Source organism: Colossoma macropomum, unplaced genomic scaffold (genome assembly GCF_904425465.1).
Source record: "Colossoma macropomum unplaced genomic scaffold, Colossoma_macropomum, whole genome shotgun sequence".
Taxonomy (NCBI): Eukaryota; Metazoa; Chordata; class Actinopteri; order Characiformes; family Serrasalmidae; genus Colossoma; species Colossoma macropomum.
In genome coordinates, this window is record NW_023494802.1 from 5,953,974 (window position 1) to 6,026,062 (window position 72,089).

Here is a 72,089-nt window from a genome sequence, read left to right on the forward strand (position 1 = left end):
GCATATGCATACCTCCTTTCATTTTCATACCCCCTTTTTAGACATATGGTTTGATTTATTTGACTTTTTTAGGCAAGCTCTAAGAGCATTTAACATCATTTAAAGCGCCCATATCACAGAAAAACAGTTCCCTCACTTTACAAATAAGAGTCTGATGTGTCACAGTGCATCACAGTATGTGAACATTCTTATATTTTTTAAACCCAGCCATTCACTGCCCAGTCCATACAGTGCATATGTGCAGACACTAACTATTCTATTTTGAATGCTTTTGTGACATCATGAAAGCCAATACATTTGCATATATTCAGTCTACAGCAGGTTAGCCCCTCCCACTCACACTGAAGTTATAAGGAGTGTTTCAGTCAAGACTACTGCTTTAAATGAGAAACAGCCAATCAGAACAGAGATCTCATGTATGTATGTATATATGATGTGTATATATATATATATATATATATATATATATATATATATATATATATATATATATATAGTAAAATGTTAGTGTAAAATGAATCAAATAAATGAATAAAAAAGAATGATAATGTAATGTGTAATGTCAGATATGGACATCAATAGGATAGTATTAATGCATTTTAATGTTGCAGTAGCTCTGTCTCAAAGATAAAAACAAGAAACTTGTGTCAGGTCAGATGTGATAGGCTGTTATTACATAATCATAAACTTTACAGTGAAAAAAGTTAGAGTGTCCTTCAATTTACCTATTTTGGCAATAGCTGTTGGTGTAATATATTGTACATATTTAAATCAGGTAAATTTAATGCATCGCCTTTTTTCAGTATAGAATGCACGCCATGAACTCTCTTTCTATTTCCTGTCATACTGTTGTGGTCACTTAGAATTACATCAGGCAGACTGAGCCATTGTCTCTGACCACTGATGCTCACGTGGAGCTGATGGACATAATGTTTTAATCTCAATGTGTTTACGTTTTGGTTTTTCAGTGTCTCTGCTTCAAGAAAAAGATGAGAAACTTGTGCTGGGACACACGTGGTAGGCTCCAGCCTATTATTGCGAAACCACAAATGTTAGCATGCACGCTTACCGTGAACATTGAATCTACTTGATGTGTACATGAATGAAATATGTGTTCAGCAGCACAGTTTGTCTTTCAGTTTACTTTTACATTGGTTTGTCTTCTTGATTTTGTTAGTACTTAGTACTTGTGTTAATGCAGTACATCATGTAGAAATGGTGCAAACGCATATGCCCAGCTGATCTATAGGATCGAACCTCTATATATTGAGTATATTTTGTTCTCTCTGCTCTTTCTTGCTCTTATTTACTGTCATACTGTTGCAGTCACTTGTAATTACATCAGTCTGATCAACCCATTGTCTCTGACCACTGATGCTCATGTGGAGCGCAGCTCAGAAATGTGGCATTGTTGTGTCCCCGCGTGGGCCGGACATGCTCATCCATGCATTGCAACAAAAGGCGGGAGATTTTGGGGGGCACATGAGATTTCAGTGGGGGGGGGGCATGTTAATTACAGACAGATTGCTGTGAAATGTCAGTGAATGACAAGTTACTGAACACAGAGGAGAGAGATCAAAGTAGTGCTACTCTCTTTAAAAGGATGGTTCTTCAAAGGTTCTTTAGTGAAGAAAGTGGTTCTATATAGTTTCTGTAATTTTTATCTTTGGTATTATATATATTGTCTACACAGTAATAAGTAACAAACTTTAACAGTGTTCAGGTTAATTACCTTGTTTGTTAATTCTCTTCTTGTTACTTCTTTTCTTGAGTGCCTTGCTCTCCCGTAGCTGCTGTAGCACTGTACATTTCCCCATTGTGGAATAGTAAAGGATTATCTTATCTTAGAACCATGAACACTCAAAGAAACTTTTGCATAATTAAATGGTTCTTTGCATGGTGAAATGGTTCTTCCGATTGATGGAGAATGTGCTGCATAGGGTTCTTTATAAAACGTTATTGAAAAGGGTTCTTTATATCACCAAAAAGGTTCTTCTTCTGTTACAAGCTTGACATTGTAATAATAGACGTACCCTTTTCGGTGCTATATAGGAATCTTTTCAAAAAAGTTCTATATAGAACCATATACAACACATTCTTCATCATTCGGATGAACTATTTCATCATTCTGATGATGCTGGAGAAAGTATTATTAGATCGCAATCCCTGTTAGATGTTTTGATTTTATTTTTTTAGTTTATATACATATATATAACTTGTCGTTTGTTATCTATTTTTCTTAGTTTAATTACAACTTTATAAATGTTTTAACTTATTTCCTTTCAGTCAGAAACAGTGTCAGCGTATATAGACCTTCACATACAATGTTGACCTATTTTTAGTTTGTAAGTCAACAAGTAACAAATGGTCTAGTGTGTTTTAGTTCAGTTGAGACTACTCATAATAAAAGGCAATACATACTTCTACTCTTCTGAGAAGGCTTTACACTGGCTGTTGGAACATTACTGGTTGTTTGAATTGCAGTGTTGCAGTTCAGACAATTGCAATGCAATGTTGAAAGATTAGTTCTGGATTAATCCAACTCATCCCTAGTGTTGTTATCAAGACCAAGACCAGAATTTATTATTTTATTAGACAGTATGTTTACTGTCTAATATATCTCAGTCCTTGACATGTGCCACTGTTATGAGATATGGGTGGCCTGGATCATCAAGTTATCGGCAAATGGGCACAGATATTTGGTAGGCCTCTACCAGGCTACCTTTTTGGGTGGTCAGTGAATTTATATGATATCACAGCAGACTAAAGGCTATGGAGCACCCCTATGATAGCATATAAACAACAGTGTTGGGCATATCAGTTGCTACAAGCCCTTTTTTTTCATTCGAGAAAAAACAATAGCAGAATACATACACATTGAGAGCACAGATTAACACACACCCAATAACCAATGCAACACTCCCCTTTAAAACATGCGTCTGTTCTTCACAAGCAAAACATTTACGCAAATGAAGACGCCATAAAATCAGACAGCTGAAATCTGGCTAAAGCATACTGCCAAAGCGGGCGAAGAAATGTTTTCATTTTCCCATTTATATCTTACAGGTCACTGCTGACAAGGACAATGCAATTTTTTTCTTTAACTTGGGTAGCTGATATTTTATTTTTGGTTTTGGAAATGGGCACCCTACTTCTGCTTTAATACAACTGGTTTTAAAAAGCCATAATCCATTTGGCCTCATCATTTCTCCTCAGAGAGTTCCTCGTGGAATCTTAAGGGCTGTTCCATTACTCCATTACTGTTCACATTACAGAGGTGCTCAATCCTGGTCCTGGAGATCTACCACCCTGTAGAGCTCAGATCCAAAACACCTGGCTCCAATTGCTCCTGAAGGCCTTTATTACCTGGATCAGGTGCATTAGATTAGAGTTGGAGCTAAACTCTACAGGGTGGTAGATGTCCAGGACCAGGACTGAGCACCCCTGCTTTGTTAGCTCAAATGAAATGTGTTAAACATGTCCTCAGAGGGGTGAGGCATCAAGTGAACACCAGTGTTGACTTCAGCAACAGAACTTGCCCAGAAATCATTGTGAACCGATGCATTTCCCCTTTCAAACTCCAAAATAATGGTGGACACAACTGTTTAGAAGCTATAGCAATAAACCATTTAAAATGCTTAACATTTCAAAACCAGCTTTTGATTTTAAGTTACAAACTACTCCATCTGTTATATGTCATTGCTGATACAACTTTCCTCTGCTAGCTGGCTCATTAGCATGCTAAACACTACAAAACTGAACAAGGACAGAAAGAAAGGCATTACACCATGGATCTGCTCCAAGTAAATAGCCAGAGTAAGCAATTACTCACACACGTTATGTACATTATTAAAAAGTTTTGCATTGCAAAGTTTACAAGGCTGGCCGATTAGCTCACTGAGGCTAACCCGCTGAGGGTGAGTGCAGTCTGTTTGAATAATCCGCTCCTCACTGTCACCTCCTCCCTTTCTGCTGTGAGTGGACACTTGCGTAATATAGGAGTGACCAAGTGGTGAGTCAAAGTGGGTGAGGGCAGATAAAAAAAATAACTAAAGTGGGGACATCAAGTTTTTGGATTGGCCATAAATCAACAAATTAGTTCATTTTTTCGCTAAGTTCCCACTGCGGGACAGTTGTTTAGATTGTCTCATAATTGCTTGCAGGGGCCCCTGGGCACACGCCCATAAAACTCATTGGATGATCCGGGCCTGGTGGGGAGAAAAAATAATATTAACCAATAATTTCATGTTTCACCTCACCCTCCCACCACCCCAACCTGTCATCAAAAACTTAAGATAGCTCAGAGACCCTCCCTGATACCATGTTTAACTCTAAACGACATCACGGTATGGAAGGATCATGCATTGCACTTTGAAATTCACGTTGACTTTGAACACTAAGATTCTGTATGTGGGCCCACACATCATTTCCTCACTCTCATAACTACTTAATATCCATATAATTTCATAGTTATTGCTAGGTAATAAGCCTGATGATTAAAAATGGAATAATATGATTATAAATGCTTCAACAAGTGGACTGACTCAGGCAGAACATGCAGTCTACATTATAGTAAACAGGATACTGGAGATGATGTGCTGAGTCATTTTGGATGTGATTTGCATTTGGGTGCCTAATGAAACAAAGTGTGACTTTCTTAAGAAAAAATGAGAAGCTTATGATCCAGGAGTGCAGGAGACCCAACTGTTGCAATTTGTAGGCAATATTATGAGCATTTAACTATAACGATATTATTGATTGTGACCTCTGTGTGCTTGTTTGGCAGCTATCAAACTGAAAATAAGTGATGCATCGAATTAGATTATTATGTTAATTATATTAAGTTGCATGCATCATTGCGACATTGCCACATGAATAAATATATTACATCAACACAGTTTTGTCCTTTACTTTACTTACCTTTGCCAGTAATTAAATTGACGCAATATATTTGATATATTTGATATATTTGATTTTATACGGAGATGATGCATTTTTATCAAGCGAATTCAACGCATCACTTTTTTTAACCTGAGAGTTCACAGGCTTGATCAAATGTGTTATCTGTTATGTCAGACAGAGGTTTGCAGAAGGAAAGTTTCTCTTGCAGCAAAGTCTGTCACCTTGAAAGGCCCTTTGACATGGTCACCATGGAGACGAGCACGAGTACAAATATATCCACGCATACACACGCACACATAGAGGTACGTTTAGTTTCTGAGGTTAATTGAACTTTCTCTGTTTCTCCCTCCCTTTCTTCCTCTCTCTTTCTCTACAGTAAATGTCTGCTGTCTCAAAGTCCCTGTATTCGTTCTCCAGTGTATATTCTCTGCAGGGGGAATTTTGGAAACACTGTGCACCACACATACTGGGGTCATGACCACTCTACGAGGTGAACCAAGGGCCACGTGCACCGATGTTTACCTCTCGTTGCGCTGTTTTTCTATCTGTGACCAAAGCCATTTCCTGCTAAGGGTTTAAAGCTGTGGCAGATAGGCTTTTAATGCTGGATCAGCTTTAGGAGATCAGAATAAAATGGTTGCAATTTTCAAAGGCACTGCATAAAATAGTATTTAAAAAGTAATTGTCTTTGCAAGATTGGTTTAATCCTTTAAATTAAATTACATGGCAAACAAGGCAAACCGGGTTATTTGGTAACAACACCAAATATTCAGTGTTTGTTTAGTCTTATCAAGCCAGTAGCTGCTAATTAACTTTCTCTTCATTTGCACAATTTAAAATAAGAGTTTAAAAATGATTCTCTTTGCAAGATCTTCAGTTTAATCCCTCAAATCCACAGGCTTGTTACACCCTTAGGTGTATTGTTTATTGTTTTATTTATTTGGTAACACTTAGTTAATGTCATTGGGACTTTATAATGCCCTTATAAAGCTCTTATTAGGTCTTTCAAAGCCAGTAGCTGCTAATTAACTGCCTCCTCATTTGCACTGGTGATTGTCCTTAACCCCTTAAAAGGCCAGGGCCTGCCAGCCGGCCCAAATTTCATTACACGCTTTCATAACCTAAGAATAGTTCAACTAGTTTGCATTGGAGTCCCTGTAGCTACTGACTAATAAAGCATAGTATGGATTTTAAGGGGTTAACTCTCTGGGGTCTGAGGGCACTTTCTCAATTTTTGCATGTCTTCTTAAAATGGCTTTTAAAAGCACTTGCATATAACTTGACACCTGTATGTTTTAAATCAAAATGTTCTGTTATCTTTGTTGCTATTTTCCAAAATCGCTACAGCAATTTGGCTGTACATTTGTAGCAGTTAACAGATGCTCTTATCCAGAGCGACTTCCAAAAGTGCTTTGCTGCCCACTCAGTGTATGTATCCTGGCTAGTACAAATAAGTTAAGTGAGTCCAAACATCCCCTTGAGCTCAGACACTGCTAGAAACAAAAGCCAGAGCTGATACCTAGAAGAAAAGATACAGAATTAAATATAGGATAAGTGCAATACAATACATTTAGTACTTGGATTAGTGCTCATTTACGTGTTGTACAAAGACATGTCTTAGTCTTTAGTTTGCATTTGAAGACTGCAAGAGAGTCTGCTGTTCAGCCAGCCAGTGGAGGTTTGCTCCACCACCTGGGTGACAGGACAGAGAAGAATCTTGATGCTTGCCTTCCATGCATCTTTAGGGATGGTGGGCCAAGCCCAGCAAGGTACAGATCGAGTTTTGACTGTTGCTTTTAAACTCTTCGCATTTCACATGTCCCCAGTGTCGACTGAATGAAGAATGAAGGGTTTCCGACTTGATGGGTCAGTGCTTAGTGATTTCCTGAGTGTCCACTGGTTAGTTTCATACACCAGAAGACCAGAATCCACCAAATATACATGGTGAGAGGAAAATGACGTGTATCTCAACCACTCTTCATGGCCTCTTAATTCTGGATGTGAGTCACGTACAATCTCGTGATAAGATGGAATGGAAAGGGTGACTCTACAGATTGAAGTGTTAGCAGTGTAAAACACTGTGTTATCGCAAAGATAGAGATACATCTATAGAAACATTGATTTTTATGCGTGGGCTACGTTTGTGAACCCCAGAGCATTAAAATATCTTTATAAATCAGTTTAACCCTTAAAATCCCAAGATAAAAACATCTCAAGGCTTATTTTCAATAATTACATGAATGACAATGCATCCTGGCCAAGTTGTTTGGTAACACATCAGTATAGGGGGCATTATAATCCCTTTAAATACTGTTATTAGGCCTTTTGATGCCAGTAGCTGCTAAATAACTGATTCCTCATTTGTATTATATAAAGTTAATATCTAAAAAGTGTTTGTCCTATCCTATCTTCAGTTTAAACCCTTAAATTCCAAGGCTTGCTATATCCTAAGGCCTAAGATTACTGAATATCCTTAAATTATAAGATTATTTAGTAATCTTACACTCTTAGAAATAAAGCTGCTAAACTGTCATGGGTGTAGTACCCCTCTTGTCACTGGGGTGGGACCCTCAAGTGTTCATCTCAGTATTGTTCTGTTTTAATACACTAGATTATGAAAAGGTACAAATACATACTTTTCACCTGGAAAAATTTATTTAAGGAGCACAATTGGACCTTAAAACCACTGTTGTACCTTTAAGGGAACATAGATATTGTTTATACCTTGATGAATGAAAAATGTACCTGCGCAGAACCTTTATTTCTAACAGTGTATGGCAAACAATGTAAACTGACCTATCGGGTAACACTTCAGTATAGGGAGGCATTGTAATGCTGTAGTAATGGTCTTATTAAGCCTTATCAATCCAGTAGCTGATAATGAACTACCTATTCTATTAAACAAGAACTAGAGTGATTTACGCATTTTCCAAAGGACTTTATTTGAACATTATGCATCATATTAATTTGCACAACACTTAGGTGTTTTTTTCATTTAGGTGAATAGGTGTTCATTAAAATGTCCTTTTTGAGACTTATCAAACACAAATTAGGATTACGATTGTGATGTCTGATACACAAATGAAGGTAAATGGAAAAATGTTTAACTTAAAAAGTGTGTCTAATCAACTCACACCAGCACAACACACATTAACTCGCCACCACCACGTCAGTGTCACTGCAGTGCTGATCTGCCACCCACACAATACCTGCTCTGTGGTAGTCCTGTGGGGGTCATGAATATAGAAGAAGAGGGTTAAACAAAGTATCCAGATAAAGAGATGGACTACAGTGTGTAACTGTAGAACTACAAATGCACCTATATGGTAAACGGGGCTGATAACATAGACCGTAAGTGTAGATACAATGAAGTGCTTAATGAAGTGGCTGGTCAGTGTTTATTACGTCAACACTAATTTGTCTTTCAGTTTCCTTACTTTTGACAACAACTGTGTTGATTTAATATATATTATTCATGTGGAAATGAATTAGAATCAAATATAAAATTAATCTTCTCGCGTGTTATATATAGGCCACATCTATAGCACTTTGGAGAGGCCTAAGAAGTCTTTGCAGTGCAAGCCCTAAAAAAAGTACTCAAACTTTCCATTATCTCTGGACACAGAAAAACAAGTCAGGCTCTAGCCAAATGAATCAAGGTTGTGTGTGTAAGTGAGTGTGCGTGTGTGTGATTGATCTTCCCCCAGCAGCCTCTAATCTGTCTGTGCTGAAAGGTGTCATTCACATCTGTATGACATTTGACACTTGTGTGCAGGTCTAAATTTAACTTGGAACAAAAACAGACACCTGCAGTACTTTACTCACACACTTTCTCAACACTGAAGCTTTGAGGTTCTCTCGCCTCTATGCTTTCTTACACTGACCTAAATACACACAGAGCAAGGGATGGAGAGAGACAGAGAACATTTAATATTTCTGTATGTTATTACATTCAGTGCATTTAAAGGGCCCATATCCCCCATTTTCTTGCATTTAAATGTTTTCCATGAGCTCCACTTGTGTCATTTGTGTGATTTTTGTACCAAAAACAGCTGTGATTCACTTTTCCGACCTCTCTTCATCTCTTTAAATTGTTTTTAATGATGGCAACTCTGAGTTCTACTTCTCACTCAGCATTTTACCATAACTACATTAAATTAAAGCCTCATCGAGACCACAGAAAGCAGATCACGTGTGGCTTGGAACTGACACAGAGAAAGGCAGTCAGTCTTTTAGATAAACAGACAAATGCTAACATTAATAGTCATTACTATCTTTTTTTCAGCTTGAATCGTTCAGCTCAAAAACAGCAAATTTATGAAGAGATGAATTAGTAAACTCATGCCAAGTGTGATGGCTGATCCTGAACCCTTTATTGCAGTCAGTTAATATGAGTACAGTGTAAAAATGAACTTGAACTTGCTGTTTATTGGCTCTCCTTGCTGGCATTCTGTAGAGGCCTTCTGCTATGTGAGCTCTGTGATGCATTAGGTGTGCGGTAGCCCTCAGAGTTAAACTAGCTGTTTTTGTTCCTGTACCTTTAAGACTGACATTTAAATTATCTGTTGTGTTTGGCTGCTCTGTATTGTGCACCATTCAGAAAGCAGGCCAGGTTAAAACGCTACTTAGAACTTCAGCATGAATAGGCAGGACTAAACTAAAGCAGGCCGAATAAGAAGATGTATGTAAATGTGTTGGTTGTAGTGACATCACAAAAACAATGAATTCTTGCAGCTTAGTTTCCATATATGGACCATTTTAAAACTTCAACCTTATTCCCACACTAGAAGTTTGCATGTTCTCCCCGTGTCTGCGTGGGTTTCCTCCGGGTACTCCAGTTTCCTCCCACAGTCCGAAGACATGCAGTCAGGCCAATTGGACATGCTAAATTGCCCTTGTGAATGTGTGTGTGAATGTGTATGTCTGTGTATCTGTCCTGTGATGGACTGGCGACCTGTCCAGTGTGTATCCTGCCTTCTGCCAAATGACCACTGGGATGGACTCCAGCTCTCCCTGAAACCCAGTAGGATAAGCGATTTAGAAAAACATAGCATCACTGTCAGAACATAACCTTGTATCTCCATTTTAGTTATTTTAAATGATTTTTTAGTCAAAAAAATTACTTTGCTTTTTACAACATGTTGAAATGTTGTGATGAATGGACCAGAAGAGATGATCCAAAATTGCATGGAAAAAAATCTTGTTCCATTATCTTCCATTCAAAGTTAAGAAAGTTTTTCCTTCTTCTGTAAAGTTTCCGTCTTGGAGATAGGAGGTTTTGCTGCAGCAGCAACAATATATTTAACAGAAAATAACACGGAAACTATTTTTTCTATATTTAGACCTCATTCACTAATATCTTCCTAAGTTTTTTCCTAAATTTGTTCTTGAGAAAGGTCCTAAATAAAAAGTCTGTCAGATTTATGATTAAGCCACAGAACTGTTCATACCTCTGCGCTCTTGAGTGTGAATGTCAGAATCTTTGTGAAAACTGCATAAGTGGGTTTTAAGAACGGTTGGTGAATGAGGCCCATTGTGTCCACACTTTGCTTTCAGTTTGTAAAAGAAATCTGCAGGGATATTTTTCCAAAGTTCAGTCTTAGAAGTTGGTTGCTCTTTCTGCTTCTCACGATCCAAATAATCTCAATTACAAATTTAGACTCATAAGTCCATACAACCTCACTCCACATCTCAGATGTCCAGTTTTAATGTTCTACTGCAAATGTTCTTCTGTTTTGCCTGTTTCCTTTTCTCAGTAAGGGCTTGTTTGAAGCTACACCCTTATAGGACTTAAGTTGTCTTCTCACAGCAGAAGAATGGACACCTGTGGATTTTTCGGATCTGATGCAAGAGTAGAACTTGATCTCTCAAAAACAAATGCTTTCTGTAATTTTCATGCAATGTTATTCATGATAAAACCTGATAATTTAAATGAAATGTCACACATTGGCTTTAATCAGATATAAATGTGCACACACGTATGCAGAGACACTTAACATTTCACTTTATTACTGAATTGTTCTATTGATGTTTCAGGCTAAAAATAATCGTCTTGCTGGATGATGACCTACAAACATCATTGCGGAAGTATGAAGGCGTGGAGAGGAGAAGATACTTCAAATTGTGCAGCGTTATTATTAACATCCTCTCTCTGTTGCGTTTAAATGCAAGAGACAGATGAGAGGTGGGGCTTAAAAAAGCCCCAAAGCCACTTTTAGAAACATAAACATTGCTTTGGTGGCTGATGTGAATTACTGTTTTTATTGTTTGCAACAGTAGGTGCACAAACATCCTTTATCGCTTTATCAGTGAGGTCATGGCAACTGTGAATTCCATTATATTACATGAATCACATTATCAAGTCTGAAAAACGAAACTCCATTGAGCTCTTCAGTGATGTAAGACCTTTGCTCTGAATGTCCTGCTGGAGAGAAAGACAGAAAGAAAGAGAGAAGCAGGAGGGGGTGGAGGGGGGAGAAGAAGGTGATTTCCAGGACTGGTGGAGGTGCAGCAGCTGTGGGACAGTTTCCACTGGGAAATCACTCTCACAGGGGATTTTTTCCACCTGGTCATCTCGCAGCATGTCTCAGGGCCAAAGGTGAACCTCAACCTGTGACTTTGCACTGCAAAAAGTGAGGTACCGAATTGACTTTAAATGCACACATCATTCCACATAAATGTATTTAATTAACTCAATTTTGCCTTTCGGTTTATTAATATTTGGCAGAAACTGTGTTAATGTAATGTATTTTAGTCATGTGGAAATTATGTACAGTACATAAATACATTAAATACAATGCAGCACTTTTTCAGTGAGGAAACAATGTAAATTGTCCACATATATTTAATTAATAATGTTTCAAAGGGGAATTCCACTGATTTTTCAAAACTCCTGCAAAATTAAATCGGTAAGATGTGAAGGAAATTATTCAGAGTGGTTTGGTGTGAAACGCTCCGTTCTAGAGAAAATTACAGAGTCAGAATTGTTCACAGTGGTGTTGATAGGAACCAGACATCTGAAAAGTTCAATGCCTCTTAAAGCTTCCTTACAGCAAGTTATTACACAAAATGAAACTGACTACCTGATGCCTTTGATGTTGTTTAAAGATACGTCTGTGATTAGGTTTTGGCCTAAAATGTATTTTTAAAACACATTGATTATGCAGAGGTACATGCAAGGCGTAGTAAGGAAACATTTTCTAAATTTCTTCTGAATCATTATGAACATTGTGTAGACACACTCAGGAGATATGTGAATTTTCTCTGGTGGTTTTGGATTGTAAGTAAAAAGGCTATGTTTACGTTGCTGACATTGTGACTCCTGGTTCCCATCACCACCACTGTAAAGAAATCTGAGGTGGTAATTTGCTCTGCGATTAATCATTTTACATAAAAACTACTGCGATTGGCTTGTACAAATGAATTTTGTTGAGATATTGATGGAATTCTCCTTTAAGCAGAGTCTGAAGTCTATGGTATCCTTAAGGCCAGGTCTGCTTCTTATTTTTGCATGCATGTGTCATGTGTTATAAAGATAAATAACACATGTTTTATTAACTGCGTGGCACCTTCTATTGCTTTATTTCTTCCAAACTGCAAATTTACAAACATCCTTACACAACTAAAATTCAATGTAGCCAAAATAAATAGTGAATGAATGAAGAAACAAAGAAAATGGAAAAACTGCATAGTGAGGTAATGCTATATCCATATTTAGCATTAATGAGATATTAAGATGCTTGTGCTCATGTTAAAATGATTTCCAACAGATCAGAAACCTATATTAGTGACCAAACCCTCAGGGAAAAAAGGTTATATTGGTCAGAGAAGTTAAAGTGTTTAGAGCTTTGAGACATGTGAGGTGTATAAGCTATGTTATATATATATATATATATATATATATATATATATATAACATAGTATTTCATAACATATTTATGAGATAGAATTGAATGATGAGATACTAAGTCAGAATTATGAACAACCTACTCAGTATTATAAGTTGGTTGAAATGGTTATATTTTTGCTCCAGTAGCGGAAACGCGCTGCCATCCTTAAGTGACTTTTATTCGAAATGCAACTATTTTTAGCTTCACTGCGCATGCGTGCCCTCGCTGCGTTGTGAGGTAAACATGGCGGCGGTGGAGTGAGACGCGTATGCCTCAACTTTAGCTAACGAAAACAATTAAAAAAATATATAAAAACAAAACATGTCGCGCCATAGGAATGTCCGAGGTTATAACTACGATGAAGGTAGATTACACACGTACCAAGTTTGCCTGTTTCGGTCTCAGTACTAGGCTTTCTTGTCTGGATTGGTAGCTAAATGTTAGCTGGGTGGCACGTTTAGCTCGGCTAGCTAACAAGCAAGTGGCCGGCGTGATTGGATGAATGATGTCGTGTCACTTATTTTGCAGTTTGTAAGTGATAAAAAGCCTGAGAATAACCCTCACTTACTTTTATTTGTCATAGAAAACATAAAGAAGAGCAGCTGCTTTCTTGTTGGCCCACAGTGGTATCGAGCTTAACTGCAGCGTTAACGCAGCTAACGTTAGGTGGATAAATTCTCACAGCAGTGAAAAGTTAGTTGCTAGCTGGCGTTATTTTGGGTGGTCAGACTCATGAGTATTTTTTTTTCGTTTTCTGCGATTCTTAAAGCGTTGACAAATACGTAATCTTTCTGTAACGTAAGCTGGGTGCGCCAGACATTGTTGTCAGGCAGACTAGCTGACCAGGCAAAGCAGCATTGGCCACGTCGCTGACTCAGTTGTTGTCAGTTTGCTGCTGTGCTACACACTTAAAACAAGATAGTTCTTCAGGGGTTCTTTAGTAATGGCAATCGTTCTATTTACAACTATTTTATGTCTAAATGGTTCTTCAGGTTGGTGGAGAATGTGTTGCATATGTTTCCTTAAAGAACCACGTTTTTACAAGCTTGATATGTAACAGTAGCAGAACGCTTTTACTGTACAGTATTCACGTACAGTGTCCCCTTTCTGTTTTCATTTTCCTTAGATTTTGAGGATGACGACGTTTATGGACAATCAGTGGACGATGATTACTGCATCTCACCAGCTACAGGTTGGTATTGCTCTACGAGTGGACATTATCATTGCAGAAATATGACTAAAACAAGATTGGCCTTGTCCGTTCTGTCTGTTCTTGTGTGTTCAGTCTGTTCACCAGGTACCAGGTGTACAAGACATTTCTCTTGGTGCAGATGTCAACATAAAAATAAACCTAACAAAATACATATAGAAAAAGATATACTATGTATAAAAATAAAATAGAAACATCAAACAGACATCATACAAATAAATTGCAAGTTAAAGGATGTGCAATGTGCAGAGGTGGGAACAAATAACAAGGAAGTCTCTAGTCTTGACACTTGTGTCCTGAGTCAAGTCCCAAGTCCTAAACAAGTCAGTGTGCATTTTTAATCTAATTTAAGGCCATATCAACACTAAATGATGGTAAGATTAATATAGCCTTTTATTGACCACATGTTTGTAGCATGTGGCTGTATTTTTATTTATCTATATATATTTTTTTATCCTTCCAAATATAATACAAAATCCATGATACACAGATAACCATGACAGTAATGGCATACACAAAGAGTTGCTCTACACATGAAAAGAATGTTCAAAGTATTATTGGGGGAAAAAAAAACTTTGTTTGAAGATGACAATTTTGGATGATTTTTTTGGAAACACTGGGTGCATAGGATTAAAATAAAAACTAGCTTACCAGTAAAACTAGCTCAGCAAACTAAACACATCTGCTAGTTCAAATTAAATTCAGGTGATAACAGTAACCAAAATGACCGAGCTGAGCAAAGTTTACAGAAAAGACAGAATGGCAAATTCAAATACGAAGCTGGCAAATAAAGCCGTCTTCAGCCATCTTGGTGAATGCGCTTGTTTTAACTGCAGAAGCCATTAAAATCAGTCAAATAGAAAGAGCCCTGTTTCTTTTGTTTTGCTACCATGAGGAAAATGGTCAGTCCACCTGGTATGTTTCTCCAGTATGAATTTAAGCGCTGAGTGAGGGCTTATTGATGCTGTTCGATACTTTGTTTGTTTCTAGCTAATGGAGGCGAACTCGAACTCTGACGTTTCCCTTATTAAATAAAAATAAGCCGAGCGTAAGCACAGTAACAGATGTTTGACGACGTTTTACAGCAGACAACGAATCCGTTCACGTGAAATGTAAGCGGCTGTGTAGAGTCCCAGATGCATCGTTTCTTCCACTTTGGGTCTTGAGTCTTTCCAAGTCCGAGTCATTGGTGTTTAAGTCGAGTCGCAGGTATTTTTTGACTTTGTCAAGTTGAGACACATCATCAAACTCGTGAACCCAGTCGGACTCGAGTCCAAGTCATATAACTTGAGTCCACACCTCTGGCAATGGGAGATATTACAGATACAATCAGGTGCTGGAGTATGAAAGATATATCATGTCTCAATTTTCTAGTGTTGTTAGTTACATATACATTGTGCCTGAGTTAGGTCTTTCGAGGAATGATTTGCCATAACTAATTGGCACAATTTGCCCAAAACGTAGTTCATCAGCCAAGACAGCTAATACAGCTAACAAGTAATGTCACCCATAATGTTGAATGACGTAGTCTTCTGTTCTGTAAGAAGACTCCAAAGCAAAACTAAAGAAGCAAAACTAGGACAGCAGGTCTGTCTTGGCCGATCAACTGTATTTGGCGTAAGAGGGAGAATTGTAAAAATTTAAGTTTTGGATTAACCATTTCTTTAACAATCTTACTTGTATAAGCAAGATGCAGTGGAATTGCAGTGATAGTCTGATCAACAATTAGTCAAGTTATAAAAAAAGTTCACAGTAGTTAGACAATTAACATTTCAATTCTTTTGACCAGTAGCATCTATTGAAATATTTAGTGTAACAGCTGGGACTACATGCTGAAAACTGTGCACTGCTTACTCAATACAGACAATATCCATGGATAAGAAGCTATCTTTTTGCAGTTGTAGTAAGATGGCGACTGTAGTGTAAAAAAATTAACTGTTAATATTAGCTCATTAGGTGTGAGGTGTTGGCGAATACAGACAATATCAGGATGACTCCTGACTTCAAAATTTGACATAACATTTGTCTTAAGTGATCAGAGAAAACATCCTCTTTTACTCAAGGTATGTTTTAAGTGGAATTCCAACAACGTATGCGCTTATCTAATTAGTACTTATAAAGCTACGTTTTTTCTTAAATGCTATAATTCCTGTTAGCGCATTATATGATGTGTGGGTTTTGCTTGCTTCCACAGCTGCTCAGTTTATTTACTCACGTCAGGACTCGAGGCAAGCACGGCAGGTAGAGCCACTGGAGGAGGAGGAACATGAAGAAGAAGAGGAGATGCCAACCTCACCCACGGTTACGCATATGCTCGACCCTTTAGAACAAGGTATGCCTGCCATGGGTGCTAGGACTTGTGTACTAAAATTTGTGTACAAGTGACTTGTAAATATTTGAAGGGAATGTGCTTCCCTGTGCTGGACTTAAGTCTTGCTGGCCTACGTGGAGAGCAAGTAACCTAACCATTTGGCTAAACAGCCAGTTACTAAAAACATACATGCTTAGCTGCAAAACTGCTGTATTTTGAACTTCAAACCTGTAACAATACGTTAGTTGTGATGATTATTCTCACTCCCAGTGCTGCGTGTTAAATGTGTGAAACAGAAGCAGCTATTGTCACAACTAACATGCATGAGAATAAGGACCTTTTGAAGGATTTAAATATGTGTGCATGCAAGTCTGATATAAGTAGTTATTAGTATCATAGTATTTGTAGTTTTGCATTTTTTTGCTGTGTGCTTAATTAGTTGTTTTTTTTTATTTATTATAATTATTATTATTTTGTATTTTATTATAATTTTTTTTTAACAGAAGAAAATTAGTCTGTATTTGCTCCGCATCCAGGCGGAGACACTATTTAATCTTAATTTAGTGCTTTTCATATTATCTGTTTGATATCCCACAGCTTTAGCAGTCATCACTTATTATGTCCATATTGTGCAGCCATACCCAACGTGTTTTGGGTAACCAGTATAAATTAATATTTTTTTTATTTTAAGAGGGTATGTAGGCCTGTGTGTGTCTAAAGCCTGATTGTACTTATTTGTATTTGAGCCAGGTGAAAGATTTTACTTGTGTTTGTCATGACTGTGTGTTTGTAGACTGCTTGTATTCACAAAATATGAGACCTTTCTCTGTAGGTCGTCTGTACTCCTGTTTGGACCAGATGAGAACAGTGCTCGGAGACTCAGTACCTGACTCCACTCTGACCGAGGCCGCGTTGAAGTATGACTGTGATCCTCACAGAGCTCTGGACTCCATTCTGTCCGCAGAAAACAGCAACATGCAAACAACAACTGCACCCAAAACCAACACTCAACTGGAACTCACCACAGCACCCCCACCACAGAAAGGTACACACACCCAGTTAGCCTCACAGCAGGTCTCTGTTACGTCTCAGTGGGCCACTCCGAACTCCAGGGTTTTTCCAAAAGAGGGCAGACCTTTAAGCATTTAGCTTTGTATCATTTTTGAGAGCTAGTTTCACTTCAGACTTGCGGAAATTCTATTAATTTTGGCCTTTCACAGCAATTCTGGTTTTGTTCCAAAATGTTGTATTTCCATTTGTAACATAGAGGTTTGAAAAGAATAATAGCTGACAACTTTATCAAAAAGTTTTTTTTATTTCTGTAATAATACATTAATCATTATTATAGTATTGATATACCTTGTATGTGTAAAGTCCATTCCAAACATGGTATATCATGAAAAAAGGAAAAGAAATGAATAAGTTTAATGCACATTGAAACAAAACCCTTCAGATATACAGTTGTATGCAAAGGTTTGGACACCTCTGGTCAAATAACATGTGTTGTTGATTCTCTAAGTGACAATAAGTGAATGCATACTCTACAGAGAGCACTTTTCTGAACGTTTTAATGTACAATTATTGCCCATGGCTGAATTCAGAATATTGGGGGAAATAAAAAAGAAGTTATAGTACATTTTATGTTATATTCCAATATGTTAAACATAGCAAATAAATAGAAATTGTGCACTGAAATTTGCAGCAAAAAAGGTATTATTTCGGTTTGTTCCCGGTAGAAAATGTTATTTTCCGTATTTTCACTAAAAAAATCAGCAACATATATAGTTTGGTTAGAGTATTCAAATATTTGCATCAGGTTTACATTTAATCTGAAAAGTCAGAAAAGTTTTATTCCTTTAGAATTAAGCCTTTGTTGCAGTTGCTTTTAGACTTGATCTTTATGTTGGTTGTAATCAACAAGTAAGTGATGTATTGCCTTCCTCTCTCTGTCTGCCTGGTCTCAACAATTGCATTGGCTTTGTGTGGCGACTTGTCAATCATCATCCTCCACCTTCACTCTCCTCACCCTGGTTCTCTATGACTGCATTTGGCCCTCGTAAGGTAAGGAGCCTTATCTGCCTCCACAAAATGCAGCACTGATATGGTTTCGCACACGACCTCAGCGCACACACTGTCGCAGCCTACTGCAAAGCTTTCATTAAACCTCAGCGATCTCTTAGCCCGGTCTGAGCCAAATGTGGTCAGAGACTCCTGTAAGAGCTCTGGCCCTGCTCTGGGTGGTTTGCCCACTGGCTTCGTGAAGGGTACCTTAACTCAGGACTCAGGGGCTGATGTTGGCCAGCTGAAAAATGCAGGCCAGACTTCTCTGGCTCAGTTAATGGCCGAGCATGAGCAGAAACATGCAGGTGCTCTCCCTACCACTGGTCCAGGTCATAACGTCGCCTTCCCTACCACTCTCAACATTAACTCCTCCACATGCTCTTTGTTTTCTAGTCTTGGGCAAAGTACTCCTTCGTCAGCGGGTCTAGCTCTGGGCCCTGGTGTATCTCTCTCTTCTGGTCTCACTGTGGGTCTCAGCACTTGTCCTGGTCTTGGAAACCTATCCATAAGCCCTGCCTCCTCCCTCTTGTCCTGCTCTCTGGGTAGTCTCTCTCTGCAGGACCCTACGGTGGCTACACCATTGCCTGTCCCATTAGGGAGTCTAAGTAACGTTTTGCAGGCTAGCAAGCCAGTGGAAATGAACAGGGCTTCTAGAAGTTCTGGGATCGGAGGTCAAGGGGGAAGCCCCTCATTGGCTGAGCTGATTCAGGAGCATCAAAACAGTAGTCCTGACCTCTTTAGCTCAGTGCCAGGCCCACAGAACACATGCACAGCAACTCCACAAACTGTGAGTGGTGCTAACACAACTAAAACCCCACACTTTTCTGCAGTGCCATCCTTGTCGGACCGCTTATCCAAACCCCAAGCTGCAAAAAGACCACAGCACCCAGCCATCTTCATGCCTTTAAAGGGTAGAAGTGAAGACAAAAAGAGTAAATATCCTCCTCAGGTCAGCTTGTCTCCCAAGAACGTCGTTCAGAATGTTGATTTAAGCGCACTGATGTTACAGACATCACCTAGTGTTTCTCCGCATTGCCATGACAACCGCTCTCCAGTCTCTCTGTGCTCAGACCAACATTTTTCCAGTTGGAATGTGCCCAGTGTTTTTGCTGAGCCGTCTGTGTTCGCTTTGACATTGTGCGTGCGGATGAAGAGGAGGAACCAGCGCAGTGTACCAGTGCATAAGGCATTTCTTTATAGCAGGCAGATGGCAAAAGTGAAAGAAAGAGTGCAAGGTCCACCCCTCCATCACATCACCCCATTCTCCTTTGACACGCCGTCTCCCGATGACATAGTCAAAGCGAACCAGAAGAAGGCATTTACAAGAGAGTAGGGAGTTCTGTTACCCTAGAAATGTTATCATTTTATCTCTTACCAGCTTTCTTAAACTGACTTTATATACACCATGTGGCCGCTAAATAATATTGTGCTTTGCTCTTTCTCTTTTGGGAGCAAATATTCAAAACGTGCAAGCTGAACTGTTCGATATTCAATTCACCTGTCTTAAACTGAACTGAATGTACTGCACAGTATGGCCATTGAATAATATTTCTCAGTTTTTAAAGACCAGTGATGTCCTCTCACTTTTGGGAGAACTATTTTTAAAACTATTAGGTGGAGATGTTTAAATCATGTAGACTCAAACAAGCAGCTATGAACAGAACATGGAGAGGTTTAGGCCTGATGGATTAGGCTCCAGTTTTGTGTGTTTATGAACTTTTAAACCTTAGAAAACAGCTCAGTATTCTCCTTTATCGAGAGGCCTCGAGCCCACATTTCAAAATTAACCAGGTAACCACTGAACTTGGCTTGTACAGATTACTGTATCCTTCTCTGGGCAGCATTGCTTTTAACTGGTATTGATATTGTTTTTTTTATTTTTTTGTTTCAATATAGTTTATAGTGAACCCATTTTGTTACTATTTTTATAGTTGAATGAACCTCTATTTTTGTAATCAGTGGTTATGACTCTTCTTGCCTTTTGCTTACTATGTACAGTCCCTCACTAAGGAAAGAGAGAAAGAGAGAGAAAGAAAATGTGTTTGCTCCACAGCTGTTCTGCAGCAGTTTGATGTCAGGAGCATTTCTGGTTTACCACAGACACAGAAAGAAAGACAAAAACAGAGGGAGTGCAGACATTTGGGTTTGGGGACACCTGGAATTTTTCCCTTTGTGCGTGCATATGCACATAAACATGAACATATTAGATATACTATCTCGTGCAGCTAATTATATTTACTTTTTAATGAGATGAGACATTGATTTCTAATTATTTCATATTGAATATGATCTGTGATCGTTTTAATCTCTTTTTAAGCACTGATGTACAGCTGAGAGTGGTTTTGATTGATGTGGGCATAGGCCTGAGGTTTGTTTATGTACTGAAATAAAGATTTGCCTGTTTCATATGCTGAGATTCTTATGTGTGACTGCATGGGTGGGACTGTGTGGGTGGAGGGGGTATATGACACTGTGTCTGCATGTGTGTAAGCGTGTAAATGTGCTAACTTTATTGGGTGTGTTAGCTTGTGGTGTTTATCACTTATGTGTAAATGTGTGCATTTAAGACGAGAATGTGTTTCTGTATGCCACATCGAGGTGTAAACACACCCACAGCATACTGGATAAGCCTTTACAACATGTTTTCTTTGCTTTTGCTGTGGTATATGACCAACCACAGGACAGGTGTAGATGTAGAACTTGTTTTAGCCCTCTTCCCCACATATGCACCACACTGTACAAACATGACTTCATCCTGCCGAGTTTCTTTTTTTGTTTTTCTGTTGTGATAGTATCATTCTCTGTAACCTTGAGAAGAATACATAGAATTCTGCTTTAGAGCCTGAAAATTTGGTGACTAATACTAATTTCAAGGTGCTAAAATGTCTGTTAACCAATAACATTGGGTGAGAAACTTTACATTGTCAAAAATCAAGCAGATTCTGGTTGCTTTGCACAGAGCTTTATTTAGTGATATGATTGACAACTCTCAAATGGCAAATTGATAAATGTCAACAGCAGAAACTCACAAAATCTTCAGTGATGTATGTATTAAGTGCCAATGGTGGAGCATTACAGAGTTCTTTGTGGGTTTATTGGTTTCTTTTAATTTAATTTAACCCATTCTCTTAATTTTTTATGTTAACAGAGTAATGAGCAGTGTGCCCAAATACTTACCATGGTACAATTATAATTTCTGATGGTTTTGCTATATCACAGTATATCTGTATTTTCAGCTAAACCCTTTTTACATGCTTAAGTAAATGTTTTTTGTAGGTTAAGCTCCCTTTGTTTTTAAAAAAGAAACACTTTTAACAGCCAAAGTACATCTGAAATATTTTTATTGTGCGAAATAGTTTAAAAAAAAAAACAAAAAAACTCAATAATACATATGTAAACCTATGTCAGTATTGCTTTCTAACACTAGCCCAGTGTCAAATGGGAAACAGTGCTAAATGTTTAACATGTAAATTTCTTCAAGGCTGAAGTTGGCTTCTTATTCCTCAACCTTTTATTCAAATTTTCCATTCCATCTTAAATGGAGCAGCAGTTACATTCTGGCAGATGTACTTGCGCCTCAAGGTAACTGCTGTGCCATTTAAGCTGAATCTGGAATTCTGAATAAGAATCCAAATTCAGCTTCTTTAATTTCTGATCATTTGTCTCTTATGCACATCTTGTACACTTGTTGCGTACACATGCAGCTGAATGAATCGAGTGGCCTTGCAGGTGGTGCAAAGAGATAATTGCTCTGGTGTCCATGTTAGGCTAAGGCTGACCCTAAAAGACTGCCTATTCCTTTATGTCCACTGCCTCTAAAAAAGGGCACTACTAAAGATTCAACAGAATATACAGTGGAAGGTGACTGAGAGACTGTTGCATTTTTATTTTTTATTTGAAACAGGACAAACATCCCTCCCTCAGGCATTCAGCTAAACTGAAAAAAATTCAGGCATACCAGTGTAATGGTTGTGACACAATTAATATACCTGAGACAGTTTAAACTGTTATACTGATATGTAACTTCCCAGCTTTATGATTTGTGTTCAGATTTAAAAAATCTGTCTGTATTGCCCTAATAGGTAGGATTTTCACTGAGTTTTCCTTTTTTTTTTTTATGTTAAAAGTACTGTGTTGGAGGGTGCAGCAAGTATGTACATATCAGAACTCCAACCAGGCATTTCGAACCTGGGTTCAGGGACATAATTTGTAGGAAAACCTCTTTGACTGAGCTCTGTGTGTCTAAATAAGGAGCAATTTAAATTAAAATGTTGAATAGGCTGTCTGATGTAATTGGTGGTCATGTATTTTGTCTGTAAATCTTTGTCCACCAAAGAAATGTCCCAGAATACTTCAAGCTGTCCACCTTGAAGCTGATGCATGTAAATTTACTTACAAACATATGTTTAGGCTGGTATGTGTCAGCAAACCAAAAATGTACTAGTGAAAAGCAGTATGTAATTAGACAGCTGCTGTCAGCTTCTTCAGTTGGGCTCAGTTTTTGATTGAATGATGGGCCTTAAAAGGTAGTAGAAGGTTCAGAAAGAGCAGTAGGTGGGGAGCACACAGAGCCATAGGCTAGGCCAATCTCAGTGCTGTGTGTGACTGAAGTGTGAATGATTTGCAAAGGCGTTCCCGTTAACACTGCCTGTTAATTGATGGTAGTGCTTGCTGCTGAGCTTGGCAAGTGAGGATTCTTCACTGATGGTTCTCAGTCCAAGTTGTAAGGACCCTGTGAAATGCCTTTTTCATTTTTTCCCCTACTCTAGCATATATCTCAGTACATGAATCGCATGCTAATATGTTTGAAGGAAGAAAACAAAAATGTGTAATGCATGGGGTTCCCCAGGGCTAACCACTGGGGCCCACTGTTCTGTGCCATCTCTTTCTGACTGTTAAAAGTAGATGAAGAGACTCGACTTCTTTCCCCAGTGTTGTTCATTTTCACGTACAGCAGCAGTGAGAGTTTCTAAGCCCTAGACAGACGTTCATTTTTTCTTTTGCTGTTTAAAACTTGCTTATAACCTTAAGGGTGGCAGTCTTTTTCTTCTCTTACTTTTTTTTGTAGCCATAGGTTTTGCAAACACTGATTCCATGCCTTACTGCAGATTAACCTGCAACAGAAAGCAAAGATTTAAGTTGATGTAATGTGGACTTATGGTCCGCAAACAAATATATGCGAGGGCATGCAAGTCACAGACTTATTAACTCTATCTGTGCTGAGACAAACGTGGGTGAAAACAGGAAAGACTGCTGTTGTATTCTCATGGCCCCTCTTTCTTTCTCCCTCCCTGTCTCTCTCTCTGTCTCTTTTTCTTCCTTTCTTTTTCTTTCACTCTTTTGCACTATTGACACTATCTTTATGCCATCTGACCATCTTAGTTTCTCCTCACCCCCCCCCCTTTTTTTTTCTCTGTCGCTGTTTTCTTGCCACCTACACAGGAAAAAGTGACTCTCTCACAGCTGGCCCTCTTTTGCTGCTTTTTTTCAACTTTTTGCACTTTGTGGGTTTTGCTAAAATGTCGATATGTCATGTTCTGTAGCGGTGCAAAGTTCTATAAATTGGTCATAGTGAGAGAGAAGCTAAAAGCCGTAAAGAGGTTACTGACCTCTTCTTCAGACCACACATAGTCATGCCACCATTCACTTGCAGTCATTAACCACACTCTCTCTTTTTTGCTCTTCAAGTTAGTAAATTAATTGAAGACGGTCTGAAATCAGTACCTTGCTCTTTAGATTGACTCTGGGGATTGCACACATTTGTCAGAGCAAAGTCCCTAGATGCATCTTAACCTCTTAAACCTTAAGGAGCCATATCTACACTGCACTCAAGTTACTTAGCACAACATAACTTGCATAATGGTTTTGTGGTAGTGATCAAAACATAAGATTAATAACTAAATAACAAGCTTGCAGTTTAAACAGCCCATGTCCTACATTTTTTGCATGTTATTTTTTCCTTGTGGCCCATATATAACGTTTGTTTGTTTTTTGTGTACCACAAATAGTCCTAATTAATTTTACATGACCATTTTCCAACCTCTCTTTATGCCTTAGAATTAAACAACCTGTTTTTAAGACTGTGCCTTTAAGACTAGGTAAATGATCTCTGTTTTGATTGGCTGCCCTGCATTGTGCCTCTTCACTCTTTATAACTTCAGCGTGGGTGGGCGGGGCTAAACTGCTGTAAGTTGAATAAGTGGATATATGTTAATCTGTTCGTTTTTGTGACATCACAAAAACAATTAATTCAAAACTCCCTGTTTTGGCAGGTTAGCTTTCACATAGTCATATGCACATGTTTGGATGCCGCTGGTTAAATTACATTTTTGATTTTGTAAGTAAAAAAAAAAAATACAACATCCTCCACAGATAACACATTTCTGCACATGTTGATGCAAAATTACTGTTTATTTGCTGAATTTAACAAATTAGAAAAAAAGTGTGCAAAAGACTGCATATGGTCCACATATGAAGCTACCAATTTTTATATACTATTTTAAAAAAGCTGAGAAATATTCTGTTTTCCATGATATAGACTCTTTAAGGGAATAAAATGAGTTTAGTGGGTTATAAACACTTACATGAGTAAATGAATAGGAGTTAATGGAATAGTTTGACCATGTTAATGTTGCTGACAATGAATGTAAGGCAGTAGCTGCCAATAGCATGTTATTTTCTTAATGCTAGCAGGTGCTGTTTTCATAAATTATTAGCAGGATCTGCATTATTGACAATCTTTCCTTTAATGGCTATTTAAATATGAGCAATTACTTCAATCGTTGTATGAATCTGTGTCCAGTGTTTATATTTTATATGGGCATTTTAGTGAAGGAGTTTAACATGTTTAAACTTAACTGTGTTAGCGTGTGTACAGTAGAGCTGAGTTAACCCTGCGTGTGAGAATATCTGAATTGTGAGCTGAGTGTTTGGGGATTCCCCGCTGTTCTGAGTCAATGGTACTCTCATGAAAATTGAACTGACATGGAAAATAAGGATGTTATAATGTGTGGCAGATGGGGAGAAGATACAGGTTGTTTTTTGTTTAAAAGATCAGAGTATTTTTCCTCTTTTTGTAGCACTCCTTCTCTGTGGAACTTGTGTCACGACAGCTCCCCCTCCTGGATTATAGTCCTCTTAGTTTCTTTGTAGTCTGGTTAAGCCCTTAGTTCCAGGTTCTCAGTTATTAAATTTAAGATTTATTCTGTAATTGCTATGAAACTAATGTATTTTGTGTAGTTATGAATAATGGAATGGTGCGCTTGTGTACAGACAGTCCTAGACTACATTTTCTTTTTAATGGAGTGGAGTGTTGTGTACTCAAGGACTAGGCTTAATACCTGTCCAGGAAACCAACACTTGTACTGTAATTTGAGTGTTGGGGAATTATGAACAGTCGTATGCAAAGGTAAAATTACATTTTTGTGAAGTGAAAATAACAGTAACTACAGAGAACACAGTAAAATATGCACAGTTTTTATTTATGTGCTGGGTTTAATATATTTGGGGAAAAAAAAATAAGATTTTAATAAAATTTACCTTAGCTTTTGCCCAGGTCACATTTTTAACGTTTCTAATATGTGACGTTCAGCAGATCAACAGTAATTATGTATTTAAATTTGTATGTGTACCGGTTGTGTTAACTTGTTTTCTCTTAGAAAATAAACAAAATATGTAATTTGGTGCTCCAACTTTTGCATACGACTGAACAATCAATAATATACTCCCATGACCTCATCACCATGGTTTGACCCTATTCAAGGGCCGGGTCATATATATATATATATATATATATATATATATATATATATATATATATATGTATGTATATATATATATATATATGTATATATATATATATATGTATATATATATGTGTGTGTGTGTATGTGTGTGTGTGTGTGTATAGATTTTATTTTATTTTTTGATGTGTTGAGTGCTCTGTGTCTCTCACTCAAACAGTAATACTGATGATCTTGGTCTCTTCACTTGTCACCTCTTACTCTTCTCCAGCGAGGCAGTGAGCAACTGACAGATAAAAAAATAAAAAAAGATGAATTGGTAGGATTAGGCTGGATCAGGTCTCAGCCGTGTTTGACTAGGCTTGGATCCGTTTTCCTAGGAAGAGGACATTTACATATCCTGCTGGGTGTGGGTGTGTTGGGGTGGGAGCGTGTGCCCAGGCTACAGAGAGAGAAAGTAAGCAAGAGAATGCATTTCTTTCTTTTTTACCTTCTTTGGGCTGTTTCTTTAAAAATGAGTTTTCTTTGACACTATGTGTGTGTGTGTGTGTGTGTGTGTATGTATATATATATATATATATATGTGTATGTATGTATGTATGTATGTATGTATGTATATATAAGCCATTTGTGAAAGCCACACCACCCACTAACCAGTAACCTACTTCATCATGCAGTGAAGAGCCCATATTTTTTATTTTTTTCTTCTGTTATATTGTTTTTCCTGGGATTTTGGGTTTGTATATCAAAAATGGTCATTGTTCATTTTACATGACATTTTCTGTTAAAATTAAACAGGCTGTTTCTGTTACTGTTTCTTTTAAGACTGATATGAGCTCTGATCCGATTGGCTGCCCTGTGTTGTGTCAATGTTCTATGCGTTCAGAAAAGCAGCCCAGACTGAAACACTGCTTATAACTTCAGTGTGACTGGGCAGGACTAAACTGCTGTAAGCTAAATAGGTTGATATTTGTAAATGAGTTGTTTTTTGTGGCATCATTGAAACTGTGAAATCAAAACAGACGGTTTTTGCAGCTTATTTTTTAGATGTGGATTGTATGGACTGAGGAGGGAATGGCTTTGAAACTTTAAGATTTTTTACGTAGCTCATAACTCTTATTTCATATATATGTAGATGCCTTTCATGACATCACAAAAGGAATCCAAAATTAGATACTTTTGCAGCTTAATTTTCATACAGTGCCTATATGGACTGGGTAGTGAATTTTGAAACTTTAAAAGTGTGTACATGCTACGTCAGATCTGAACGTACTGTGTCAAAAAAAGTTTTCAGTGAAATGGGCTAAAGCTGGGCGATATGTAATATCATGATCCTCTAAGAAATTTTTTGATATACGATATGTCTATTTTTTCTGACATCTGATCAAGTTGATTTATATTCAGCATTTAACACACTGTGCTTCACTGAATCCAATTGAACATGACTAATTATTCTCTTAATGAAACAAGCAGTTGGTCAGTGTTCTAGAAGTGCTGACGATATTCACGATATACTCAGAAAACATACTGTGATGTAATTTATTACAACAACGATAAATGTTGTCATATTGCCCAGCCCCCCCCCCTTTTTTTTTATTTTTTTTATTTAAATGCAGTTTTCTTCCCAGTTCAGTCCAGTTCCACACTTTAGCTAAGTCACCCCTTTTCACGTGATGCTACCAAGCTGGGAGGTTTCGGACTAGTACATGCTTCCTACAAGTCATGTGAAGCAATGCTGTATCTTTGCAAACTTGCACTTAAGCCAAGTCACTGGGCAGCTCAGCACGCTCAGAAGAGATCACTAACTGCATCAGGTAAAAGTCGTCTGCATCAGTGCCTTTGCAGCAGGCAGATGTCATGCATGTTTGAAAATGGTAGACGTTTTAGGACATCCCCAGACCACAGCGTCAGGTTTCAGACATGAGATGAAATGGCTTCAGGTCTCAGGAAAAACACTCATGTCTTAGGTCTGTAACAGTTGGACAGGCGAAACATCTTCACACAAAAATGCATCAGGCTAAGCAGCCACATACAAACTGCCTCAGTAAAGTTAGCACCACATTCACAGTTCATTAAAGATGATAATGTAATTGATGGTGATGGTAGATTACAACCACAGTACTTATCATTCTTGTCCTAGCCTTGGACTAAACTGCTTGGTATTATATACTTACAGTATGTTCTCACTCATTCAGGGTAACTTACAGCATTTTTCACTTTCAGTTTGTGCATGTTTGTACAATTGTAACACGAATGTTGTGTCTGGAAATGTGAGTGACCATGTTCACGATAGTGTGATAAGATGTAGGTGACTGACTGTGTGAAATGTCTGTGTACATTTATTGGTGTGTATCTGGAGAGTAGATGTGTTGTAGGTGTGGTGAGCTGTGTGTGTGCAGGTGAAGGATTATCTCTACCCCCCACACCACTTCCTGGCCTTGTGGCTGTGCATGCAGAGTCAGGTGTTCCGAGTGTGTGTGTTGGAGAGATAAAGGTTGGTTTGCTGGGTGCGTGTGTGTATATGTATGTGTGGATAGTGCTTGGGCATGGGCGTGGGGGGCAAATGTCATTAGGAATACCTTACTCTGTGGTTAGTCAAAGTACATTAGCACAGTCTGGTTGAACACATTATATCTAGAGCAGGGTTAATTTCAAATAATAACAAAGTTACTGGTGAAAGTGCTCACTGACAAAGGATTATGTTTTAGTGTAGTCAGTTATAACCACAACAACAAAAATCTGCACCATTACGATATTAAAACAACCTATTGATGGTAAAATTATGACTAAACAAAATTTCATTAAAATAAAAATGCATTATGCTCTTTGTTCTGCTTTATTCGAATACTTGAATCCTAGGCATACAGCCATATACAAAAGTTTGAATTGAAGTGAGAAGTCAAAACATGCTTTACAGGGAACAAGCTTAAATATGGCGTTTGTTGGTAAATTTTAGTGCATGTTTTTGTTTATTTGCCGAGTTGAATGTATTGTGGGGGAAAAATAAAATACAAGTATAAAATGTGCCAAAACATTTGCACAGGCAACATTTGCTTTCCCCCCCCCAGAAGTGTTTTCTCTATAGAGCTGATGTGTCAAACGCAAGGCCCGCGGGCCAAGTACGGCCTGTGGCACGTTCCGGTTCAGCCTGCAAAATTATTTAAATTTTCTATTAATATTAGCCCATTACACCATGAGCTGCACTACAGTTCCCAGCATGCACTGCAGCATTATTAGTGCTTCCACCCCCTCCCAACAATGATCTATGGGACTGTACCACAAAAACAGAACAAAAAAAAGATGCCAAGCAAATGGGCAGTTTTAAAAAACCTACTGTAGATTGTGGACATTTAAATAGGTCTAACAATGAACAGTTAATTACTGTTATTAACAGTAGTTGTTTTATATAAAACAATTTGTTTTTATTTAAAATGATTTTTGAATCATTCAAGTATTCAGTGCCTATTTTTTGCCATTGTAGTTTTGGCATATTTTGAAAAAACAATGGCCAGTTCAAGTCATGGCAAAATGTTGATTAAAAATAAAATAACACAGCTAGCCTGCGGATTTGTTGAGATTTTTTTAATATGGCCCTTCTAGTGCTTGAGTTTGACGCCCCTGCTATACAGGGTAATTAACTTGCGTTCCCTTAGAAACTAACTAAAAATATGTAACTTGACCAGGGGTGCTCAAACTTATGCATACGGCTGTACGTGGTAATCAGAGTAGTACCCGTCACTGCCAGAGAGCCTGACAGAAGAACGTCATGACAAAAAAGCTAATTTAGTAGTTTAAATACTGCTGAGGTTAAATAATAGCCATCATTAATTGAAGCTTTTAAAGTGCAATTCTATTGATTTTTTTTATTTATTTTTTTTTATTTTACTGTAATTCAATGTTTGAGATGTAAACAAAGTCATTCAGAGTGGTTTGATGTGAAATGGTTCTTGGTAGAGAACCTTACTGACTCAGATTACTTACAGTGCTGTTGGTGGGAACCAGGGGTCACCATGTCTACAACATGAAAATAGTCATTTTATTTGCTTTCTAAAACCACCAATGAACATTATCAACATTACTCAGATAATGTAAAATAGTGGTAAATCTGGAAAAAAAAAATATTGCAGATTACTGTGCATGCACCCATTTTGCCTAGAGTGCGTTTTAGGAAAGAAACCTCACCCTCAGAGCTATTGTAAAACAGTGTCTTATGCATCAGGCAGTGTGTTCATGACTGTTTTGTGTAAAAGCTTTTAGGTAGTTTTTAGAAGCATAAAACTGTTATTGAAATAAACTAAATTATCTGGTTGCTGCCACCAACATTTGTGACCAATTCTGCCTCTTTAGAATGGCGCATTTCACATTAAACTTCTGAATGGCTGTTTACATTGGAGTGATTTAATTAAGAAACTTTTAAAAATCTGTGAAACTTGTTCCTCACTCTTACACATCTTGTTTTGGACCCAGATTTTTCTGTAAAGCTGCTTTGTGACAACAACTGTTGCAAAAAGCATTACATACATAAACTTTGACTTGACTTGTGTACAAAAGTGGTTTTTAACAGAACCATCTATTGAAAGGTTCTTTAGAGAACAAAGTGTTTTTATGTAATAAATCCAAAAGGTCCAAGAAATATCAGATTGGTGCCATCACTGGTCATTTTTTTTGTCCACTTGCATACAGCACCACCTTTTATTTATTTATTTATTTATTTTCTAGTCAAAATGGCCAATAAGTGCAACTTATTCGTTTTTCAGTGTCAGAAAACACATTTAACAAAAACTTAAACAAAAGACTCAACAGCTTAGTGTATGTGTGTCCACACTTCTTCTAAGAAATCTGCAGGGATATTTTTCCACACATTCAAAGTCAGTCTTACAGTCCAAGTAATCCCAATTACAAATTCAATGATGTTGAATTCTGGACTCTGGGATGGTCGGTCCATTGTTCTGAGACCCCCAGCAGCTTCTTCGTTTGATCTTTATTTTGTCTGTCTCCTTTTCTCAGTGAGGGCTTCTTGACAGCTACAGCTATCCTTTTAGACCCATAGCGTTGAATTGTCTTCACTCAGTGGAAGGATAGACAGAATCATCTGTGAATTTTTTTTTTTTTTTAAAGAACTGAATCGAGAGTGGAGCTTGGTTTTCGCCTCTCTTGCAAAGATAACAGTTATGCTTATCTGATGGAGAGAGTTTTGGTGTCTACCAGATCTTGCATGTTTGTTAGGAGCCCCATTTTTTATGTATCTTTGAAGCAGTTTTTGAACTCCAGTCAGGAGGAAACTTTTTCCCTTTTTTCCTCTCTCTTCCTTTCTTCCTTATGCAAGTGTATTATTTTATCTTATTCCTCAGAAATGTCTCCTGAAGAATGAATAACTTGTACTTAACGGTCACTTTAACATGAAATTAAGTAGTTTGCACAGTACTATATGCCTGCCAAAGAGGGCTAAACCTTTTCAACCTGTTTTAGAGTAATAAAGAAGAGCACATCTTGAAGAGGGGTAGGTTGATGGGGCTAAAATAAGCAAAGAACATTTGACTCTTTTTAGGCTATTTTTGACCTTAGACAAAGATTGAATCATTTCAGAACGTTCTGAAGTGTATTTCAGTGTCTGAGTTCTCGAGAATGGTGATGGAGGAGGTTTCAGAACTGAGTAGTTACTTTTCTTCCCAGGTCAAGTGTGTGTGAGAATGTGCGAGTGTGATGCGGTCAGCTTTTTATCTGCGCAGTTATCCTGATGAGGTATGTGTGCGTGTTCATCTTATTGAACGCATCTGCATGAGGATGCTATTATGCCATTGGTGCACAGTCAGTGTGTAACTGCTGTTGACGCGGGCACAGTTAACACTTTCCTGGCCAGAGCGCCGGTGGCTCAGAGAGAGATGACTGGCTGTGGGTCTGAAAACTGACTCTGCAGTACTGGTATGACACACCAGGCAGAAAGCCCAGTTACCTTAGAGGGAAATGCTCTCTTTCACTCTTTCTCTCTCATCCTTTCCCGTGTTCTTGCTTGTCACTTTTGTCTATGTAGCTCATGACTCATGAATTTCAGTAAGTGAACGAAACTAACACGGTACATCAAACAAGAGCTGACCATGTGTTTTTATATATATATATATATATATATATATATGTAAAAAACGGTGGGAACCTCCTAAAACACTCTGTTTTAAGAGTGTCCTCAAAACCTTGTCTATTTATTTATTTATTTATTTATTGGTATTCGATAGTGTCAGCTACACTTTATATTGTATGAACATTTAACGATGAATTGAAAGATGGTACAGATGGTACAGTTGAAGTTAAAAATTCTTTCCCTTCTTCTAAAAAGTTACTTTTTCAGAGATACAAGTAGATTATAGCGATGTAGTCAAGAGACCACCCTTCATTTATTTAATTTCCAGTCAAAGCCATGTATATCTACAAGTTATTCGTTTTTCAGCCTCAGGAAAATAAGCACAAAACATTCGGTTTCGATTTACCAAGAAATCTGCAGACATATTTTCCATGCTTCTTGTAAACACTTTCAAAATTCAGTCTAGAAGTTGGTTGGTTCTCACAATCCAGTTGATCCCAAACACGTTCAGTGATGTTGAGGTCTATGCTCTGGGGTCTGTCCATTGTCCTGAGAACTCCAGTAGCTTCATTTAGTCAGGGCTTTTTGGCAGCTACACATCCCTTCAGACTGGATGAAGACAGTGGAAGGATGGAAACACCTGTGGATTTTTTTTTCAGATCTGAAGCAGCTTGATTTTCTTCTCTCTCAAAGATAAAAGCTTTTACTGTTTAACTGATGGGAACAGTTTTGGTGGTCTACCAGGTCTTGCACTGTTCTTAGGAGTCCCATTTTCTCTGTAGCTTTTAATCATTTTTTGACCACCAGTTTTGGAAACTCCCCTGTTTTCCTTAGGCTGTCCCCTTCTTTGTGCAAATGGATTAGCTTTTATGCAGTCTCCTGAAGTATATTCTGAAAAATGAATAACTTGTACTTAATGACTATTTTGACAGGAAATTAAATAAATCATGGGTGAGCTTTGACTGCACAGTACTAATAATTAAGAGCACAAACATTGATTTATAAATTTGCTGATTAGTTGTATCCAGTCATTTGTGCCTCTTTCATAATGGAGTCTATTAATGAATTGACACTTATACATCCATTTATGTCTCATCTGAGTATTATGGTACACATTGGGTGGTGTGCTCAAATATATAGGAAGATTCACTATCATCCTTTTTCCTGTCAAAACAGCCATTTTATTAAGTCTCAGCAAATGCCTGTGCACAGCTTTGATAGTTTTTTGTTGCTGTTTATTCCAAGGCTACTGAATAAGTTGCTACTCATTATGTGTCTCTTAATTATGTCATTCATCGTTATGATGAGATGTTGTGAAGAATGACTCAAAACATAGAAAGAACTGCTTTTCTGATGTCTCACCGTTCCTGTGAAGGCTGGGAGAACTCAAGTACTTTCCATTGTTTTCCCCCCTTTTATTTTGTCGTCCTGTTCTAATCTAACAACAGTTCTTGTTGTCTTCCAGATTGTACCACCATAAGGTGGTTCCCCCTTAATACCCTGGTAGTGAGAGAAATTAGTGTTAAGACTGGGCATCGAATGATGCTCTTCAGGTTTTGTATGGGTCTGTTGACGTGTATTGTTTTTCTCTGATGTAGCTAAACCCCGTGAGGCTCCTGAGAGTCGTCTGGAATCCGAGGTAGTTCCTAAGGTCGCTCGAATGACTGTCTCTGGCAAGAAGCAGACCATGGGCTTTGATGTGCCAAGGTAGGCCTGTTGTGCTTCAGTTCAAAAGCCCATATCCTACATTTTTCTGAGGTCCTCTTATGTAGTTTTATGTATGTAAAACAGTTGCCATTAACTTTTTTAACATGCCCTCTCTTTATTCCTTAAAATAGGCTATCTTAGTTACTATGCCTCCACATCTGATGTATGTAAATGATCCCTGTTCTGATTGGCTGCCCCCTATTGTGCTTCATTATAAAAACAAAGCAGTCTGGCCTGAAATACTCCTTATAACTTCAGCGTTGATGGCCGGATCTGGACTGCATAACACCTTAATAGTCCAGGTTTATTTCATGCAAGGGCTTATTATTCAGTAACTACAGAGACTTCAATGCAAACTAATGGAACAATTCTTAGTTTATAGAAGTGTGTAATAAAACTTGGCTTGTTAAGAGGTTAAGTGTGAATACGGCTGAATAAGCATGTCGATTTGTGACGGCACAAAAACAATTAATTCAAAATGGGCCAGGTAACTTTCTGTATATAGACTGGAGTTTGACAGGTACATTTGAATGATGTTTACATACTACATCAGACTTCAGTAAAAGCAAGGAAGATGTTTTCAGTAATATGGGCCCTTCAAATAAGCTTGCACATCATAATTTGTATATTGTTTAACATACAAAAAAAAAGTCATTACTCATTGACAAGCTGCTTTAGTCATTTTTGGTAACCCAAAGTTTTATAATTATTTATTTTTTTATTATTTAAGATAACTTAGGTGGCTCACAGTTTGGAGGCAGTTACAGCATGTGCATTAATTAATGGTATTTGACCTCAACTTCATATACTTATTTTCTCACAGACAGACAAAGAACCATAATATACTTTTAAAATTCATCAGAACTTTCATATTTAGTCTGAGGAATGAGAGTGAAATGTAAGCAGGACAACATGTTTGTCTGCTCACTTTGCATTCTGGGACAGTATTAAAACCGCAGGAGTGGCTGCTGCCTATAGATTATTCAGATGAGCACACACAGTCGCGCACAAACCCGCAGGCTATCACCTCCACACCTTAAACCACAGACCACACCCATAGGGGAAAAGTAGGGGGTGTGAAGAGTGTTGGGGTTTTGCAGGTGGATGTACTTTAATATGTACACTCACATAAAACAGTCATACTGTAGAACATTCTATTGAATATTTAATAGCAGTCTTGAGCTGTGATAGTTTAACAGGAAAAGGCAGTAGTGTTGAAAAGAAACCTCAAGTTGAAGTTCATACACACTGCAAAAATTGGTATCTTGGCAAGTGAAATTATCTTAAATCTGGTTGATATATCTAATCTCTCTTTTTGAGATTGTTGTATGTTTATTATGAGATTACGTAACCAATTAGTTTTATTTATTGCTTGTTTTAAGTGGTTTTAGTAAGTCAAATCATCTTATATTTTGTTTGTTGTGAGAAATAAGCTTGAAACAAGCACACTTATCTGCCAATATAGTAAGAATTTGACTTACTAAGATTAATAAAAACAAGAAAAAATATCTAGAAATGTTAAATAATCTTATAATAAGCTTAGAACAGTCTCAAAATGAGAAATATTAGGTATATTGACTAGATTTGAGATTTAACAATGTCCCTAATGTTCCTGTTTCAGTGAGAAGGTATAGAAGAAATGTATTTCTTTTTTATAGAGTTTAAAAAGAACACTTTTTAAACAATTTATTAAAATCTACAAACAGTTAATTAATTATTTCCTGTTTTCTAGATTCTAAACATTTATCTATTCCCATTTGTGTCACCATTTCTGTGATTCTGAGTGGGGCATGTCTGCCTAAGCGACAGCTGATACTTCACTGACACATTCATGCTTTTATGACTGACAGATTTTAAAGGGCCCATATTATGAAAGTTTTTTTTCCTCACTTTTTTTTAATTAAGGGTTTGATGGGGCATGTAAACATTCTTAAATGTTCAAATTTTCAAAACCATGCACATATATGGAGACAAAGCTGCAAAAACAGCCTGCTGATTTCACTGTTTTCATGATGCCACAAAAGCCAATTCCTTTACATATATCCACCTACTCAGCCTACAGCAGTTTAGCCCCACCCTTTCACAATGAAGTTATAAGGAGTGTTTTCATCCTGGACTGCTTTCTGGATCAAGCATAATACAGGACAGCCAGTCAGAACTGAGGTACACATACATTTACGTATATCGGTGAGGAATATTAAACAAAAACAGCCTGTTTAAATGTAAGTGATAGAGATTAGTTGGAAAATGGTTGTGTACAAATGAATGATCATTGTTTTCAATCAAGAGAGAAGATAAAATACAAGAAAAAATGTAGGATATTAAGTTAGTCAAGAAGGCCACAGCCCTGCATCTAGAGCAGATTATGAATAGCATCTTTACTAGAGATAACACTTTTCTGATAACAATACCAAAACTTACAGCATCAGCCGATACCCATCCAATACTTTTTCTTAAAAAATTGCTAAGCTTTTTAGAGTTTTACTTAGGATGAGCATCTAAGAGTAGGCTATCATGCTCAGACACGATCAATCTACTACCCCACAGGAAGAAATACACAGCTTGCGCAGTGCGAGTGCTATTTCAGGATGGATTTCTTATAAGACTGGGTCACATTCTTTTTTTTTTTTCTTTCTCTATTGAGCATGTTGTGCTGATGTCGGCCTGATACCAATATTAGTTCTGTGCCATCTGTGCTATTTACAAATGTGAATAGCCTTGTTAACAATAAAGTTGCAGTTTAAGCACCACTTTAAGCATGATGCATAATGAAAAACTATTAAGTGCAAAAACATTAGTAAGAGCAATTAGTGTGTTTGCAAATCTAGGACAAGGTTACTAAGCCCTGATCTGAATCATTACAAAAGAAACAGAAACAGGGTTCTGAGATTAGTGTAAAAGGTTGGCTTTCACAAAAAGTATAAGGAGATGAGTGAGGTCATTTTGGTTAACATTTGCCCTCTAGGCCTGTGCTTGGTGACTAGGCCTGTCATAGTTATTAAGTAATCATGTAATCGTAGTTATTTGAGATAATTGCAATTATTGAAGCTAACCGCAGTCATTTTCCAGAGTCATTTTCCACATTCATTAGATTTCACAGTCATATTAGTAATAGTAATGCTTGTTGATTTATTAACATTTTTAGCATGTGTGCTGGCAGAATCAGTGTTTTTGCTTATGTTTCACCTATGTGAAGAACATGTAGGTTTGCTTAACTCCACACATAATTCTGTGTAACTATACATATTTGTGTGAACATGCACATTATTGATTCTACAGTAAAAGCAGTGTTACTAGGTGAATATAGCTAGCAAGTAAGGTGGCTTATCAGCTAATCTAGGCACTTGGGCCTTGTTTCTTAATAGTTGCAAGCAGTGAACAAACAAGGACAAAAAATCGCCGATCACATTCAACTGATAATTATCATCGGCTAAAATTTCGTGATAATAATAGCCCTATCGGTGACTGTGAAACAAGGTACCTTGGTAATAGCCTCTAGTGATGGTAAACTTGGTAAAATTGATCGTGGGTTTAAAATCCTGTTGTTCATTCACTGATTTATTTCACACAAGCCGCAGGAAGACACTAGTGCTGCCACATATAAACATAATTGAACTTTTAAACATGCCAGGTGAACAGATGGCTTACATTAATATTACAATTATTCTACCTAACATAGATGAGATTGTTGTAAAATGTGGCTGTTGAGCTGTGCTTGTTGAACCCGCTTGGTGCTGCAGGACATCCCACCTGTACAAAAAGCAGCCTCTGGTATGGTGTACATGTTAGAGCATTCTCAGAATACAGTGGCATGTTTCAGACAGCAGAAACATGACTTCAGTCTAGGGAAAAATGCATGAGTAAAAACGTCTAAGCTTGTACATCGGGTGATATGGTCTCAAGTTAAAAGGCTTTGGAGAAGGTGTCATCAGGCTAAACTTAAAGGGCAACATACTCTAGGATGGCGAAGTTTGTGTGATATTTGCAATTATTACTAAATTAATTATAGTTCCACGGCCAAATTAAAGATGACGGTATACTTCAACCACACTTTTTACTGAGCTGTGCTGTTATTGTGTTGTTGTCATCAATATTTCCAATTCTAATAGTGTTAATAATGTAAATTAGCTTCTCTAATAACCGCCTGTCTTTTACAGTGGAGGAACAATTTTACATCGAAAAATACAAAACTGAACCCTGAACTGTAGCTTTTAAAGTTCCATAAACACTGCCATATGTATCCAAAATCATCTCTAATGATGTGTTAAGGGAAGCAAATAATCTATCTAATCCTATAACAAAGGAAGGTAATATTAGATAAAGGTCATATGAGCAAAGATAACATTGGCTTTATTGTGTCCATTTACAGCTCTGATGAAAATGGCGTTACCCCATCTGCACGGAGAGGTCCAAGCCCAGAGGTGATGACAGTCCCTGTCTTGGAGACACCATCTAAACCTGCCAGTGTAGTAGAGGACTCAGTGACCCCTACTCCACCACGCTCAGCCAGCAAAAGCAAACAACAGCTGAACATCCGGGCAGAGCTAGAGCAAAGGCAGGGGGGGAAACCACTTCTCAACCTGGTTGTCATAGGCATGTACCCACGTGGCTCTCCATCCATATGTGTAGTCCATCCATTAATTTATCAATATATCAGTTATTTGTCATGTTGCACATAGTGTTTGGCAAAAAATCAGATGTACTCAGTTTAACCTTTTTCCCAGTTGTAGTCAATCAGCCAAGACGTTTTGCTGTAGCTACGAGGCTAATATTGCTAACAAGTAATAAAAGCTTACACCTCACCTCTGCCAGTTGAGCTAAGTGCATCTAAAAACCTTTAGTTGTTAACTAATCTCTGACTAACTTGCTTATGTGTTTTCTGACACTATATGTTTTCAATAAAATTGGACAAAACGGTTACATGTCTAAAATAGTGCTGGTAGTAGTTTTGTTCTTACATTTTGTAGAGTGTAGGTATAGATTTTTATAGATAGCAGTATGTCATACAGTGTCAGGAACTATATTAGCAAGTCTGTTTGGGATTACATTATAACTCACTATAACTCAAGTCTGTTTGGGATTACATTATAACTCACTATAACTCAAGTCTGTTTGGGATTACATTATAACTCAATGAAGATTTATGTGTACAGTTTGCATGAGTTGATTTGAAATAGCTACAAACAAGACTATGCAATGTTGGGGACCTCTCTGGTGGAAATGTGTAATTGCACGCAACATGGGGAGAAAAACATTTTGTAACATTGGTTGTGCTTCAGGTCTGTTTCCTGAGCAAATAAGTCTGATGTTTGTGAGAATGTTGAAAAAGTATTCAAATAGAACTCAGTCAAAACTTGCTGAAGGATGTGTCTTCCAAGGATGTAAGTGAATGATCTACTACTGTCATCAGATCTTAATCAGTGTAATGTTGACTTTGCATTTAAGTACTAAACATCAGACTCTCTTTGAGCCTGTGCGTGTGACGTTAATACATAAAAATCACATGATGTGGTCTGGAAAACTACAAAATCTGACCCGTCTCCTCTGACATTTAAGTTATTATTTCGGGCTTTACAGTTTGACCTTGCAGGGGGACTCAATAAGGCTCTATTTTCAATTTCTCCAGAAAATAAAAGTACATAGTGCAAGACTAACAACTTGATGCAATTTGAGGCCTCTGTGTAATGATTTAGGCATGCTTTTTGCGCAGTGCCATTTGGTGGGTTTAAGCTTCTGTCAGTTGATAACTACATTATCCTTGTAGCGCAAGTACAAATTATAGAAACAAACTTCAGGCACCAAAATGACTTTGGTGATCACCCACATCTTTAGTAAGGGGAAATTGTGACTTTTGCCAAACTATTTTCTTTTACCCTGCACCCGTCTCCCGCCCCCCTAACTTTCAGTGCAAGTTAAAGTGAAGAGTTTTTATTCCAAGCTCCATTTTGGAGCATTTTTACTGATCCGTTCATTATAAAATTTTCACACAATGTAAAAGGCAGCTGATATTTTCAAATTGAAAAGAAAAAAAAAGGCAAAATGGTAATTTTTTTTTGTTAAAACATTATCTTGTTCTACAAAATATTCAGTTTACCTAGAACAGTTGGTAAGCAACTAGTAATTGCTTCTAACATTTATTCTGCATGTATTCACGTAGGTCATGTGGATGCTGGTAAGAGCACTCTGATGGGTCATCTGTTATACTTGTTGGGGAATGTGAATAAACGGACCATGCACAAGTATGAGCAGGAGGCAAAGAAAGCTGGAAAGGCCTCTTTTGCCTATGCATGGGTACTGGACGAGACAGGAGAGGAGAGAGACAGGTCAGTTTGACAAATATGCATGTAATGTACTCTCGTGCAAAAAAAGGGCCAAGCCCAAAATATAATGTTTTTTCACTGATGGTCAGAGTCCATATTTAAATCCTATATTGAAAATTGGGTCTCACGTTGAAAACAAACTAGTTTGACAGTGTTTTTAACAGTTTGAAGTCATCAGTGCACAGTGGAAAAATATTGACTTCGATAAAGACTTTCTGCAACCCAGAAGACTTCAACATTAAAACAAATGCAAAGGAAAAATATCTCATAAGTTTTTTAATGATTTTTTTTGTTAAGATCATTAAAACTTAATGTTTTGCCATTTTGGGCTTGGCCCATTTTTTTTACTTTAATGTATATCCACAGTCATAGTGGGCAATATGGCCAGAAGTCCTTATCTTTGTTACGTGAGGATTAGTGGTAATCGTTAGTACTTGTAGAACATTGAACAGCTGCATGGATCACAAGAAATACATGTAGACCAGTTATGAAGAGTCTATGAACAAAAAAAGCTGTGTATAGTAATAGTGTCTGTTTGGATGTCAGCCCATTGTGATCATCATATTTGAATAAATTTCCTCCTATTTCTTCGGAAATATTTAATTTACAAACAAAAAAGGTCCGTTTTTCCTATTTCTTCAGAAATACTTAATTTACAAACAAAAAAGGTCCGTTTTTCATTGTTTTTTTTTTTTGTTTTTTTTATAGTGCTTTGTTAGTGCTTTTCACCGGTTCCAACTTGTTTGCAAAGCCCCAAATAACTGAGCCAAATACATGTCATAATACATATTGTGTACAATAAAAATGTCTTTAACTAATGTGATGCTACATTTTTGTCATATTGTGTGGTTTGTCCCACCTTCAACAGAACAGCTCTACCATATCTTGTTTATATTTTTAAATAAGTGGTCTTTCTTTCTCTCTCTTGGGCAGAGGTGTGACCATGGATGTAGGGATGACCAAGTTTGAGACCAACTCCAAAGTTGTGACTCTGATGGACGCGCCAGGACACAAAGATTTTATTCCCAACATGATCACTGGAGCGGCACAGGTACGAAAACGGTCCCCCACCTCAGCTGACCCCGCAGGCCTCATCGTGAGTACTGCGGTTTTTGCCAAGCGTTGATGCATATGCGGATGTTTTTGAGAAGGAGCTTAGTGACTCTGCAAAATTTGCTGCTGAAAGTCTCAATGAAAGCTATGCTTTGTGGGATTAGGGTGCCACTAGCTGCAGAGCTCTACATATGACTGTGTTCCTTGTGTTTGGGTTTGGGTACCGCTGTGCGAATGAATGAAATTACTCACATTCTACTGGCCGGATTCACTCATTTCCTTGTGAGTAACTGCTGACTAAGGTGTGTTTTGTAGAGAGAAAGTGGTTCTAAGCGTGTGGGCGTGTGGGTGTGTGGCTGTGTGTGCACCAAGAAGGGGGTTCAGCAGGGAGAAAGTGCGTGTGAGGACGGGTGTACGACTATGGTTAGGAGGGTGGGTGTCTGGGTGAGAGTTAAATCTGACTAATCTGATTGCCTTGAATGACTAGGCAATTTGCAGAGATTAAAAAAACAATTAAATTAATGATCATTAGTCCTATTTTTAACAATGAAGGTAGTTTTGTAAAATGAAAAATGCAAGACATATGGTAATTGATGCTCCCCGTGGAACCTGATTTGAGAAGCATTTCTCGAAATACTGAAATGCAAATGTGTGTGGTTGTGTCTTTTCTCAGATCATCTAACGAAGATTTTTGGAGAGACTCTTCGTTTGTATATTCAATTTTGGTAGATTTCTTGGTGAGATGCACAGACTGTGTTTCTTTTTGAGTGTATAAGCAGATTCATTTTGTGAATGCTATGATTAGGCAAATTAACCACCATCTGAATTGGGTTAAAACCCTTGTTTGCAGCTGTTGACTTTTAAAATCCCAAACATAATGTGAACTGATGAAAATAATCGTAATAAGAACTAATTAAGAAAAAACAACAAAACTGATAAGAATTCTGGGAGGCTTCTTCCAGCAGTATCATATTCATATTATAAAAGACTCTGAGTCTATGCTCTTTGAGTTTAAGAAATTTGACAGTTGTCAACTGATAATCATTTTGGTAAGTAAAGCACAGTGTAACAAACATTTTTAAGTCTAATGTTTGACCAATTAAAAGTACATCAGTCATTATTACTTGCACTCATTGGAATCCTTGGAGGCCTACTATGAGTTTTGACTGGTTTTATGTTTCAAAAACAATCATTTTCATTTCATTTTCATCAAGTTCATTTTAAAAGGGCCTATTCCCAACCTCTTTATCCTTTAGAATTAAACAAACTGATTGTGACTGTGCCTTAAAGGCTGATGTATGTAAATGACCTGTCTTCTGATTGGCTGTTGTATATTGTGCCTCATTCAAAAAGGAGACTAAGCTGAAACAAACTTTATAACTTCAGCGTAAATGGGTGGGACTAACATACTCAAAATTATTTTATTTTTCTGTTCGTGGACTGTATAGACAGAATGAATGGTACATTTTGAAACTTTTAGATTCTCGTGTTTATCGTAGTTGTAGTCTATTGGATAATTCAAACCCTCTAGAATGAATGAAAATGTTTGCAAACAAAGGGTCTTACTAAGCACAAAATGCACAAAAGTTGTTCAGTTTGGCTTTTAATATACATAAAGTCAACGATAATTTGGGAAAAGAACATGTTAGCCCAAAGATGTCTCTGGTTTTCGAAGCTAAGGCACCACCTGCTGTCTGCTTACTGTATTTACTATCTTTGGCCTAGGTCCCTTTGTAGAATTAACTGATTAACTGACCATTCTGGCATACTACAGTCAGCATTCAAGTCTCAAGCCTGAAAAATGGATTTAATGAGCTTAATTTAAGGAGAATAATCCAATTTCAATTGCATTTGTGTTACAGTTCAGACAAATTGCAAACAAAGCTTAGCTGGCTAAGCAAGAAGTCATACTTTGTGAGACAGACCCCTGGTGGTGGATGTGTGCGTAGAACTCTATATATGTGTGCGTCTGTCTTTGTAGGCAGATGTAGCCGTTCTGGTGGTGGATGCCAGTCGGGGGGAGTTTGAAGCTGGGTTTGAAGCAGGTGGGCAGACAAGAGAGCATGCCCTCCTAGTCCGATCGCTCGGCGTCACACAGCTCGCTGTTGCTGTCAACAAGATGGACCAGGTGGGTAACCATGGTGACCACAACGATGCATGATTACCATGGCAGTGTCAATCATACTCCAGTATGCCTCTGAGAACTCAGCCAGTGCCTTTCTCCCACCGCTTGTGCTTACTTATGTGTGTTTCTGTGTTTGATGAACTCAGGTGAACTGGCAGCAGGAGAGGTTCCAGGAAATCACCTCCAAACTTGGTCATTTTCTGAAGCTGGCTGGGTTCAAGGTAGCACCCCATGCGGTTCCATTGAGTTACAGTTGTTGTGGTGTCAGCATGTGGTTTGTTTTTTAGGCCACAAAGATTATCAGCTCGTTTGCACACATCACGCTGAATGTTAATTTGTGTGTGTCCACCTCAAATAAGCTTAGCACTGATTTTATCTTGTGAATGATTCATTTTATACCAGTGTAGTTCAGAAAACCTCCTGTTCTTAAATGACTGCAGCTTCAGAATACCAGGAAACCAACAAGGCCCCAAAACTTTGACTTGCAGTTTTCTGATTATTATCTGCTAAGGTGTCCTCCATATTCTAAAGCATGAAAAGTAATACTGTTAAGTAAAATGATCATACTCTTAACACTACTCATAGCTGTAGGGAAACACATTGTTTTGATCCTGTATTATTTGAAGTTGAATAAATGAAATAGCATTTATGTATGTAGATTACATCGATCACTTGGCCACTGTAGAATTGAAAGGCCTTTACTTTAGTATGTAGATGACTACGACTTTTGAGTCCTGCTCTGTACCTACAGCTTGTGGGTAATTGCCTATTTTTAAAGGATTTCATCACATTATAATGATGAATGCTCATTCTGAAAAGTGTAGAATGGTACAGAACCATGTAATCTTCTGGGTTCTTATTCAGCTAGTTTAGTTTGTGTTAAAAGATTATGCTACTTATATATAAGCTGTCTTAAATAAAGTCTTATTAAAGTAAAATTTAGATTGCTCCTAACCATACTGGTTTGAAGATAGCACTGAGGCATTAATTGGTTCTTTTCACTTTTAAGTCTGTATGGATCCGTTTCCTGGTCAATTTCCTTTAATCCCTGTCTGGGAAACTGACCTTATGAGCTTTTATATAAAGTTTGCAGGTACAGTGTTGGTATTGGTTCTGTATTGTTAAATAACTCTTGTCATGATCTCATTGCAGGAGTCTGACGTTTATTACGTCCCAACCAGTGGTCTTTCAGGAGAGAATCTCACCACAAGGAGCAAAGAAGCTGATCTCACTGCCTGGTATACAGGACCATGTCTGCTGGAACAGATAGGTGTGTGTTGGGTGACTGGGATGCCCAGTCACTTCCTAAAAAAGACAACTTGTCAATTGCCTGGTATGAAGATGTCTACAGTATTTTTGGTCAGTGTGCAGCATTGTGATTAACTGCTTATCTTTAGCCACAAATGTCAAAACATTTATATAACTGGACAGAGAAAAAGGTTTGTATATAAACTGTGATTTTCTGTCAGTTAACCCAAGCATGAAACCGCATGTAACGGCAACATTGTGGCATCCTTAGCCTACATTAGCTCACAAAGGGAAAAATCAGTTCTTGAAAGAACACAATGCTGATAAAATAATCACCACCAATGTTTTTTTCCTATTGTTGTGCAAACAAGAGCGTAAGTTTCAAATATTTAAAAGTATAGAATTCATAGCTAATGAAGTAGAAGTACAATAATGCAAGTACAATAATAAAAATAATAATAGTTTGTATAAATTGCCTTTCGTTTTGTTTTTAATCTTCCAAAAAAAATCCCACACTTTTTGAATATTTGTGACTTCTGCATTGAAGGGAAATTCCGTCAATTTTTCAAAATGACTTGCATAATTAAATGGTTAAGATGTAAACAAAGTCATGTAAAGTGTTTTGATGTGAAATGCTCTCTTCTAGTGAAACATGTCCAATCAGATTTGTTCGCAGTGGTGGTGATAAGAACCAGACGTCCAAAGCATTTAATACCTCTAAAAGCTCCTTCACAGAAAGTTATGAAATGAAATGGTCAGAAATACGCTGCCTGATGCCGAAGATGTTGTTTTATAATAGTTTTGAGAGAACTTTTTTTGTATATATTCATGACGGAGAGGTACATGCAGGGTGTAAGGCAAAATAGTCCCAAAGAAAACTTTCAATTTCAGATTCACTACTATAGTCAATGTTACATATAATAACTCAGAAGACACATGTAGGTTCACTGGTGGATTTGGATAGTAAATGAAATTTTTATATTTAATATATTGAATTCCTCTTGGATGTAAAATGGCCACTGTAGGTTGGTTACCAATTATCCATGCATTCTAAGTAGGCGATTTTGCCATATACTAGTTGCCATATAAATAATTAACAATGTAATTGGGTTTTTTTGTTTACTGTCTACTACTATAAAAGAAGAAGCCTAAAATGGTGAAATTTGCTGATTAGCTGTCTTGCTGTTGATATGTAGTAGTTTCCTACTGATGACAAACACGGCTCAAATAAATAAACAGTACTCGTTGCTGCCCTCTAAATGTGTTACAGCACCAGCCAAAATTGGAACTTTTGTTTTTGTAAAGTGCTTTCAGCTTGCTTTCTTACAAGAAGACAGAACTACACTCAAATAATGCCAACATTTCATGTTGGTAATAATGTTGGTTATCACATTCCTGTGAACCATAATGTCACCGTGATTGTCGATGGCATCGGGTAAACGGGTAAAAGGGCAGATTTTTGCTGCAGCAAGCGTGTGCACAAATGATGATAATCTATGTAGTACAGATTTTCACACCAGCAGGTGTTTATATTACTGTGACTCAAACGCTGATGAGGCAAACAGAGAATCTTGCTCTCTTTCTGTCTGTCTCTCTCTCGCTCTCTCTTTCTCTCTCTCACACACACTTCAAAGTGGTGTAAAAATAGGAATTTTGTCTAAAGTTAATAATATAGTTGGTTAAAAAAATGGTAAGAAATGATTGAAGGGAATTTTTGTTTGATGCTTTAAGTCGCTTTTTGTACACCCTTGTGCCCACCCTCTATATGTCTTCCTTTTTCTTTTTCTCTCCTGGCAGACTCATTTAAAGCCCCTCAGAGATCAGTGGAGAAGCCCTTCAGACTTTGTGTCTCAGATGTCTTTAAAGGTTAGCCTACTATAAAACTGACAAGCTTTACAAAACCGACATCTGTCCCACATGTACCATTTATTCTTGGCCTTGATTGCAGTAAAAGGAATGGCTTTTCATTGATGTGCAGACACAGATGATGTAGTTGCTGTGACTTTCCTTGACATGTTCTGCGGATCCGCTTAAACCAGAATTGAGTGCGAGGTGCTGGAACTGGGTATATTTACTGATGGACAGATTGCAGACCAATCAAGACGCGCCAACGTTAATTACAGGCTTACAGAATACAGTTAAGACAACAAATTAGTGGTCTAGATTTTGGAGCAAGCATGCCTATAGCTTCTGAATGCTAAGACTGGCCACTTGAAACTTGGTATAGAATGACGGAATTTTTCTGTACTCAGTACCATGAAGGTATTACATTTCAGTATCCTGCCCTATACATGCATCATGAGTGACTGCTACACTAGCACATTGCTACATAGGTAAAACAGACAGTATTTTTCCTTTATATTTATATTTTAATGTTTAGTCAACAGGCGGTCTTCCCATCGCACATCCCGCACACACTGCTTATTCCTTCAGTTGCAATCAGGAAGAGCTAGCACATCTTGAAGGCTGTCTAACTGATTTGAAATTCAAGTATGTGTATGTGAATATGAGTGAACTGGTGTATATGTAACAGTGTAACTGTGCTCAGATCAGGGTTCTGGGTTCTGTGTGACGGGAAAGATTGAAGCTGGGTTCATTCAGACTGGAGACAAAGTGCTGGCCATGCCACCCAATGAGACCTGCACTGTGAAAGGTAATGCAAAAAAAGATGTATTACTTAAGAACCTCTAGGTTCCTTTTGATATTAATAATGACTTCTTCATTAACATAAAAATAGATTTCTTAAGGCAACTTTGTGGGTTGCCCTTCCTCCATGTAGGCATAGCAAGATGAAAGGTTAGTTCTTCTAAAATAATTACACATTATAGCACTCCGTAAGCTGAACTGCTGGTCTTCTGGCACCTGAGTTTTTAAACTTGCATGTTCTATGTTTGCTAGAAGAGCAAATAGGGTCACAGAATGGCTTTAAAAAAATGTAAGAGTGCCCTCTTCTGGTGGCTTCTGAATAAGACATCTGTATTTCTGTGCAGGTATCACTCTTCATGATGAACCACTAGACTGGGCGGCTGCAGGTGACCACGTTAGTCTGACAGTCACCGGGATGGACATCATAAAGATAAAGTGAGCATCTTTTGTCACCAAGTTGTCTGAGAAGCGATTAATATTTTTGATGCTTATTTTCTTATTTGAATGACCTTTTGTTTACTCTCTCACTCTATCTTTATCTGTCTGTCTGTCTGTCTATCTATCTATGTAGTGTTGGTTGTGTATTCTGCGACCCTAAGGAGCCCATTAAGGCCTGTTCTCGTTTCCGGGCCAGAATTCTGTTGTTCAACATCGAAGTCCCAATAACACAAGGCTTCCCTGTGAGTTCACACAGCTACACTGTGTTTTGTTAGGTTATTTATTATTTAGTACTAAAGTTTTTACTTTTATTACTGTTAAAGTAAAAGTATGTGTGTTTGTTTCTGATTTTCAGGTTCTGTTACACTATCAGACAGTGAGTGAGCCTGCCACCATCAGAAAACTAGTCAGTGTGTTACATAAAAACAGTGGGGAGGTTCTGAAAAAGAAACCAAAGTGAGTTCAGAGTAATAGGATGTTGGGTGACTGTTTGAAAATATTCAGAATGTTCATTGTCTGAATGTTGTGTGTAGGTGTTTGAGTAAGGGCCAGAATGCTGTGGTAGAGATCCAGACACAGAGGCCTGTGGCTTTGGAGCTCTATAAGGACTTTAAAGAACTGGGCCGTTTCATGCTCCGATATGTTGGCTCCACCATTGCTGCTGGAGTGGTCACAGAGGTAAAACTGCTGACTACATGCACACACTTTTTATACAATGTCAGACCATGGGGTCATACATCGCTGAGCCAAAACATTATGACCTGCCCAATGTGCTGTTGGTTTTATGCATGCTGCTAAATCAACTCCAATCTGGAGACATGGACTCTACAAGAGCTCTGAAGGTGCCCTATGGTATCTGGCACCGAAATATTAGCAGCAAATTCTTTAAGTCCTGTAACTTGCGAGGCGGAGCTGCTGCGAGTTAGACCTCTTGTTCCAGCACATCCCACATGCTCAGTTAGATTTAGATCTGGGGAATTTGGTGGCCAGGGCAACACCTTCATGTTCCTCAGATATTCCTGAGTAGTGTATGCAGTGTGGCAGGTTGCGTTATCCTGCTTAAAGAGTCCACTGCCATCGGGGAATAACACTGTCGTGAAGGGGTGTACCTAGTCAACAATTATATTTAGTCGGGTGACATATTAAATTGACGTCCACATGAATGACTGTCCCCAGGGTTTGCCAGCAGAACGTTGCCCAGAGAATCACAGTCCGTCCGCCGGCTTGTCTCCTTCCCACTCTGCATTCTGGGGCTGTCTCTTCCCCAGGACAACAGTGTACTATATGTACTATACCCGGCCATTCCCGTGATGTAAAGGAAAACGAGACTAATCAGACGAGTGTACCTTCTTCCATTACTCTTAGGTCTAGTTCCGATACTTGCATGCCAATTATAGGTGCTTTTGACAGTGGACAGGGGTTAGCATGGGTGTTCTAGCTGGTTTGTGGCTTCACAGCCCCATATGCAGCAGCATGCGATGCATTGTATTTTTGTGACACATTCCACTCATCATAATTAAAAATGTCTGTGTCACAGTAGCTCTTCTGACAGTTTGGATCAGACAAGATTGCCTTTGTTGCCCTCACATATTGTTGTCCTCACACACTCACACAATAGGTACTGTCACTGTCTGTAGGCACTGTACAAGGCTTGCTGTGTATATATATATATATATTCAAATTTTGACTTTAAATTATTTTTATTTATCATCAATTTTTTTTTTTATACCATCAATTTTTTTTTTGACCAGAAATGACACAGGCATCTCCCAGAAGATAATAAAATGAAGTACAAAGGGCATCATTGTGAAAAAAAAAAAATCCTCAGCTTTTATTTACATTTGAACAAAAAGTGGCATGTCCAAAATTATTCATACCCTTCTCAATAATCAACAGAAAAGCCTTTGTTGGCTATTACAGCAATCAAATGCTTCCTATAATTGCTGACCAGCTTTTTGCATGTCTCCACTGGTATTTATGCCCATTCATCTTTAGCAACGAGCTCCAACTCTTTCAGATTGGAGGGTCTCCTTGCCATCACCCTGATCTTTAGCTCCCTCCAAAGATTCTCAATTGGATTCAAGTCAGGACTCTGGCTGGGCCACTGTAAAACGTTAATGTTTTTTGTCCACTAACCATTTCTTCACCACTTTTGCTGTGTGTTTTGGGTCGTTGTTGTGCTGAAATGTCCACTGGTGCCCAAGGCCATGTTTCTCTGCCTGATGTTGTTGTTGAGAATCTTGATGTATTGCTCTTTTTTCATGGTGCCGTTTACTGTGATTAGGTTCCCTGGTCCACTGGCTGAGAAACACCCCCAAATCATTAGGTTCCTACCACCATGTTTGACAGTGGGGATGGTGTTTTTAGGGTTGAAGACTTCTCCTTTTTTACACCAAATGAAGGTGTAAAACAGTTCAATTTTTGTTTCATCTGACCATAAAACAGAAGACCAGAAGTCTTCTTCTTTGTCCAGATGAGCATTTGCAAAGGCCAAGCGGGCTTTTGTGTGCCTTTTCTGGAGAAGTGGCGTTTTCCTTGGTCTGTGTCCGTGGAACCCACTGGTGTGCAGTGTCCGTTGGACTGTCTGCCTTGAGACACCAGCAGAGCCCAGATTCACCAGGATGGCCTTGGTGGTGATCCTTGGATTCTTTTTCACCTCTCCCACTATCCTCCTGGCCAGCACAGGTGTCACTTTTGGCTTCCGACCACGTCCTCTGAGATTTTCCACAGTGCGGAACGTCTTGTATATTTTAATAATACTTTGCACTGTAGCCCCTGGAACTTGAAAACATTTAGATATGGCCTTATAGCCCTTTCCTGACTTGTGAGCAGCCACAATGCGCAGCCGCAGGTCCTTAGTGAGCTCTTTGTCTTAGCCATGACTGTCCACAAACCAACTGCAGAGAGCTGCTGATTTTCACCTGTTGAGTTGATTAAAACAGTTGTTCCCAGTAAATCAGGGTAATTAGGATGCTTTAGACCAGCTTGGACTATTGGAAATGGTATAGAACTTTGGATTTTCCCATAGACTGTGACAGTTTGCAAAGGGTATGAATAATTTTGGACATGCCACTTTTTGTTCAAATGTAAATAAAAGCTGAGGAATATTTTTTTCCACAATGATGCCTCTTGTACTTCATCTTATTATCTTCTGGGAGATGCCTGTGTCATTTACGGTCAAAAAAAAATTGCTGGTTGAATAAAAATAACTAAGTCAAAATTTGCCAGGGGTATGAATAATTTCGGGCACTGTGTGTGTGTGTGTGTGTGTGTGTGTGTATATATATATATATATATATATATATATATATATATATATATAATATATATATATCCCCCTGGTATTGATAATAGAAAGTCAGAATATGGAGACAGGCATGTTATTGAGTGTCAATAAGTATTTCTGTTTGTCATTGTAGATCAAAGAGTAAACTTCAGCAGCACCCAGATCCTTCACACCATGCTGACTGGACGGAGGAGACTCTGAACAGAAGTGCAATTCCACCCAAAACCATACTTATACTCACAGTAACTCATTTCCTCTAATCACATCCTCTTTCTCACCTCGCTCTGCCTATAATATGATACCCAAAGGCTCATGTGCATGCATGGCAGATACCTGCCTGCCCCAAATTCATCACATGCTCCTATTAGTTGCCATTAACACCACAAACAGACTCAGAAACGCATGTATCCACACTTAGTGTGTTTACATTAATCTGTATTCCCTTCCTTTTTTGTCGTTGTTTGCTTCCCTGATAAGCAAACTGAAGAACAGTATTTTGATTGTTTTATTATAATATTTCCCTGTATTTTTATTCAACATGTTAATCTTAATTTGATTAAAACGCTGGGAAAGATAAAGAGCACTTCACCTGTAGCAAGGTGAGAAGTTTTTAGGGTGTATTATTTTGAGGATCTTTGAGTTATTAATTAAGGGCTTTGTTATAAGAGATGTAGGGAATATGGGAAAAAAAATATGCGTTGCTTCAGTCTACAGCTTTCTACATATCCTCTACCGCTGACACTCCTGCAGCTGGTCAGGAATGAACTGCACTATACATAGACTTCTCAGACCTCATCACATTACATCCATTGCAAGAGCTGCACTTATGTGAGAAAAGCTACAATTGTGCTATTAATATCAACAGCAGACTTAAAATGACACTAAAAGGACAAAGACAGCGGGGCAGAGTGAATGAAAGAGACCGAAGAGGAGGAGATGGAAGAATGAAATGCTGGTCAGGGTGCCATCATACAGCAAGCAAAGGAGGAACTGAAGCACAGTACGGTTTCTGTACTGTCTGTGTTGCTTTTGAGCACTGGCAGCTTGGTTACTTGTTGAAAATGTTTTGTTTAAAGCTGAACCACCTGAAAGCTGCTTCAATGAAAAATTAAAAACAAGAAAATGACTGCAGAAACCCTTTTGTCAGCATCTTTAATGGTCTTATATCATCAGTATATCATCCTACTAGCATTTAAACTAGCATTAAAAGCAATACTAAGACTGCATGATATGGACAAAATACCAAAGTTGATATTAGTACGTACTCTAGTTCTATTATTCCTTAAAATATAAAAAGCAAACTGGTGAATCAGTAATGTGACATGGTTAAATATTGGCCTGGATTGTTTTGACCAAAATAATTTACTTTTGTGATTGATATGGATCACAGTACAAAACATTGTGATTGATTAGAGGCCTTGTTTGCATTGCAGCCCTGCAGTATTGTCAAGACCAGTATCACAATATCTGTTAGCAAACAATGTATTGTGCAGCCCTGTGCTGTATTAAAGCCGCAGGTCTGTCAGGTAGACTTTACTTTTCTCTTTCACATTGCTGTATGGCCACGACATTACAGCAAGGGATCTCAGTCAACCTGACATCAAAACTGAGCTTTTCTAACTTGTTAGTTCATCTCTCTGTTCATACTAAAGCATGATTCATGAAATAATTTAAGAGACAAAAAAATCTCGTTCTGTAGTCTTTCATCAAAACGTTACGGCTTTTGCCCATCTCGAAAATGTCTTCTTATTTTTGGTTACATCAACATGCACCAGCAGCTGGGAAAAATATTAACCAATAATGCAATGTTTCACCTCCCCCTCCCACCACCCGACCTGACATGGAGAGAAAACGCTCAGCTAGCTCAGAAACCCTCCCTGTCATTGTGTATCGCTCTGAAAAAACTGCAGTATGGAAGGGAAAAGCATTAGGAATTTCTGTTTTTGTTGACTTCAAGCATTTTTTGCATGTTGCATTTGTAGATCTACAGCACTCTGTGAAAACTAAGTAACATTGAGTTCAGATGTTTTCCTAAAAATCTGTTGGCAGCGATTAGCTTAGTATACTCTCACTGGAGCACCTCTGGCCACTCTGCGTTTTTGCTCTGTCCTGGTTTCTACAAAACCTGTACCAGGTATACGGTTCAGGCATGTGTGGAGCTGAAACAGAGCAAAAATGTTTCTACTCAGGTAATAAGTGTACTGGAAATAAGGCTCCAAAACCAACTGGTTTATGTACAAATGTTGGGGAAAAAAAGAATCACAGAATAGTAGCTAACCGAAAACAAGCAAGCGTCCTTCATAATTAACTTTGCAAAATTGTGATTCTGATAATTTGTCATTTCTCATAATACTTATGTTCCTCAAGCTACATTTTTTATTTTATTTAGGCTCTTTTTAACATTTTGTCTATGACTGTTGTTATATATATAATTTAATGAATATAACAATATATTTAATGAATATAATGAAAATATCATTTTCATGCTTATCTCAAATCATTACAGCCAGTTTAGGTAATTTTATAATGCCATGTATTTTAAAGGTCTGAGTGCTTTTGGCGAGTGTTTAACTCCATCATTTTCTTCCCCAAAAACCTTCTTTTCTTGCTTTCAGAGCTGTGAAAATCTAAATTATTTCAGCCTGTTTTATTTGTTTGTTTGTTTGTTTACTGATATATTTATTTACTTACTAATGCAGTGATGTTCTCTAAAAGTTCTGGTACCATTTTCCATCTTGTATGTCATTTGTACAAAACCATTGAACTTGAAACGGTGCAGTGGCAAGGTTGGCCAATCGGTGACATGCATGTGAGAGTGAACTACCATCAAATCACAGGGGAGGCGGGGTTGGAATATGGGTGGGGAAAAAGGAGGGGTGCAAAACGTTAACTTTGATTGCGAAAGTGTGGTGGCAACTGCAGCTGATATTGAACCAGCTGCAGAGGTGCATTTCGTCCCGACTGCGTAGTGCCTTTATCTTGTAGTGGCACTAATTTTTGCTTTGGGCATCCAAATAAAACCCAGCAGCTGCAGCAATGTCAAACCAGGGTAAACTCGTGCTGGAAAACTACGTTGGTGGAAAGTTCTTGCCATGCAGCAAACACATAGATTCATTCAACCCTTCTACTGGAGAAGTTTATTGCAGAGTGCCGGACAGTGGAGCTGAAGAGGTGAGTGAAGTTTGGCCTGCATATCTGTGATTAGCTTAAATTCACTTGCATGATTTAGCTGGAGTTAGTGTTGCAAACAAGAAACTTATCCATGTGTTTTCTGGAATAGAGTCAAATAACTTTGGAAATTGTAGGAAAGCAGATTAATTAATGAGTAAACTCTGTAGATTGCTGCAGAGTCATGGCTTTGGCCTGCAGGGGCAGCAAGTGCACCTTTGCCCTATCAGACTTTACCATGTCAACAAAGTGATGACTGTGGACACAGCTGATGATTGAACAGCAGCAAGAAACGGCTCAGAGTCCACACTGGAAAAGTAATGCATTGTACTTACCTAATATAAAAGAAAACCACTATTTAATCAGCACATTTACTGTTGTGTTATGGGTAATTTCAGTACAGGACAGCTCTTACTCAGTGGAACTGAGGGGATGGTAATGTGTGTTTGACTCGACATGGTACAATATTTCACAAGCGTTGTTTAATATAAGAGAAATAGGCCTCATTCACTAATATCTTCCTAAGTTTTTTTTTCTCAGATTTGTTCCTGAAAAATGTCCTACAGAAACTACGCCAGATTCATGACGTGTTTGCACCTTTGTGCTCTTGAGTGTGCAGATTCTGTTCTTACCTAAGAACAAATCCTGAATAAGAAAACATTGTCAGAATGTTCATAAAAAACTGTGGGTTTTAAGAAGAAATTTAGCCCATTGTCCATTTTACCACAAACAGTTCTGTTGCACATACAGCATCCAAAACTTCTGTCCACACACTGCTGTGATAATTCACCAGAGATGGGTGAAACCTTCCTGTAAGTACTGTTACTTAAATGAAATAAGGACTTAAACAGAAGTTTCATCTTTTTTTTTCCCCCGAAATGTTTATAATTCAGTCTTTCAGAGTGGTTTGATGTGAAATGAGAAACTTTACAGTGGTGGTGATAGGAACCAGGGGTCATGTCTACAGCACAAATATAGCCATTTCATTTACTATCCAAAACCTTACAACGACCTGTATGTACCTCTCTGAACATAATTTTAGGCCAAAACTGTTGTAAAAAGACGTCTCTGTTATTCTTAATCGTTTGATGCACCAACTTTCTGTGAGGGAGCTTTTCCAATCACCATCACTGTGATTTATGTATGCAGACATTTTAAAAATATGTGGAATTCCCCTTAAAGTAGACATAAACATGGCTTCCAAAAAACATCGTGAGTAAAATGAAAGTTCCAGTAACCTTAAAATTTCTCTAGAACTGCAGTGCACGGATGTCTTAGTACATCCAGCCTAAGAACTGAAGGCTGTTATACTCTTTTCTTTTTGTTATAAAACAATGCCAAAGCTCGAAAAAGAGAGGGATGAGCAACAGCAGCTGAGTATTATTTATTTATTATAGTATTATTATTATTTATTATATTTATTTATTTAATTCAATTGATAAGTCAATAAAGTCATTCTAAGTGGTTTGATGTAAAATGTGCTGTTCTACAAAAACCTTTTTTTTTTTCACAGTGGTGAAAGGAAATGGGCCACAATGTCTATTTGCATCAATGTGTTTAAATCTCAGTGATTTAATTATGCAAAAAATTTGGTGGAATCACCTTCTGATTACAGAGAACTATTCACTAATGAATGTCTGATAATGCAACATCATTGGACATCTTATCTTGTTTGGAGAACTGCCAGTTCTGATGTTGAATTGTTTATGCCTGAATTGGGTCCATACGTTTCCTGTTTTCATAGATATCAGTCATACAGTGTCAGAAGCTGCACCTGCAAGTCTATTTGAGATCACTGTTTCATTTCACATGAAACCACATAAATGACTGTTTACATCTCTGTGTTTTCATTATAGAAAAATGTAGAAAAATTGGTGGAATTCCCCACTAATGACATTTATACTCCACCTCTTAACTGTGTTACTTCACAACACATGCTAAAAAACAAGAGGAGAATCTTCTTGTGGCAAGAATAATTAATAAATGGTAATGAGGTCATTATCATAATGCACGGGTTATTGTGTGTGTAGTCACCGTAAGAACCTTTGCCTGTAGGTGGAGGCTGCAGTGACAGCAGCCAAAGAGGCGTTTCCTAGCTGGTCAGCGAAGAGTCCAGCAGAGAGAGCTCGGCTGCTGAATAAACTGGCTGACTTGCTGGAGGCTCGTCTGGAGGAGTTTGCCCAGGCTGAGTCTAAAGACCAGGGTAAGCCTCAACACTCCACACTATAGCCTGCACAAGCAAGATTAGCTCCATAAACATTAAAGATATGATAAGTATTTTGTATTGTTATATTTTTTTTTACCCAACCTCCTAAAATTAGGGCCAATCGAATCATATTTACGCAGTTTTCCCCTGGCCATAATGAGGTGAGTTATGTTTGGTGTCTGAAGTTTGCTTCTTGCGCTTCAAGGCTAACAATAAGTAATGTTCTGTCGAATACATGGCACTGCAGGCCTGCTGTCAGCACAGGCAAACTGCATTTGAGCCAAAAGTAGGCCACATGTCCTTAAACAGTCCTGGGTCACATCTGGCAGAGAAATGATTGTATGTTGGCTTATGTAGCAATTTTTGTTAAGGGAAAAAAAAAATAGATTTAACACAATCTGTCTCAATACTAGGAACATTACTAAATATCCTACTAATATCATACAACCGAATTAAATTTAAATGATTATGTTTAAAATACGTTTAAAATTATTTGTGGCTGACTTAATTTTCCAGCACCTGGATTCAAGTGAATTCATAACGGTCATCTCATGACGATATGTGGGCCGGATGAAAGTAGTAGGGGAGAGCAGAGCACAACCTAAACCATTTTGTTTTTTGTTCAATAATTTTAAAAATATTGAAGTTGGAATGATCATGTTTTCATACAAACAACATATACATCTCTGCTACAAACAAACACTTGAACTTGTTTATAGCACCTACTGTTCATGTACAATTCCACTAAAAGTGATGGAAAGTGTGATGTTAACTGTAACAGACAGAAGGTTTGCTGTAACACTTGCTAGAAAAGTCTGACAAATTAGTACAAAGTTCAGTATAATTTTATGTTGTTAGAAACAAATATATTTTCCAACCATGCTGCATTACATATTATTTATCTCTAAGCCATACTGACAGATCAATTGATAGATAAACACACACATTAAATTATATGTGAATACTGACTTGAGACTGTGTGTCAATTTATTTGTTGTCCAGTGTAGGACAGCAAAGGAAAATCATGACGCATCAGTAAAATATGGAGCATTGTTTCTGAAGATCTACAGTTTTACCAGCTGTTAACATCAATTCCATTAATATACTTATTTAAAACCAAAATAGTAACATCTGAAAAATACTAATTAAGTCCCTGTTTTCAGATTTTTTTTTTCTTTTCCATCTTAACATCTGTGTAAACATATGGAACAAAAAGACAACATTTATTTTATTTGCCTTTGTTCGCTAAAGGTGACTTAGTTGTAACGCTGTGTAACAGCTAACCCAGCAGTACGGAGGCTGAACTTACGCCTAGCTAGCACTTGCTGTGAGCTTGTCACCTGCTTCAAAACTCTGCTACATTGTCAGCAACAAGATGGTGATTAAAGTAATATAAGGTTGGATTTTGTGATTTACACAAACAGCTATGTAACCGAAAAAATGTGTGTTGAAAAAAATTACCTACATGCCCTGAAAACACTCTTTGGCACAGATCTTAATAAAACACTGATGAATTGCTCTGAATTTTCATGGGAGACTGTGTCTAGGAAATGTGGTAATGTGGCCAGAAGCACACGCTGCTTGACTTTGTTTAACATCGTAAAAAGCCTGTGTTAAATTGTGCCCCGCATTAGTTTGTTCCCCGCACTCCCCTAAAAGTGGGCTTAAACTGGGCCACCACTCTTTTGCTATCTGGGGTGGTTTCTTGTAGAGCAAAAATGACTAAAAGGCTAAAAACCGTAGTAACAATCAGCATAAGCCTGAATTTTTGCCTATATGTTTTTTGTGTTCATAGACTTCAGTATGTCTTATGGTGTCAGAAACCACATTAGCAAGTCTATTTGAGATTACTTAACTGAAATTTGAGTGAAGTTATGACTGTGGCACTATGTTAAAAGCTGCCATTGCTCATTAGCTACGTTAGCCTCGTAGCTCCAGTGCAAAACTAAAGAAGCAAACTTTGAACCACGTCTTGGCTGACTGACTGCAGTTGGAGCAAGGGGAAAATTGAGTAAATTAGATTTTTATGGCTGAACCATCACTTTAAAGCTGTATTTAGGGGTCACTGCTGCTAGGATATCTGCCCTTTTATATCACAGCGGGGCCTGTAAGAATGAGTGTCTGCCCTTTTTGTGCTTAATGATCCAGATTGTTCTCTGCTCTCTTTCCTCCACCTGTTTCTATTTTTGTCTCAGGGAAGACGATAACCGCTGCCCGAAATGTTGATATCCCTCGTGCTGTATATAACTTCAGATACTTCGCCTCATCCATCCTGTACCACACTACAGAATGCAGTCAGATGGACCACATGGGCTGCGTTAATTACACCATCCGCTGCCCGGTGGGAGTGGGTAAGAGTGTGTGAGTGTGTGTGTGTGTGTGTGGTGTGCAGAGAGTCAGAAAGTCATTTCTACATGTACTGCCCTCCAGCTGATTTAATAGAGAGAATGAATGTGATTCTGTCAGTCTGTTGCTGCTCTAATAGGCCTCTAAAGCCATGTTGTCATTCATCTGAATCATCTGAAGATGGCGATTCAACTGCATCAGTTTTGGAATGTTAAAATTGATTACGGTAAAATAATAATAAACAACACAAAGTTTGGAATCATGGTTTAAATGAAGTTCATACTTCACAAGTGTCCAGTAATTAGCAGAATGCTATGAAAAAAAAAAAAAAGATTTGTCCAGAATGATGAACAAAGCTATGGGAATTCTAAAATAACTGACATAGCTGTATAGCACTGAGAAGAGTTATAATAAATTTAACCTTCCAATAAAATATTAATTATAAATGAAACATCTGAAATGACCTTTTAGAGAATATTTTGTATTACTTAAATCTTCATTGTGTTATGCCAAAAATGCAATAAATAAATAAATAAATAATGGCAAATGATTCCAAAGTTTTTGCAAACTTTAAAAGTAATTCTGAATTGGATCAAAATAGGCGAACGACACCTAACTATGTTGAAAATTGAGGTTTTATGATGACTTAAATGGCTTTCTAAAGAATAGTAATTAAATCTTGTCACTGGAGAGTGAGTGTTATGAGATTTCTCCCTCTACATGTGGATATTATATATACGTGAGGATATTATTTATACAGTGAGAGAAAGAGAACCACAATGGGCAGTAATAATGCAGTGATATAACACTGCTGTCTCTCCATAGCTGGTCTGATCAGTCCATGGAACCTGCCCCTGTACCTCCTCACCTGGAAGATTGCACCAGCCGTTGCTCTGGGCAACACTGTGGTGGCTAAGCCCAGTGAGATGACCTCAGTCACCGCCTGGATGATGTGTCAGCTACTGGAGGAGGCCGGTGAGGAGTGTGTGTGTGTGTGTGTGTGTGTGACCTGTAGCTTTGTGCTGTAGCTAGAAAAATTACAATATCAAATGAACTTCTTTCAATTTTGGAATTCCTTTCTCCACACTTTGGAATTCCTTACACTTCTGTTTCTTCTTACTGAACTCCTCTAAAAATGTTCCTTCTGTGTGTGTTGGTGTGTGTTCAGGTTTTCCACCTGGTGTGGTCAACATCGTGTTTGGGACTGGTCCGCGTGCGGGTGATGCTCTGGTGGCCCACCCTGATGTGCCTTTAATATCATTCACCGGCAGCACAGCTACAGCCAGAGTAATAACAGAGCGCAGCGCCCCCTACTGTAAGAAGCTCTCGCTGGAACTTGGTGGCAAAAACCCTGCTGTTGTATTCGCTGATGCTGACCTGGAGGAGTGCATCAGAACCACCGTGCGCTCCAGCTTCTCCAATCAGGTGAGCCCTTTCACTCAACTCAGCTCAGACACACAGCTCACACTGACTCTCAGAGCCACTGATTAGCTCGCTGTCATTTCAGGCATCAGAAGAGCCAGGGGTATTCCACTGACTTTTAAAGGGGAATTCCACTGACTTTTCAAAATTTTTGCCTAATTTGGTTGTTTAGATGTAAACAAAGTCATTCAGATTGGTTTGATGTGAAATACTGTAAGTGTTGTAGAGAAACTTGCGGTCAGATTTTTTTTTACAGTGGTGGTGATAGGAACTGAGAGTCTGTGTCTACAACACACACATATATATATATATATATATATATATATATATATATATATATATATATATATATATATATATATATATATATACTCAGAAGATATGTATAAGTTCACTGGCGATTTTTCATATATATATATATATATATATATATATATATATATACTCAGAAGATATGTATAAGTTCACTGGCGATTTTACATATACACTCACACATATATATATATATATATATATATATATATATAAATAAATAAATAAATAAATCTCAAAATGTCTGTGAACCTCTGAAACAGTAATTTGAAGAAATAACGTGTAAATAACAATAACTGTCAAGAGACACTCACTTGATCGGGAATAATTATTGTTGTTTTGTTTGTTTGTTTGTTTCTGTGTTTGAATGCTCTGTTTGCTGTTCTTGTCATGTTCTGTTAAATTGAAGTGACAATTTAAAAAAAAAAAATCAGTTACCTGACTATAAAATACACTGCCACGTGGAGGCGCTCATGCTCCATCAGTCCTACATCACCCCTCTCTTCTCTCTGGCAGGGAGAGATCTGTCTGTGTACCAGCAGGATCTTTATTGAGCGGAGTATTTACCCACAGTTCCTGGCAAAGTTTGTGGACGCGGCTCGACAGTGGAAAACTGGCGTGCCCTCTGACCCCTCCAACAACAACGGTGCACTAGTGAGCAAGGAGCACTTGGAGAAGGTCAGACAATGCAATATTACAGCATTATCACTCTTATCGGTGTTACATACACATGTCAGGTTGTTCTCAGCAGCAGGAAGGCTGAAATGTTATAGAATGAGTTTAGAGCTGTGAGGTCAACATGACATTTGTATATAAAATTATATTACAGTTATATCTGATTAGTCCTTATACAGTCATATGCAAAAGTTTGGAACCCCTGGTTAAATTACTTGTTTTGTTGATTAAGTAAAATATATTAGCACAAGTAAAATATATTAGCAACCCAATGGGGAACTGTAAAGCACAATTTTTATTTATTCGCTGAAAAAAAACAACAAATAGAAAAATGTGCCATAACTTTTGCACGGGCCACATTTGATGTTTATTTTTTCCCCAGTGTGTTAAATTCAATAAATAAACAGTAATTGTGCAATTTAAAATGTGCAGAAGTGTGTTCTCCGTAGAGGATGTGTAACTTATTAGAAGAAATATTAGAAAATCAACAAAATGTCATTCGACCAGGGGCACCCAAACTTTTCCATGCAAGATTTATTACAGTTATATAAGTTCAGACATATAATTGCTGTCAGATCAAGAGCTCGTAACATTTATTTTAACGTATAATTTTCATTTCAAAACGCCAGCTTTCTTATTTGGACAAATAGAAATGGTCCAGAAGTACTTGTTATAAAATTGCATTGATATACACTAAAGTTAAGAACGGTTATTCCTTCTCTTATATATTTCTTCTCCTCCTTGATAAATAGATGGAGAATTTATTAATTGGATAGGAAACTCAAGAGACAGTTGCAGCAACAGAACTGTTCAAATCATCTATAATTTGATGCTGTTATATTAATATCTGGGATCTGTTTCAATATGATGTTTGCCACACCCTCAGCAACTTCGATTTAGAAGTGTCATACCCAAAGAATTTGTAGAGAGGAGAATCGCCACTCGGTAATGTCTTTATGGTTTGTCAAACACTAGAGGGCACTCCAGAGTCAGTCCAAAATGAATGGGTTAATATGGGGCATTTTACACATTTAAACATTTTTCTGTAGAAAAATGCACTCATTTCGTGATCACAGAACAGCATAAAACACTGCAGTTATATTTTTGAACTCCAGTTTTAGGAGTTTATAAAGGAGCTTCTTGTATGTCCGTGTACTAAGCCATGACACTGGCCAGTCAACACTCAGTAGCAGTAACTCTAGTGTTCTACTGCTCAAAACCTGTTTACTGTAGAAAAAAAGAACTGTACAGGTAAGTGTTCCTTGTTTTTTTAGTGAAATACGACCTTCTACTTTTTAAACTTAAAGGGAGGTCCAGGACAAGTGGTGAGAAATTATTTTAACTCTTCGTTTTTAGCCGTTTAGCTCCATTTGTCCCCATTCATTTAGGACTTGCACGCTAGTGCCTTCTGGCATTTTTGGTCATATTTTTGATATAATGGGAAGAATAGGAGGTGGCCAGGATCCCCATAAACTGGCTCTGGTCATACCTACATTACAGAAGTGGCCAACTCAGCACCAAAGGAGGATGAGGAAGTGAGGAGTGTTTTTTTTCATCCAGAGCGGACTCGCCCTCCACTAGGTTAGCCTCAGGGAGCTGATATTCTAGCAATGCAAACTTTTTTTTGAGATACTGTATGCACATTTTGTGAAGAATTACCTTTTCTAGTTCTAAGCTTTGCTTTAAGCTTTTGATGTAGTAAAAATAGAAATGATTCATATACAGACAGATGCTTTCAAACACTAACCAGACAAAGGCGAGTGTGTGTAAAGCACTTTTCTGAGCTTGGCAAAAATGGTGTCATACATACTTGAATGTTTTTTTACATTCAAGCTCATCTGTGGCCGTCAGAAGGTGCTGGAATTTGGTAATTACAAGCCATTTACACTGTCACTGTTAGCTGAGGAGCTGCAGAGCCCTTTAGGTTGAAGCCTGAGACCACAGCACCGCCTGAAGTGGCTGACTGAGGGAGGGGCACCGTAGGTAGTGAGCACAGAAAGCCAGCTAATGGCCAGCAGCTAACCCCAAGAGACTGGCTTTTCCTTGCACTCTCTTTCCCCTCTTTAACTCATTACATTCTGATGTCCTTCAACATCAAACTGATCTTGCCTCAGACTGCAACTCACTACATGGGAGGTCAGGGGCTTGTTTTGCACTGTATGTATGTTGCATTATCTGTGTTTATTTTTGGCATACTTGTACAAAGGTAATAACAAAATTAATACAATAAGAACAATTTCAACCAGTATGTGAATCACTGTATCACCCACAACTGTTGCAATCTATTGCCTTTATTTTTGTTGGTGCTATCTGCATAGCCTTTAGCTTGCTAGTGGGCAAGCTAGAGTGTAAAGTGTTTTATTGCTAGGGCTTGTAAACAGCTTGGCCAGCCATTGTTTTGGAATTTAAAAAGGGAATTCTGACAGATCGCAGTGATTTCTGGGCAAGTTCTGATACTGAAAGTCGACTTTTGTGTGCACTTGATCCCTAGCCCCTCTGAGGGAATCGTATTTGAGCTATAGTAATGGAACAGCCCTTAAGATAGAATTAGGGGTTCCCCCTGAAGAGTATTGGGTTTCTTTTTTTTCCCCCATATGCTTGAAAATGCCAGCTTCACTTTACATTGTGTGTAAATCAATGCAATAGAAAACGTCATCACAAAATTACTCTTTGTTAAATCTCATTACATTAGCATATGTTACGTTTAAGTATGATTTTTTTCCCTTGTCCTATTAAGTTACTGTTTTGGTGATATGAGGTTTTTGTTATGACAACGGCAATATTCAAAGGTGCTACACTGTTTACTGATACTGGTACTGATCTTTCTTGTGAAAGCATGCAGAAAATAGCTTGGTTAATGTTAAGCTTGGCAGACCTTTGAATTCCAGTTTACTCTCACAACTTTCGTTTTAACTTTGGCTCCCTTTTTTCAGGTCAGAGGCTATGTGTCGTTGGCACGGGCAGAGGGAGCCCAGGTGCATTGTGGGGAGGGTGTCGACACTCTTAACTTGCCACCGCAAAATGCGGGTGGTTATTTTATGCTGCCCACCGTCATCACCGGGGTAAAAGACTCCTCCCGAGTGATGCAGGAAGAGATATTCGGCCCTGTCACCTGCCTGACCCCCTTTGACCAGGAAGAAGAAGCGATAGCAAGGGCTAACGGCGTGCGCTATGGCCTGGCAGCCACGGTGTGGTCGCGGGACGTGGGGCGAGTGCACCGGGTTGCTAGGCAACTGCAGGCTGGGATGGTGTGGACCAATTGCTGGATGATCAGAGATTTGAACCTCCCGTTCGGGGGCATGAAGTGTTCAGGCATCGGGAGAGAAGGAGGGAAAGACTCCTATCACTTCTTCACGGAGGTCAAGAGTATCACAGTCAAACACTGAGTTACTGCCAGCACAAATACCTTGTAGCTCCACCTGGCTGGTGTACAGTTAGAGACTGTAGCTTATCTGTTAAATGCTTTTTTGTGTCTACACAGTTTCTGACCACAGATCTGCTCTTGGCTGGATAGTTGGGTGGTGGTCCACTCTCAGTCTAGCAGTGACACTGATGAATGTGAAAACTTGTCCCAGCACCACACACACTACCATGTCAATGTCACTGCTATGCTGAGAATGATCCACTACCCAAATAATATCTGGACAGCAGTGGTCCTGGGGTCAAAAACTGACCAACAATGAATGGGAATGGGATGAGAGAGAGAGGAGAAAATCAAGCTCCACTCTTGCTTAACATCTGAAAAACTGTGCATGACAACAGGGATGCTATAGTTTGTAACTGTCCACCTATATAGGGATCCAACAAGGTAAGGGAAGCTTATAAAATGGCCAATGAATGTTCCTAATAAAGTGGCCCATAAGTAGAAGTATTCTCACTGGTCACTTTATTAGGTACAGTCCTGTGCAAAACTGAGACAGCACCATAAACTTTATTTAATTTCCAGTCAAAATGACCAATAAATACAGGATATTTATTTTCAGCATCAGGAAATATGTATTTAACAGGAAATTACACAGAAGCCCCAACAACTAAATCTAATATCACATTTGTATGTATTTTGTGTTTGTCCACTCTTTGCCTTTATTACAGCTTCGGTTGTTTAAATGAAAAGTTTTGGAAACTCCTGTTTTTCACTTATTGTCCTGTGACTTTCTCCTTCCTTATGCAAGTGGATTATTTTATATCGAATCTCTTCAGAAATATCTCCTGAAAAATGAATGACTTCTTCTTAATGGCCAATTTGACTTGAAGATTAATAAATGAAAGGTGGTCTTTGACTTTTGCAAGGTAATAAAGTAGCCAGTAGGTATACAATATATTTACCAAACTGTAAATCATTAAGGTTATTAATCACAGCAAGCTAGATGTAAATGTTTCCACCTACCCTTCGCATTCCTTTAATATTGACATTAGCTTTTATAAGTGCTACTTTACACTCATGAACGCACACCCGTGTCATGTAGAGCTGTAATTCGATTGGCCTGCTATCATTTTCCCATGGCCTTGATCTGATTTGGAGTGTGTGTTGGCAGTTTTGCAGAGTGTGGCAAATGACTTTTACATACACACACACCATTTTCTGTAGAAGCCCACAGTCATCCTGTGCTTCGCTGTAACAGAATGTTCTGTGTGTGTGCATCAGCCCCTGCTGCTGTTCCACTGTTCCCCTCACGCTGTCCACACAACAATCTGACTTGCCACATCGCATCACACACTGGTCCAAGTAACAAACTCCAGAAAATTAGTCTGGCCGTTCACTTCATCTTCATGCACTGTTCTGAGGATCCAGAAAGCACAACAGTGCGTGAAAGAAACAAAAACAATGTAGACATTTTCTCTGATTATGAGAAATGTTTTAGAGAATTGGATATGTGTTTCAGAAACTCTACACTTGACTTGGACTGAGCGACTGGAGCTTGTAATGAGCCCAACAGGACCTGATTGCTCATGTTTGGTTTGGTTGGCAGAGATGAAGACCAGTGGGGTCACTGACCTGGGGCCTCTGACTCTCATAGGCATCAGACCACAAATAGCTCAAATACTTGGGACAGTCTCCTGCAGATACAAACATTAGATTAACAAACAGCTATTGAATGTCTGTTGAAGAAACTAAATAATTATAAGAATTGAAGAAGTTTTATCTGCTGTCAGCCCAGTTTTATATTATCGACTCATGGGGTTTCTGTTGTTGCACTTTAAATGAGATGTTTCAGATGGTGCAGTGATAGTGGTGATAGTGTTTACACTTTCATGTGCGCAGTATCATTGCATATTGCATTATCAGTTTGGCCTTAAAGAAAATGGGAAGAAATCATGATCACCAACAATTCCTGTTGCTCAGTAAAGTCACATACATACATTATCTCCCACTCATTGCTCGCTAGCAGCTCAACATTCACAACATTTCACACAGAGAAAAAGGTGTCCTTGTTAGTCTGATAACAGAATTAAAAATAATTAATATATAAATAAAAATTAAGTTGAATTAATTGGGAGATGGCCACTAGGAAGCCTGCAGAAAAAGTTTAATGAATAAATGTTTTTGTTATGTGTTATTGTTTATAGTTTGGGGGGCCTCTGATGATCTCTTCCTGTTGGAGATGTGGGAAATAAACTGCGCATTATGGAAGGTTTGTGCAGATTAAAAATGTTGGGATGTTGTTAGAAAGCATTGCCTAAATAAATAATTTTTTAAAGCAGAATTTAACTGTAATTTTAGACAGTTGATTTTTTATTTATCACATTGTTATTTTTTCTATGGTGGCTATTAGTTATCGGTGCTATGTGGAAGTTTAATAGCGTAGTCTGGTCAGGTTTTATTTGGCACTTTGGCTGACGATGGGCCGAATTGGGTTCCGGAGACTCTGGTCAGTTTGTGACTCAAAACTTGATGATGGATCAGGTTGGGTTAGGTTTGCAAGTTTGTCAGTTTCAGGTTGAGTTTAAAACCTAATAGATGTTCATGGCAAGTTGGGATTAATCTGAAAGTTCTTGGGCTGTATTTGTGTGTGGACCAACAATGACTGATTACTGAGGACAATAATTTCCCTAAGTTATAGCCCAGACTGCTTTTGCAACAACAAGAGGTCATTTAAGGCCTCATATTCTGCATTTTCTTTGGTCCATTTATGATGTTTGTGTGGTTTTGTGTACCCAAAACAGTCATAAGCCATTTTTCCATGACCGTTTACCAACCTCTCTTTATCCCTCAAAATGAAACAGGCTGCTTTTGCTACTGTGTCTTTAGGACTGATATATGTAAATGGGCTCTGTTCTGATTAGTTGCCATTTTGTGACTCATTCAAAAAGCAGTCCAGGCTGAAACACTCGTTAGAACTTTAACATAAGTGAGAGGAACTAAACTGCTATAGGCTGAATAGCCAGATATGTGTAATTGCAATGGTTTTCATGACCTCTGTGGGTTGTTTTAGCAGCTTAGTTGCCTTATGTGGACTGTATAGAGTTGGAAGTGAATGATAAGTTTTAAATAAACAATGTTTAAGTACTACATCAAACCTTTTTGTTTTAAACTGGTGAGGAAAATTCAGTTTCTGTGAAATAGGCCCCTCAAAACACTCTCATAATAGAAGACAATGGAAAGCTTCCAGCATCTGCCCACTGATTTCTACTATGAGTATTTTTTGAATTAACTGGTTTTCTGTTCTGGTTTTCTCAAAACTATTGCACAAGATAATAGACCATATGCAACAGATTCAGCAGATAAGGATTTGAACAACACTGAACTATTACTTTAACTGAAGTCTCTTCAGGCCCTCAATAGCTGTAAAATAAGCAAACAGTGAGTGGAAAGTCATGTGAAGTTTGCAGGTTTGGATTGAGGACATGAATGGTGCAAAAAGGAAGTTTTAAACTTCAGTATGAACATAAAAAATAAAACATCTGGCTACAAAAGACTTTGTGAGGTGTGGTGGATTGGCACGACGCAGAGAGAGTGAATATTGTGTTAATGAAAGAGGCATTACAGCGTCTGGGAGGAAGGCTGCTTTAAGAAAGCAGAAAAAACATTGAAGGAAACGTGTAAATGTGGTCAGTCACGTCCCTCCGTCATTCAATCAAAACGCTCAGAGGCCCACTGCCTCCACACCCAGCTCAGAGTAAGCTTTTATTTTGACTTGATTGCAGGCGATGCCCACAGCATTCCAAACACACACAAAGTACACGTAAAGTCTGGACACATCTACTCATTTTCTTTATTGATACCGTTTTCCACATTTTTGAGTAATGATGAAGACATCAGAAGTATTCAGTGACCAAAAAACGGCCCATATCCTACATTTTCTGGTATGTTATTGTTTTCGCTGAGGTCCACTTTTGCAAGGTTTTACTTACATAAAAAAGTCATAATTCCTTTTTTCAAAGCCATTTTCGACATCTCTTTGTCCATTAGAATTAAACAGACTTCTTACTGTGCCTTTAGGAATGATATACAGTATGTAAAGGCTTGAACAGCCCCAGTCAAATGACATGTATTGTTGATTTTCTAAGTGAAAATAAGTTAGCACATACTCTACAGAGAACACACTTAAATATGGCATTTTTCTGCTAATTTTAGTGCAAACATTTACAGTTTATTTGCTGAATTTAACATATTGGAGAAAATAAAGTAGAAAATATTAAATCTGTCATAACTTTTACACAGGCACATTTGTTCCAATTTGTTAAATTCAGCAAATAAACAGTAATTGTGCAGTAAAATGTGTAGAAGTGTGCTTCTTTGTGGAGGTTGGTTCACTTATTTTCATAAAAAATCAACGAAATGCCATTGGATCACAGGTGCCAAAACTTCTGCATATGACTGTGTGTAAATGACCTCTGCTCTGTTTGTAAGCACTGTATTGTGGCTCATTTAAAAAAACAGTCCAAACTCTAGGCTGACTAGGTGGATATATGTAGATGCATACGTTTTTTGTGACATCACAAAAACAGTGAATTCAAACTGGGCCATTTTTACAGCTTATCTTTCGTATGTGCACCCTACAAACTGGGAAGCAAACCTTATGGGAAACTAACAATGTTCACATACCACTTTTTTCCATGATATGGTCTCTTTAATCAAAGCCTTTTACTATTTTAGATACCCTGTTTGCCTTGATGCAGCTTTGCGTAGCCTTGCCATTATCTTAAGCAGTTTCATGAGGAGTGATCCAAATTGCTTTTCCAACAGGATTGAAGAAGTTCCATACATGCTGAGAATTATTTTATTTTGTACATAAAGTCATATATAGGCGTGAGCTTCATTATTTGTATTTCCATTTGAAACTAATTTCAAGCATTAGGCCTCAGCTTAACATAACATGCATTCAATCACATGTGTCCAAACTTTCCTGTGATACTGCACACACACACACACTTGTTGGAAAGCCAGGGGTTATTTCCCTTGGCTGAAGGCCTGCTCATGCTCCTGTGTTGCTATGTGCTCGCGTGCCGAAGCCGTGTGCGAGGGCTCCGTTATCGCGGCTGGACGTGCAGAACCAGGCCTTGCCGATTGGCTGCTGAGTCAGCGGCCCACCACCGGAAACCCCTCAGTCCAGGCCTGGGGTATCAGCACAGCCTGTCAGCCTTTTCAACTCCTGCTTCAGTTCAGCCACCTTGCTCAGGCTCTAAACACAATAGATGCCTGATAGAGAAAGAGAGTCAGGATAACTCTGCCTCTTCTCAGTTACGTTAAAGGGAGAGTTCATTCATCTGAAAGAGACTTGCTCATGCAGTTAAAGCATTGTACAAAAATGTAATAAAAAACAAAAAATTTGGGAGTATGTTGCATTGCCAAAATCAGCAGTAGCCGTCTTCTTGACATGAAATACATTTTGTCTGTACTTTTGTTCAGTACAGTGTTTCGTACAGTGTTACAAACCACATGAGCAAGTGTATTTGAGGTTACTTAAAAGCTCAACACTGAGGCGAATGTGTGATGATTTAGACATAGAGCTTGCAGAAATTGGTGTATGTTAGTTTCTACTGCTTTTTAGCTACTTTAACATCATAGCTATAAAATGCTATTTCTGCCTGTTTTTGAGCTCCTTCTGTTTTTTGCATCATGAGAGATTTTCAATAACATTGATGAAATATGTTTCAATGGAAATGTGTATGATGTACAAAATTAGGGGTGAACTGCATTTTCATCTTTGTAGGTGAGCGAGCAAATCAAGTGTTTCTATTGTATTTAAATGCCATTTTATTGTGGCAATTGTACATGATTGTTTGAAGAAAGCTGCAGTTTTGCTGTCAGTTTTATCTTGGCATGGCTGTCTTTGTGGAAAGCCTTGAATTGTTTTCACAGCAGGGGGTTCTCACCTCTCCCTTTTCACCCTTAATTGCTCGCTAGCAGCTCAACACAACATTTCACATACAGAGAGCCAACAGTGTCCTAGTTAATCTGGCAACAGACAATCTGGATTTGCAGGGGAAAATATTTTATTTGATCATATTTAATAAAAATATCTGGGGTTGCTTTCCATTCCACCTGTTGAATGGCTGCTAGAGGGCCACAGTCATTTATAGAACAGGGATAAACAATATTGGCCATGTGAAGCACCAAAAACTCTTTGAGTATGAATAGCTCCCCCTTGTGGAGAATGTTCAGTCTGCTGAAAGTGAGTGAGTAAGTAAAAGTGTAAAAGAGTGGTTTCAAGCAAAATCCTATCATGCTGTCAGTATAATATCAAACTGAGGGCCACTATCATGTATAGAATAAGGACAAAATGTATTGGGGATGTAAAGGACCAAAAACTATTTGAGTGTGAATAGCTCCCCCTTTTGGAGAATGTTCAGCCTGCTAAAAGTGAGTGAGTAAGTAAATATGAGAACGAGTGCTTTACAAGCAACAGACTGTCATGTTGTCAGTGTAATATCAAACTCCTAAACAACAATTACTACCAAATGTCTTCACTAGTGCACCATATTGTGCTCAAACAAGCTGTCATGCAAAGTCTTACACAAGGTCTCACTAGTTTACATTTTTTTAGCCATATGTGTGACATGTGCAAGCTATACACCATGATCCACTCATTATACATGTGTGACTTGGGATCCTTTAATGTCTTCACAGCCTTAGTGTCAGAAACAGGTGTGTGTGGGCGTTTGTGAGCAAATATAGCGTGAGAACGGGACAGCAGGTCAGCATTAGCCTGCTCTAATGCTCCTCTGTGGGCTCTGCAGGGTGGAGGGAGAACTAATGGCCAAGTGGCATATCGCTGACTCCTGTGAAAACGCTTTCAGACTAGGTTAAACAAACGCAGAGCAAGAAAAGCCAGAGAGAGAGGAAAATGAATGGAGGGTAAGCACTGCCCTCGTTCTTTTCCTTTTTCTTGTGTGTATGGCCTGGGAAGTACATGGTGGAAGATCACGTAGCCAGTGAAACTCTCTGCAGAGGGCAGGGCCCTGTGTGTGTGTGTATGTGTGCCAACAGCACCCAGCCCATCCGCTCGCTGTGTGAAGAGTGGATGGGGCCTCCAAGTGCTCTGATCTGAGTAGCTTCTGAGGCCACTTTATTGGTTAATAGCAGTTTGCAATTACATTATATAGTCAAAAGTATGTAGACATCTACTCTTTCACTGATTTTTCAGCATTTCTGCATAATGCAGTGCCTATAAACAGTCAGTGGTTTGATGTAAAATGGTTAATTGTAGAGAAACTCATTTAGATTTCTTTACAGTGGTGCTGATAGGAACCAGAATTCACAATATCAACAATGCAAATACAACCATTTTCTTTACTATCCAAGCTGACCAGTGAACACACACATCTTCTGAGTTTTTATACATAATGTTGATAATGCTAAAATAGAAGTAAATTTAGAGTTTTATTTTGGCACTTCTTTGCCTTACAGCAGTCTAAGCCATAAATGTGTTTTAAATATGTATGTTTTAGGCCAAAGCTTTATCTCAAAGCTATTGTAAAATGATTATTATACAATATGAGAG

General features: G+C 38.1%; 2 protein-coding genes across 5 annotated transcripts; both read left to right on the top strand.

The window, feature by feature from the left end:
• The first annotated feature begins 13,010 nt into the window (after positions 1-13,010).
• On the top strand, positions 13,011-52,149 carry hbs1l (HBS1-like translational GTPase). 4 transcript variants are annotated; one of them, XM_036590722.1, is made up of 18 exons: positions 13,011-13,155; positions 13,918-13,983; positions 16,196-16,333; positions 17,145-17,357; positions 33,790-33,898; positions 38,268-38,491; positions 40,056-40,221; positions 41,152-41,269; positions 43,253-43,399; positions 43,543-43,617; positions 44,549-44,666; positions 46,442-46,510; positions 47,193-47,297; positions 47,635-47,725; positions 47,862-47,970; positions 48,084-48,184; positions 48,262-48,406; positions 51,148-52,149. In XM_036590722.1, exons 1-18 carry the CDS (start codon positions 13,113-13,115, stop codon positions 51,157-51,159), a joined length of 2,049 nt encoding a protein of 682 aa, XP_036446615.1. In that variant the 5' UTR covers positions 13,011-13,112; the 3' UTR covers positions 51,160-52,149. The 4 variants fall into 4 exon arrangements, with proteins under 4 accessions (XP_036446615.1, XP_036446616.1, XP_036446618.1 ...); XM_036590725.1 differs by lacking the exons at positions 13,011-13,155; positions 13,918-13,983; positions 16,196-16,333; positions 17,145-17,357 and adding an exon at positions 18,355-18,373; XM_036590724.1 differs by lacking the exons at positions 13,011-13,155; positions 13,918-13,983; positions 16,196-16,333; positions 17,145-17,357 and adding an exon at positions 26,554-26,572.
• Positions 52,150-53,908: 1,759 nt separating this feature from the next.
• aldh8a1 (aldehyde dehydrogenase 8 family, member A1) lies at positions 53,909-68,417 on the top strand. Its single transcript, XM_036590726.1, has 7 exons — positions 53,909-54,185; positions 56,238-56,385; positions 58,584-58,739; positions 59,560-59,709; positions 59,903-60,159; positions 60,985-61,146; positions 64,077-68,417. Exons 1-7 carry the CDS (start codon positions 54,051-54,053, stop codon positions 64,527-64,529), a joined length of 1,461 nt encoding a protein of 486 aa, XP_036446619.1. The 5' UTR covers positions 53,909-54,050; the 3' UTR covers positions 64,530-68,417.
• The last annotated feature ends 3,672 nt before the right edge of the window (positions 68,418-72,089 follow it).

Coding starts and splice junctions, on each gene's coding strand:
- aldh8a1 (XM_036590726.1), top strand. CDS start 54,051: ATGTCAAACCAGGGTAAACTCGTGCTGGAAAACTACGTTGGTGGAAAG. Junction 54,186..56,237: donor CGGACAGTGGAGCTGAAGAG/GTGAGTGAAGTT, acceptor CTTTGCCTGTAG/GTGGAGGCTGCAGTGACAGC. Junction 58,740..59,559: donor CCGCTGCCCGGTGGGAGTGG/GTAAGAGTGTGT, acceptor GTCTCTCCATAG/CTGGTCTGATCAGTCCATGG.
- hbs1l (XM_036590722.1), top strand. CDS start 13,113: ATGTCGCGCCATAGGAATGTCCGAGGTTATAACTACGATGAAG. Junction 43,400..43,542: donor CTGTCAACAAGATGGACCAG/GTGGGTAACCAT, acceptor TGATGAACTCAG/GTGAACTGGCAGCAGGAGAG. Junction 46,511..47,192: donor TGTCTCAGATGTCTTTAAAG/GTTAGCCTACTA, acceptor AACTGTGCTCAG/ATCAGGGTTCTGGGTTCTGT.